Source organism: Mauremys mutica, chromosome 12 (assembly GCF_020497125.1).
Source record: "Mauremys mutica isolate MM-2020 ecotype Southern chromosome 12, ASM2049712v1, whole genome shotgun sequence".
Lineage (NCBI taxonomy): Eukaryota > Metazoa > Chordata > Testudines > Geoemydidae > Mauremys > Mauremys mutica.
The window spans coordinates 69,871,138-69,936,832 of NC_059083.1; the positions used below are offsets into that span (position 1 = coordinate 69,871,138).

A 65,695-nucleotide genomic window follows, 5' to 3' on the forward strand; every position below is an offset into this window, starting at 1 on the left:
ATGAAATCCTGTAACACTCAGCCCTGCTGAAGGGTTCAGTGGATCCAGCGCTTACTCCAGAGTGAGGACAAAGGAGGGGGATGAGCCCCCAGGGGCACAGTTCCCCGTCACAAACATAGAGGAAACATAAGGTGTCAGAGCCTGAGTAGCTGGAAGGAGAGACTCATCCCCTTCCCGCAGTTTGAGTTTGGCTCTTTGCAGCTGGATTGGACTTTCTGCAGCTCCTTTTCCATCATTCATCTTCACCCTCCTGTCTCTTCTACAGCAAGCTCCTGGGAATGACTCAAACACAATCTCGTCTCTCAGCCATGCACACAGAGAGGTTAGCCTCCGATTGTATCTCGAAAGCAGGCATCTCACTTACTGCTAACCTGCAACACACGCACCAATGAAATGTGTCTTGCAATAAAGCTTCCTCCTCGTGTTCTGCAGAGAGGCTCTCCTGGAGACACCTGTCTGGCTCTCTGCCCCTCTGGCAGGCAGGGATCTGACCCCTTAGCACTTACTGGTCAGGGCTGCCCAGAGGAGGGGGCAAGTGAGGCAATATGCCCCAGGCCCCGGGACCTGCAGGGCCCCCACGCGAATACAGCATTCTATAGTATTGCAGCTCTTTTTTATGGAAGGGGCCCCTGAAATTGCTTTGCCCCAGGCCCCCTGAATCCTCTGGGCGGCCCCATTACTGGTGTCAGAGAGAAAACTCCCTGCTGGAAGCAGCATGAGTGTGACAGGAGAGTCCTTCCAAGAACAAGTCAGAGGGAAGCTCACCACTGAGGTCACATGCAGGGTGCTTGTCACTCGGTGTTCAATACCTCTGGGAAGGTCTGAGACAAGAGCCATTAGCTGCCCTTGCAGGGCATCACCTGCTGCAGGTGGATGAGTTACCAGCTATGTTGGGCCCTGGGTGTGGGGCAAATTGGGCAGGAGAAGCTAGAGGAATCCCCCTAGTAGATGCCCAGCCTCCTCCCACGGGTTTGGGACAGACTCATGGCTGGCAGCACTGAGTTCAATGGGATGAGGTGAGACCCCTAGTGGCCTCATAACCCAATTCAGACTACTCTCCCTCTGACCATTTTGATCCCCCTGCCATGGAGAGGTGGAGAAGGACACTTGGCCCAGGCCCCATCTTCACTCTAAGCACTGGTCCCCACCCCCCCTCTTCTTCCACTCCCTGGGCTGGGCTCCCCCACTGACCTGGAGCTGTTCTCTGCAGGGGGAGTGTCCCTGGGGGCTGGTACCTCCTCCCCTCCCCGAACAAGAACAAGTGAGACAGAGCCCATGGGAGAGAGGGTGGGAGAACAAAAACCCAAAGTCACTGCAGGAGTAAGCACCTGTGGCTCCAAGGCGGAGGTGAAAGTGAGCTGGGGCGGGCCAATAAGGCGTACCGGTAAGAAAGCCGGTACCCAGCCGACCGTACGGGCAGGGCCGCTGATGCGGGTGCAAAAGGAGCAGCTGCCCCGGGGCCTGGTGATTAAAAAGGGCCCAGGGCTCCCGGCAGCGGCCAGAGTCCCGGCCCTTTAAATTGCCACCAGAGCCGCAGGCGGCGCAGGAAGAGCAGTGCTGAAGGGCTGCTGGGGGAGTCTGGCCCCAGCCCTGCCCCTTCCACCCGAGACCCCGCCCCTTCTGGGGGCCCAGAACCGCCCCACCCCACCCCACCCCCCCGCCCAGGACCCCGGCCACCCTGCATACGGATAAGTTCGCTAAGTTACTTGCACCCCTGCTCCAATGACATCAAGCACCAGATTGTCCCCTCAGGTCTCTCAGTGCTACCCTGGGTAGTGTGGAAAGACTTTGTCTCCACGTTTTATAAAGTGCCCCAGCACCACCGGAGTGTTTGGTTTCACTCTTGCCTTGGGAGAGAACGTGAGCATTTCAGTGGGCTCCAGTAGGCTGACTAGTGGTAGTAATTACGGTGGTGTGGTCCTGGCTCTATGGTTACGGAGTTGTCGGATGTTTTCAGTTTCACAGGAGTTTTAAACCTTTACTTTATAAAATTCTCATTGAAGAGGAAAAATCCAAAACATGAACTTTGAGCATAATTTGAATTGTTCCTGGTCTGATGAAAAACGTGCCCATTTTGCAAGAAATCTAAGACACTCTGGGCTCTGTCCTTTGGCCACATTATTGCTCTTCAAATGCTAATTGCTCAAAGAGCAGTTCTACAGAGGGGGTATTTGCCTGTAGAGTAGTTTGTAACTTTCTAGTCATAACTACTTCGACAGGAGAACCCCTCCCCTTGGTGACAGGTTGTGTCTACACCAAGGGTGGGCAAACTGTTTCGCGGCGTTGGGAGGGAGGGAGGCAGGAGGGAGACACAGGACGCGGAGGCGCGCCTGCAGAGGAGGTGGAGGTGGAGTGGAGGTGAGCAGGAGCGGGGAGGCAGGGGGCTGCCGGTGGGTGCTGAGCACCCACCAGTTTTTTTCCATGAGTGCACCAGCCCTGGAGCACCCACGGAGTTAGTGCCTATGAGCACTGTCGAAGAAAACTCAGTTCTCGCTTATGTTTAGGTGCAGCAAAAACAAATACTTTATTATAATACTCTAGTGAACACAAGAGGGAGAGAGTGTCAGGAACTGGGTTGCCCCTTGTCCTGAACAGATCTCTCTCAATTAGTAAAACAATCATAACAATCTTTATACCTTCTTAACAGACAGTGGCTAGCAAACTTGCAGACAGTAAAAGTAAACATTTGCATTTGTTTATACATAAGCCTATTCATTATCTTATTTGTCTGCAATACCAGAACAGAAAACAAGACTGCAATTCACAAGGTCGTAACGACTTTTCACACAATTCACTCTGCACCAGATACAGGGTAACAGCTTAACCTCTGCTAATTAGCTAACATACATTAAGATCCCTTCAAACCTTTATTAAGTAATTCTTGGCCTCCACATTCCCCCCTTTTGTACTTCTAGTACAACAAATACCTCAAATCTCAATTTGCATCAAACCATGGATTTCAGAGTCCACAGGAGACATCTCAACCTTAGGGTTTTCATGGGATGTAAGGACAATGCATGATTAGCATGAACATGAAAAGTAGTATTACTATCATTACGCCCTTTACAACAACAACAACAATAACATAATCCCACACCAACTAACAACACTACAAACAATAACATCCCCATAGGAACAAAATAATGGGGTTGTCGTACAGTTTTGGTAACAAAACACAACACATCAAACTTAGTACATAAAGTAGAAACTCTATAAGCTGTATGAAAGGCATTCTGCTCAGCATGATATATATTCTGAAGCATGTGAATCTGCCCTTGCAACTCAGAGATTCTGCGAACCTCTGGCAACAATGAAAGCAAATTCTGAAACCGATCAGGTACTATCCTAGTCCAATTAAAATATACCTGAAATCTAAGAGCTACATGTAACATTCTATCTGCAGGCCAGTAAATAATATGATTGCCTGCAGCAGTGGTAAGATTAATATGTATATCTTGTAACGTGGTGGCATTAATGTACACACAGCTATCATTAGCCTGAAAAAGTGGGTGTCCTGTAAGGGTAGTCCCTTGACCTTTACCCTCCCAGCAAATATTGTCATAAACAGTGACAACTTCCCCTGGCTTCAGTTTCCGTATACACTGAAGCTGTGGTGGTTCTAACGGCCAAAATGTCCATAAATTCCCTAACCCCATCCAAATATCAGCTGTAATCCCAGGAGCACTAACTAAAAATCGATTAGGAGAATCAGGTGGCCTGACTTCCCAGATATCTCGGTGAATCACCCAATCCCACATGCATCCTCCCCATGGACCCGGCAGGATTCGGTATGTGGGAGCCCACACCCCCTTAACCGGTCCATATGCTTGGAAGGAGCACTGTGAACGTCCACATTTCCATCCAGAAAGTCTCCAAGTATGTCTCCATGGCCACAGATCAGATGGTACTCCTGACGTGTCTGTAAGGGCAGTGGGCCAAGCTTGGTGCACTAGATCATTCCGAATGGCCATCAGCTGGTCATTCAGGAAATCCTGAATTTCCGAACATGCTAGATCCCACTGCAATGCCTTCCCAGCTTCAGTTATATTCAGTACCATCTCTCTCAATAAATTCTGGGTCAGAGAACTAAGGGCGGAAATGACATGTAACTCACCCACTCCGGTTCGCACTTGTGTCAGCTGTGCCCCAGAAATCAGGCCAGTGGCCTTCTCTAATTGGCCCAATTTCTCATCAAGCTCCTGGGTCTTAAAAATATTCCAAACAGCAGCTGCAGAATTGGCCCCATCCCACAAGGATCCGGCTAGATCCCTCTTCTTTCTAGAGGAAATAACCCAGGCCCTCAGTTGTGCTAATCTAATGGCAGCCCCTTGGGAACAATTTGGATATGTAGAGGTGATGTGAAAACTAGATAAAGGCAATGTAAACTTCACAGTCCCTAGTGTAGTGTTTAGTACAGTCCACCGATATTCTGGCACATTTCCCCTCAGCGTAGGTCTATACCACATCTGTTGGTTGTAGACCTGCATATATTTCTGAGAGGCATTAATATCAATAGCATAAGAGGGAGTGTATTGCAATAAAGTACAAGTCACATTATCAGTCACTGGAATGGTCTCAAGACAGGTAAAATTTCCAGTAGTAGAACAAACTCTTTGGGTAGTCGTTTGATTATTCACTAATTGGGTAACCAAATAACAATAAGGGCCTCTTTCAGGTAACATAGCACAAAGTCCAGGAATAACCATCATATCTACTTCACTATGGAATCCATCAATTTCATATCTAAAGGCTAGGGGCTGATCTGCAGTAATATTATGGATCTCTATTGCCACTGAGCCATTTGTTTTCCACTCAATGGTTCTCTCATATGAAGTCTGTTGAACTTTAAAAAATAGGCTTTCTGAGCAATATCCTAATAAATCACTAAGATGGGAAGGTCTGGGCCAACGAATCTCATTAGAATATACAATTTCGTTTACATCTGGATAAATTACAGAAGTGACGGCCAGGGTTGAGGGGCTAGTGGGGGTAACCTTTGTGGTAGCAAGGTGCTTTTGGTAGTCATTATCTGAAAGCCAATTAGGGAGGGCAGTACATCCCCAGGGTACTTGTCCATAAGCACAGAGCCCTGCCCCTGGAAGAAATCCAAGCCACCATTGAACCCCACACGCCCAAGCACGCTCCCCACAGTTCCCTCCTTGCCAATAAACGATGCTTCGTTTCTTCCACCAGGGCCAGTTCATAATGTCTCTTTTAGTCAGGAATCCCTGGACTCCGGAGGAGTTTGCAGAACGAATGCATCTTCTCCTCTTCCCCAAAAACAATCGTGCTCTAGCATGATAAAGGGAAGAGGGTTGTAATGTGGGAATACCTTTAGAAAAATCCAAAGGCACAGTAGGTCCGTCAGAGGACAAGGGAGAGGTCACCAGTACGTCACCTTGTCCTCTTCTTCCGCTGTCCAGCAGGAACAGCAGGGCTAGAAGAAGGAGCACGTTGATCATCAGTAGGTGTGGCCTCCCGAGGTGGAGGGGTCTTTTTGCAGTGCGATGCATGGGTCCAGGCAGGTAGTCCTTGACACTTCACAGCAGTGTTGGTAGTCAACAGGACTTGGAAAGGGCCTTTCCAGCGTGGAGCCAGGGCAGTCTTTCGTTGATGGACCTTTATGTAGACCCAGTCTCCCGGTTCCAATGAGTGGCAAGGTTGCACAGGATCCTTCGGTAAGGCTTCCTTCACCTGTGTATAAAAAGACTTAACACATTTCATTAGTGCCTGACAATACTTAAGCATTATATCATCCATCAAATGAATGTCCATCTGAGCTAAGGTCAGTGGGGGTGCAGTTGGTAGTCGCATTGGGCGCCCCGTCAAAATCTCATGAGGGCTGAGTCCAGTCTTTCGATTGGGAATGGCTCTCATACTCATCAGTGCCAATGGAAGGGCATCTGGCCACTTTAAGTTCGTTTCAGCACAAATCTTGGCCAGTTTATTTTTTAAAATCCCGTTCTGGCGTTCCACTGTCCCAGCAGATTGTGGGTGATGAGGGCAGTGAAGGTTGTGTTGGATCTGCAAAGTTGTACATAACTCCTTTACAATCTGTCCAGTAAAGTGAGTTCCACGATCACTGTTGATACTCACAGGAATGCCAAAACGAGGGACAAAATCCTTAAGCAGAAGTTTCACAACAGTCCTGGCATCTGCCTTCCTGCAGGGAAAAGCTTCAACCCAATTGGTAAATACATCAACTAAAACCAATACATATTCATAACCACAACATTTAGACATTTGAATAAAATCAATCTGAATATTTACAAAAGGTCCCCAAGGAGGAGGGTGGGCTGCTCGCATAGCTTTAACAGCTTTACCAATGTTGTGTTGTTGACAAATCACACAGTGTTGACAGTAGGAATGGGCAACAGAAGGGAAAATGGGTGCAAACCAATCTCGGGCAACTGCAGCAACCATCCCCCCTTTGCTCACGTGTGCCATCCCATGGTATATGCGAGCAAGATAGGGCAATAACATCTTTGGTGCCACCAGGCGACCATCCGGGGCACGCCAAAGATTATCAGAATGTAAAATGCAGCCAGCAGCACTCCAAGAGTGCTTCTCAGTTCTTGATGTTGCCTCCTGGATCTTAGCCAGATCGTCAAGGGAGGCCAGTGAAGGCTGCTCTATCAGTACACAGGAATGTACAGCCTGAGGTGCAGAAAGAGCCGCTGTCCTAGCTGCAGAGTCAGCTAGAGCATTCCCACGGGTAACTTCATCATGAGGGGTCTTGTGAGCAGTACATTTAACAACAGCTATAGCTTTAGGCAACAAAAGAGCATCCAAAAGAGCAGAAACATAAAAACCATTCTTAATAGGAGAACCAGTGGATGTAAGGAAGCCTCTATATTTCCAAAGCAATCCAAAATCATGAACCACTCCAAAAGCATAACGAGAATCTGTATAGATAGTGACCGTTTGATCTCTAGCCAGAACACAAGCTCGAGTCAAAGCCACCAGTTCAGCTACTTGCGAGGAAAACACTGAAGAAAGGAAAGCACTTTCAACAACAGCACAGGTAGTGCAGACAGCATAACCAGCAACTAATGTACCCTTAGAATCTCGCAAGCACGAGCCATCCACAAAATAAAGGAGATCAGGATTCTGCAAAGGCACATCCAGTAAATCATCTCTAGGACGAGTAAGAACAGACGTTACAAACACACAATCATGTGGGGTTCCATCTTCAGGCCCAGGCAACAAAGAGGCTGGATTAAGAACAGGGCAACGAGCCAAAGTAATATGAGAGGAAGAAAGCAAAACCAGTTCATATTTGATAAGATGAGAAGCGGATAAATGCTGCGTCCTAGATTTCAACAAGAGTGCAGCCACAGCATGCGGAACACACACACTCAAAGGAGAACCCAATACAATAGATTCAGATAACTGAACAGAAAGGGCCGTTGCCGCTACAGCCCGTAAACAAGGGGAAAATCCTACCGCCACAGCGTCTAAGGCAGTACTGTAGTAGGCAATTGGACGGTGTTTGTCCCCGTGCTTTTGCGTTAGTACAGCCAAAGCAAACCCATTACGCTCATGACAGAAAAGAGTAAATGGTTTAGTATAATCAGGAAGTCCCAGGGCCGGAGCAGTAGATAGTCTCTGTTTAATAGCAACAAAAGCACTCTCAGCCTCTGGGGGCCAAGGAAGAGGTTCAGGGGTACCAGACTTAGTCAGATCCTGTAAGGGTTTAATCACTGTTGCATAACCTAAAATCCACTGCCTGCAATATCCAGTCATGCCCAGAAAAGTACGCATTTGAGAAACAGTACTAGGCCTAGGCATATTTAAAATAGCTGAAATACGAGAGTCTGATAAATGACGCTTGCCATGAGAAATATCATGACCAAGATAATGAACCTTGGGTTGACACAGTTGGAGTTTCTCTCGGGATGCTTTGTGACCTTTGGCAGCTAAAGCAGTTAAAAGAGTCAGAGTATCAGTTTTAGAAGAGTCAAAAGAGAAAGACGCCAGTAAAAGGTCATCCACATATTGTATAAGTACTGATTTTCCAGGGAAAACCACATCATCCAGATCCTTCTTCAGGATCTGAGAAAACAGGGAGGGAGATTCAGTATACCCTTGGGGTAACCTGGTCCAGGTATACTGACATCCTTTATAAGTAAAGGCAAACAAATACTGACTATCTGGGTGAATTGGAATGGAAAAAAATGCAGAACATAAATCTACAACAGAGAAATAAGTGGCTGACGGTGGAATACAAGAAAGAATTGTAGCTGGATTTGGAACCACTGGAAAAGAAGGCAAAACCACAGCATTAATAGCGCGAAGGTCTTGAACAAAACGATAGGTATTCCTTCCTGGCTTCTTTACAGGAAAGATAGGAGTATTACAAGAACTAATAGTGGGAACAATAATACTCTGTTGCAATAAAGATTCTATAACCGGAGCTATGCCTGCCACTGCTTCAGGACGCAGTGGGTACTGTGGAATCCTTGGCAAAAGCTTAGCAGGGTCCACAAGAATTTTAACCAGCTCTGCTGTTCTAATCTGTCCCACTTCATTTGCATGACGAGACCAGAGATGGGGGGGCACTTGTGACAACAAATGCACAAGGTCAGGGCTGAGTGGAGACTTCGACGCAGCTGGCTCGGATATATGGAGTGTAGCCAACACCAGGTTAGTATTCTCATCAGGAACCTGTAAGAATACGCCATCTGGTGTACAGTAGATGGTACAACCTAATTTACACAACAGATCTCTTCCCAGCAAATTCACAGGAGAAGTAGAACTGAGTAGAAAGGAATGTTTATCTTCTAGAGGGCCAAGACAAATTTCAAGGGGTACTGAGACAGGATGCGAAACAGGACAGTTTGAAATGCCCACAGCATTAACAGACAAAGCGGACAAAGGAACAGAGGGAAACTCCGAGGATCTCAGAGCAGACCTACTAGCCCCAGTGTCTACAAGACAAGTAACAGATTTACCAGCAATATTACAATCAACAAACGGGCCTTCTTGATTAATAGAAATTAAAGGATTCATGATGCAGTTACGTTCCCTCAGGCTGTCCTAGTAAGGGGTTCCTTGTGGGGAGAAAACAGGCGCTTCAGGATTGGGGAACTGAGTAGGATTTTGAGCAAATCGATTTGGACACTCATTTCTCCAGTGTCCCTCCTGACCACACAAGTGGCATGCAGTGCTCCCAGTCGGGGCAGGATTCTGGGCAGGATATGAGGAACCTCGTCCCATACCTCTCCCACGACCTCGTCCCCGTCCTCTTCTCATTCCCCCACGACCCCTATTCTGATAAGTTTGTAACTGTAAAGCCATAAGTTTTGTTTCACTGGTTTCTTTCTTCTGGTCTATGCAAGCCGTACAATGATTCGCAACTGTCACCAATTCTGAAAGGGGTTTAGCAACCCCTTTGCTAAACCCCAATTTGCAAACTTGGTCCAATCTGTTTTCTTAGGACAAACTTCTGAAATAGAGGTCAAGAGACGATTCCTAGCCTCTGTCAAAGCATCCTCAATACCAGGGTCGGCATCAGGCCAAGCCGCCTGTCTGTTAAGGCGTTGCTGTACTTCGGCGGGCAGTACAGCTCGTAAAAGTTGATTAATATCTGCCCAAGATGGATTATAGCACTGAATCACTGTCTGGAGCTCTTCTCTAAACTTTACTGGCTCCTCCCTGATTTTAGGAAATTCTTTCACCAAGTTTCTAAGATCTCCAGGTGTCCACGGGGCATGTACCTTAATTAACCCCCCTATCGCTCCAGCTCCAGGCAAGTCCCTTAAAGGAGCCTGGAGTGCCTGTGTCGTGCTTCTAAGAAAGTAGCCGGCATGGTTATCAGCAGAAGCAGGGTTAACCGGACTACTGGTGTCAGTCAGTAGGGAAGAAGATAATTCTTCCGAAGAAGGAGAATGAACAACTTGTGCAGTTGATAATTGCGGCGACGAAACAATTACTGCCTGCACAGCCCGAGAAGGGGGGGCCGAGGGGGAAGCCTGCTGCGGCTGTGGAATGCTGCTAAAAAAATCCACTATATCTTCTGTAGTCTCCTCCTCACTTTCAGGTTTAACTAATTGAGGATAAAGAGAAGCAGAGGGCTGCACTGAAGCAGGAAGACATTTGGATGTCTGACAAGATCCACTAGTGCAAGATCCACTAGTTACTGGGCTTGCGTTAGACTACTCCTGATCATTAGCAATCGCTTCACAGGGCAATCTGGGCGTCTTCCAGCAACGAACACTCACACAGGTATACACACACACACACACACCAAGGCCTCTTTTCCTCTATTTAACCCTTTTTTAACCTTTTTAAAAATTTTTTTTTTTTTTTTTTTTTTTAACCAAGATGCATCATTACCTGGTCCGGACCAATACCATGAGGCGGTATGACAACCCCTCTTGAGGCGGTAAAAACCCCTCAGCACCGGTGCATTCTAATGCATTACCTTATGCATTACCTGTTGGCCAACTCAGCAGTTCCCAGTACTGCTATAACTAACCTTCTTGGGGCCTCTCCCCAATACCACTCTGCATTTGATCCTGCTGCACAGTCAAAAAGTTCAGATGGCGTGAGCCCAACAGAAACAGACGTCCCCCACAGACAGTCCTCCTCCGATACCCCAATAGAGATTTCAAAAGGTCTCTTACCTCTTTTGTGGCGCCATGGGGTTCGAAGGGGAACGATCCGTAGCAGCCGTCTGTGTGTCCGTGGGCGTTGCCATCCCGGACGAGCCCCCAAATTGTCGAAGAAAACTCAGTTCTCGCTTATGTTTAGGTGCAGCAAAAACAAATACTTTATTATAATACTCTAGTGAACACAAGAGGGAGAGAGTGTCAGGAACTGGGTTGCCCCTTGTCCTGAACAGATCTCTCTCAATTAGTAAAACAATCATAACAATCTTTATACCTTCTTAACAGACAGTGGCTAGCAAACTTGCAGACAGTAAAAGTAAACATTTGCATTTGTTTATACATAAGCCTATTCATTATCTTATTTGTCTGCAATACCAGAACAGAAAACAAGACTGCAATTCACAAGGTCGTAACGACTTTTCACACAATTCACTCTGCACCAGATACAGGGTAACAGCTTAACCTCTGCTAATTAGCTAACATACATTAAGATCCCTTCAAACCTTTATTAAGTAATTCTTGGCCTCCACAGCACAGAGTCTTATCATTGGACGCAGTGAGCTAGCTACAGTGTTGAGTTAACCCGTTCTCTGCTCTCTTCCTTCTTGCGCCTCTGGCCTCTCACGACCTGCAAAGGAATCTTCCATTCCACACTCACTCATACCATTGACCCTCCCTCAAAATGCCTTGCGATGATGCAACCGAGTTAGGAACACACAATGCTGATCTGCCTCCCCAGGGGAGGCAGTCCTTGGGCGTGTGACACAGGAGGGGTGCGAGGTGCAGGCTGGGGACTTAGGGCAGGGAGTTGGGGGGTGGGATGCAGGAAGGGTTTGGGCTCCAGCCTGGTGCTTCTTACCTAGAGCAGCTCCGGGGTGGCAGTGGGGCGCACTGGGGCCAGGGCAAGCTCCCTGCATGCCTGCCCTGGCCCTGGCCCCGCGCCGCTCCAGGAAGCGCTGCAGCCCCTGGGGGAGGCGGGCAGGAGGGCTCCGCGTGTGCTGCCCCTGCTGCACCTCCAGGTACCTTCCCCGCAGCTCCCATTGGTCGCGGTTCCCCGTTCCCGGCCAATGGGAGCCATGCGGGGTGGCGCCTGAAGACAAATGCAACACACAGAGCCCTCTGCCCGCCTACCCGGGGGCCACAGGGAAGTGGTGCAAGCCACTTCTGCAAGCAGCGTGGGGCCCACAGCACCACAGGGGGCAATCCCATGGGCTGGATTGAAAGCCCTGAGGGGCCGCATCCGGCCCACGGGCAGTAGTTTGCCCACCCATGGTCTGCACTGAAGTGCTACAGGGGCACAGCTACACCGGTGCTGTTTCAGCCTTTCTAGTGTAGACAAGCCCCCAGTCACTATCTCCAACCACAAAACCCCAACAAACACCTGACTGTGCTAAGGCAAAAGGAACTTGCCAAGTGCATGGGCCATGTGACAGTCAGAGGTGCTGAGCTCTTGAGAGAAACATATATGAGGTCACTGGTAAGGGTGCAAGTTTGATGACATTGGGTACATGTTGCATTTGGTTGTTTAGAAATAGAAGTGGAAGCCTTGAGGGTTGAAGTACGTAACTCCCAACCCTACAGGCAATACGGATGTGGAAAGAAATGCCAACGTCTTTCCTCTTAGCCTTTGATTTCCAAGCGTTAACAGTTTTGGATGGAGGCGTGTTGGGGAGTGTAACCTTGGCTGCCATTGTTCTTGCTAATTATTTCTAGCTCTGCAATACCGAGAGGGCTTAATAGAGATCAGGGCCCAGTTGTGCTGGGAGCTGTACAAATGCCAAATAAGAAACTGCCCCTGCTGTAAAGTGTTTCCAATCTAAATAGGGATAAGAGACATGACAGTTGAGGGTAGGAAAAAGCGGACATTTTTCCTTATGAAAAATTACAAAAAACCCAGAGTTAAAAATCTTTGTTCAAAAATTCATTTGAAAATTTTTAAGTTTTGCCACAGGTTTTCAACTTACTAAAAACAAGAATTTTCATTTTGAATCAACTTTTCAATTTGACTTAAAGTATTGTTTCATTTCATTCCCCCCGCCCACAAAAAAGAAAAAGAAAAAAAGGAGCAATCCACACCAAAACAAAACTAAAATTTTAATTTCATCTTTAAATGTTGTTTCAAAATTTTAAAAAAATCACCCCAAATTTGCCAGCGGGAAAACAAACACATTTCACTGGAAGTTTTGAGTTTCAATAATACATTGTTCAGCAGCAGGAAAGCTTTCCACAGTAAACCTTTCAACCAGATCTAAGAACAAAGTTAAAACGTTAAGAGGCACGTGGTGCCACTGGATGGGTTCATTTTCTGCAAGGCTGGGCTGGGTCACTGGGCAGCAGGAAGTTGGTTTACACACTGCCCAGAATCTGCCAAATAAGAGAAGGCTGGACCCATGGAAAAGAAGCCCTTGAGGAATTCCATCATGATTTCAACAATTTCCACCCCACCATCAACCTCAGCCTGGACCAGTCCACACAAGAGATCCACTTCGTGGACACTACAGTACTAATACATGATGGCCACATAACCACCACCCTATACCAGAAACCTACTGACAGCTATACTTACCTACATGCCTCCAGCTTTCATCCAGACCACACCACTTGATCCATTGTCTACAGCCAAGCTCTATGATACAATTGCATTTGCTCCAACTCCTCAGACAGAGACAAACACCTACAAGATCTCTATCGAGTGTTCTTGCAACTACAATACCCACCTGCTGAAGTGAAGAAACAGATCGACAGAGCCAGAAGAATACCCAGAAGTCACCTACTCCAGGACAGGCCCAACAAAGAAAGTAACAGAACGCCACAAGCCATCACCTTCAGCCCCCAACTAAAACCTCTCCAGCGCATCATCAAGGATCTACAAGCTATCCTGAAGGACGATCCCTCACTCTCACAGACCTTGGGAGACAGGCCAGTCCTTGCTTACAGACAAGCCCCAAACCTGAAGCAAATACTCACCAGCGATCACACACCACACAACAAAAACACTAACCCAGGACCCTATCCTTGCAACAAAGCCCGTTGCCAACTCCGTCCACATATATAGCCCACAAAAGCTTATGCTCAAATAAATTTGTTAGTCTCTAAGGGGCCATAAGTACTCCTGTTCTCTTTGCAGATACAGTTTGTGTGTTTAATATGAAGGGTTCCATGGTGGAAATCCACACATATTTCAGGAACTCCTGGCTACTGCAGCTTCCATTTTCCACCAGACCCTGTAATAGGTCCTGGTACAAGTATCAACAAACAAAAACAGAACATCCCAACCACTGCAATCAAACCACCATGCCCTGAGTCAGACACTTCCCCCTTAGTCTTTTAAGAGGGAAGTGATATAAGAGGAAGCCTTGCAGTGAAAGAACTAGTTAGAGAGGCTGTTTCATTGCAAACACCTACAGGAGAAACCAGGACCCGGTGCTTCCCAGGAACACAAAAGAAGGATTTTCCTGGAGAGAGACTCACCTGGAATCGACATCCCACCAGGCAGTGGGGAGAGGCAGAACAATGAGGATTTTCCCCATTCTGGGTTGGATGCTTTTCCCAGGTAAGGCAGCAATGAGCGGCGTATGCACCAGCAGAAACAGGCAGCGTTGTTCCTCCTCGGGTCCGTCGCACACCCACATGTGTTATCGGCGGGCAGCTGCTGAGGAGGGATTCCAGGAACCGTCCCTCAGCCTGCAGGACCCCCGAGCACCGTTCCCGGAGACTGGGATTTTGTGCCTTTGCGAAAGTACCTGCCTCTCGCTCGGGGCAGGTGTGATTTGAGCGGCTCCTCGCGGTTCGTGTAGCTGCTCATTCAGTAGGAGGTTTTTCACAGAGATCCCCTGTTGGTAAAGCTACTGCAGGTTGGTGCTTTACGTCCAAGCCCAGAAGCGGACAAGGGGACTGTCCCGGAGTCTCTCTCTGAGGCCATGAAGGGTTTGTGTGAGGTTACATTGACCCCACATTTCCCCGTGATGCTCCGTCAGGGGGTTACGGGGGGTCCAGACTTGCAGCAGCCCCTATGACCCTGCAAACACGTTTTCTGCTGTGGGTTATTCTGAGCACCAGCGACCCGCTGCGCTTCCTGCCGAGCGGATACTTCTCCCTGCCCGGCTCAGGCACTGGGGGAGGGGAAACTCCCCTGGGGGGTGTCTCTCCCCGGGGGTTAGTGATGACGGACCCAGCCCGAAGGAAGGGGACCGGGGATCCCGCTGACCCAGTGTCACATCGCGGACTCTGGGGGGGGGGGAGCGGAAACCCGTGGGGGGGAGGGATTGTTCTGGGGGGTTACTGCCCGGCCGGCCATGAGGCGGGTCCCCCCATCTCCCAGCAGTGCCAGGCCCTTCCCCTCGGGTCACGTGTCAGGGGCTCAGCTGGCGCCACAACGTTCCCCGGGGTGCTTTGTGTCTGTTCAGACGGAAGCGGCGCCCCGGGTCTCACTGTCTCTGTCCCTCGCAGGCTGCTGGGCGGTGACGGGCCCCGGGGCAGTGCGCGGCCCCGCGGGCGGGTCGGTGGCGGTGCGGTGCCGGTACTGGGCGGGCTATGAGCATTATCAGAAGTTCTGGTGCCGGGCAGGAGGTTGGTTCTGTTCCAACGGTGTCATAGTTGAGACCGACGGGTCGGAGGCGGAGGTGACGCGGGGCAGAGTCTCCATCCGAGACGATCACACCCAGCGCGCGTTCACCGTGACCGTGGAGAACCTGACACCGGCAGACGCCGGCACGTACCTCTGCGGGGTAGACAGGACTGGACCTTCTGATCTCAGGGCCACTGTGGAACTCACCGTCTCCCCAGGTAAATCCCGGCGCGGCTCTTACAGGTACCGCGGGGGGCGGGGCCCGCAGCCAGGCAGGCCGGTGCCGCTGGGCACGTGGGGGGGGCACCGGGGGGGTCAATCAAGGCGCTGCCCTGGAGAGTCCGGTTTAGATCCCGGCCAGTTTCCCAGCGCCCCGCCCCGCGCTCGCCCCAGGGAACACGGTGAGCGCCCCTCGCCCAGGCCGGCCGGCAGCACCTGTGAATAACGCTGCAGGGCAGTTTCCTCCTGCACTGGGTCGTGTCCCGGGTGGGAATGGGGGGTTTGCAGCAGGGGGGAGGGGCTCTGCTTTCACCCTGGGCAGGTCTCATCATAGATTGTGTGTGTCCATCCCACTGAGCTCCCAGCCACTCGCTCAGGTTTAAGGGAGAGCCTTGATTGGGGACAGGGCTTTGGTTCCTGAGGATGCGGCTGTTAGTGCCCTGTGGAACTCCTCCTGAACCAGGAGAGGACAGGAGCTGGCAGCGGTGGGGGCTGGGTATCACTGTTGCTGACAGGAATGAGGAAGTTCCAAGTCAATAAAAGACTCACAGTGTCAACTTGTGGAACTCCTCGCCAGGGGATGTTGTGAAGGTCAACACTGTAACAGGGTTAAAAAAAGAACTAGATAAGTTAACGGAGGACAGGTCCATCAATGGCTATTAGCCAGCATGGGCAGGGATGCAACCCCATGCTCTGGATGTCCGTAACCTCTATTTGCCAGAAGCTGGGAATGGACAACAGGGCATGAATCACTTGATAATTACCTGTTCTGTTCATTCCCTCTGAAGCCACAGGCATTAGTCACTGTCAGAAGACAGGATACTGGGCTAGATGGACCGTTGCTCTGACCCCTAAGGCCACTGTTATGTTCTTAGGAGAGGGATGATGTTTTGTGGGGACCAGCTTCCCCCCACTTTATGCCCTACCCCACTGGTTATGGGAAATATAAATATTGGCACCGGCCTTTTAGTCCCCCCACCCCCGATACACAAATCTCACATTCAATAAGAATTCACAGTAGTGGAGTCCAATTGCGGCCCTGAAATCTACATGGATTGACTTGTGATCCTTGATCCTGCCAGGCTGCACCCCCCAGTGCAGACAGTGCCCCAGGAAGGAGCGTAGCAAGGTGCATTGTTTACTTACTGTGGCAGGGAAATCATTAACCAGTGTCTCTGCCAGGCAGGAGGGCTCTGCCCTGATTCAGCATCTGGACGCAGAGACTCCTCACTGCACTTAAACCAGATAAAGGCGCACGACAAAAAGCAGAGACCATTTACACATTTTCTAAAAAGCTGTGGATTCCGGCAGCTTTCACCAGCTGATGCCCTGTTCCCTGGCTTCTTTCATCTTGCAGCCGCTGCCGTGGGTACCGGCCAGAGAGAGAGGGGCAAAGAGAGCAGTGAGGGTGGATGTACTAACTGTGTTGCTGGAGTTAGTTCAGCAAAGCATGAGCTGGCCAGAGGGGAAGAATCTGTGGTTAAAATTCTCTGCTCTGCCTCTGGGCAGTGCACCCTGGGGGAGGGGGGCACAGTTGGCTTTAAGTCACCCTGGCGTCTTCCCAGTTCTGAGCTGTCACGTGCACTAGGTAGAGGAGCAGCTGCTCTAATTTTCCACTGGCTGCCCATGTACCACTCTGCATCCCCCAAAGCAGAGAGTTTCTATGGCCCCAAGTGATAGAGATATGCCTCCCCCTCCAGCCTGGCACACCCCATGCCAGTGTTCTCAGTGGTGGGAGGCAGCATAGGGCCACTTGTTGCAGCCTGATGCAGTTCTTCTGCTGGGGCAATTCTGCTCTGGTGACTGCAGGGCTCTCAGGGCCCTTCTACCCCATGGGAGCAGCCTGCAGGGGCCTCGGCAGAGAGGAGAATCCCTCCCCTGCATCTCGTGAAGCCTAAACCTTGTTTTTAGGAACAAGAATATTTAGTGCCATTGAGAAAACAGCATTTCGTCCCAGGAAATCTGATTTACTGAGTCTGTTTTTATCCACAGCTAATTCTTCCCCACCCCCAACAGAAAGGTCATCATCAACTTCCTCTTCTCCCTCAAAACCTACTTTCATCTGGACAACTGCTGTGAAATGGAAATCCAGCTTCTCCAGTAACCAAGACACCACTTCCCCTGTGTGAGTACCAGTGCTCCAGCCAGGGTCACTTATGGGTGCGTCTACACTGCAGCTGGGTGTCAGTGCCCAGCCTGGGTACACACATTTGTGATCGTGGGGCTTGCAATAATGTGCTAAAAATAGCTGTGCAGACGCTGGAGCCTGAGCTCTCAAGCTCACACCTGACCCCTAGGCGTGATGACAGCCCAGACCACAAAGTCTAAGCAACAGCTACGCAGCTCCTTTTAGGACACTAGAGTGAGCTCCCACCACACAAGAAGATCTGCCTGGGCTGCAAGGATCACTCCCTATGGGCTGCCAGCTCACTGGAATCAGTGCAACATCAGGGTGTATAGACCCCCTTGTTCTTCCCTCACAGCTCAGTATTGCATTTCACCAGACATCATGTCCGAGACCAGAAAAATCACAACTTGTCTCTGCCTCTGCACATGAGATCTCTGATCTGTGAGGCCATGTCACTAAACCCTGCTCCTCTGTCTTCTCTCATTCCCCCTCCAGCCTAAACCATGAGCTGTCTCCTGGCATGTGGAGCTGCCTGGGCTAAACCCTACAGAACAGTCATTCTGCCTGGGCTGCAGGAACAAGTGAAGCTGTTCTGGGCTATAACCGTGACCCCTCTTCCTTCTCTGCAGTTCAGTGGGGCTGCTCATCTGCTTAAAATGATGCACGTGCTTAGCTCTGTCAGGTCACATCTGATTACAACCCTCCCCCATTAAACCACTAAGACGTGCCCTGCCTGCTGGGAAGCCATGTGGTCACACTGCTGTAACCATCCCCCTTCCTCATTCATTTCCCTCCTCACAGCTTGTTCCTCCCACTTCCTGCACCACCCCTGAGAGTCTGCCCCTGCCAGCGCGTAGGCACATGAGTCATCTCTGTTGGTCTTAGGTTTTTTAAACGTTTTTACAACCTGCCTGCAGGAGTTTCCTCCAGATCAGGAGAGAGGGTAGTTCCCCCTCTCACCACCTCTGACAGCAAGTTAAACCGCAAATCTATCAGGATCTGGAATCAAATCAGGTCAGGCACCTACATCCCAGCCTGATTTCATACAGAAACTTAAAACCCGCGGAACTGAATTTTGAACTGGCTGGACACAGGGCTATCACCATCTACAGAGAGGAGCAGTGCATTGGGAGGAACATGGGCCTCAGAGCTGTATCTATGCATTATGGGGGATGGTATTATAAAGGTTGCCTCCCCAACACTTCCCATTATAAGACCCTGTTTTAGTTGCTTAGAACTTTGCCAAACTTGAATTTTACATTTTCCATGGCAGGTGTCTACCTCAGAATGGGTTTTTGGTTTTGTTTTTTGTTGTGTTTTAAGTTTCAACCAAACAGTTCAGATATTTCTGAGAACAAGGCCAGGGATACATACAGTGATGAGCTGCCAAAATCATAACAACCGGTTTCCTCCTCACCCCAGGAGGGATCATGCCCCCCCCCCGGGACTCCTGCCCCATCCAACCCCCTGTGTTCCTTGACACCCGCCACCCCCACCCCAGGGACCCCTGCCCCATCCACCCCCCTTCCCTGTACCCTGAGTGCCCCCCGCCGCCCCATCCAACCCCTCCTCTCATTCCTGATGGCCCCCCAGGACCTCTGCCCCATCCAACCACCCCTTCTCTCTGTCCCCTGACTGCCCCTGGAAACCTTGCCCCTGACTGCCTCCCACCGCCCCATCCAACCCCTGCTCCTTCCTGACTGCCCCACCAGGACCCTTGCCCCTATTCAATCCCCCTGTTCCCTGTCCTCTGACCCCCCCACCCCCAAACTCCCCTACCCTCTCTCCAACACCCCCCTCGCCCCCTTACCGGCGGCGCTACAGTCCGGCCACGGCTGGAGCCGGGAGCCCGGGGATGCGGGGCCGGGCAGGAGTCGCGCGGCCGGAGCCGGAGGATGTGGCGGGAGCCCGGCCGCCGGAGCCAGGCGGCTGGCCAGGCGGAGCCAGGGAGGGCCGCAGCCAGAGCTGGAACCGGGCAGCCGGGGCCGCCACCACGCCCGGACCCGCGCTGCCGGAGCCCGGCCCTGCAGGAGCCGGGCGGCTGGAGCCACGGGGCCAGGCTGGGCCGGAGCTGGGGGGCCGTGTCCGGAGCCGGGCATCCGGGTAGGTGGGGTCGCGGCCGCTGCCGTGCCCGGACCCGCACTACTGGAACCGGGCGGCCGGGGACGCGGGGCCGGGCGGCCGGGGACACGGGGCCGGGGAGGGTTGCGTCCGGAGCCGGGCGGCCGGGGACGTGGGGCCGGGGAGGGCCGGGCGGCTGGGGAGGGTCGGGGACGTGGGGCCAGGGTGGGCCGGGCGGTTGGAGAGGGTCGGGGACGCGGGGCCAGGGTGGGCGGCCGGGGGCCGCGGGGCCGGGGTGGGCTGGGGCCGGGCGGCCGGGGACACGGGGCCGGGGTGGGCCGCGGCCAGGGACGCAGGGCCGGGCGGCCGGAGAGGGTCGGGGACAGGGGGCTGGGCGGCCAGGGACGCGGGGCCGGGGTGGGCCGGGGATGGTCGCGGCCTGGAACGCGGGGCTGGGAACGCGGGGGCCGGGCGGCCGGGGAGGGTCGGGGACGCCGTGCCGGGCGGCCGGGGAGGGTCGGGGACGCGGGGCCGGGGTGGGCCGGGCGGCTGGGGAGGGTCGGGGACGTGGGGCCGGGGTGGGACGCGGCCGGGGACGCGGGGCCGGGCGGCCGGGGAGGGTCGGGGACGTGGGGCTGGGCGGCCAGGGAGGGTCGGGGACGCGGGGCCGGGGTGGGACGCGGCCAGAGCTGGGCGGCCGGGGACGCGGGGCTGGGGTGGGCCGGGGATGGTCGCGGCCTTGAACTCGGGGCTGGGGACGCGGGACCGGGCGGCCGGAGACGCGGGGCTGGGGAAGGTCGGGGCCGGGCGGCCGGAGACGCGGGGCTGGGGAAGGTCGGGGCTGGGGCTCGACGTGGGGCCGGGGCTGGCCGGGGCACACGGCCCCCCTAGTTCCCTACCTCAGCGTCGTCTTCCTGGGCAGGAAGCCTGCTTGCTTCTCAGCCCTCCCAGGCTTCCCGCGCGAACAGCTGATTCGCGGGAAGCAGGGCAGGAGGAGAAGCAGGGAGGAGCATTCATGGCAGGAGGTGGAGGCAGAGCTGAGGTGAGCTGGGGCCACAGCAGGGAGCACTTGTTAAATTTAAATGCTCTTTTAGAACCAGTTTGTCCCACAGGGAACAACCGGTTCTAAAAGGGCTTCTAAATTTAACAACCGGTTCCCGCGAACCGGTGCGTACCGGCTGCAGCTCACCACTGGATACATATGCTGCGTTGCAATGTTAACAAAAATTCTCTCCACCTTTTCTTTGAGAAGCTCTAGTGCCTCCACAGTTTAGAGCCGGGAGTTGAAATCTGGCATTCGGTGGCCCGTGTGTCAGAGACGTGCCTTTTGCTGTGAAAATCCAGCCAAATTTGGCCCATTCATAAGCCTTTGAAAAATCCATGTTTGTACATGCTCAGTAACAACTTCATCCAATTGCATACACCACCTTAATTCCGGCATATCTGAACTTTTCATTGCTTGATTTTGCAACCTTAATATTCTTTTAATGTAGTTTTTTGCATGTAACATGTTACACAAGGAGGGCCTTCTAACCCCCGTCTTTCTCTCACCCTGCAGTATGGGTTGAGGGCATAGATATTTTATTTATTTTTCTTGCAGATTTAAGCCTCTTTCTTCTTGAAAAGGGAATTTGTGACTATACAGAAACAATGGATTATTATAAATTCTGTTTCACTGGCAACAGTCATTTATACTCCATGACCAGTGTTAATCAGGCTTCCTAGTGAAAGCCCAATGAGAGTGAGAGGGTCGAAAAGCAACTGAACATTGCTGCCCTTCTTAATAAATATCTGGAGCCAGCCATGAATTTCATATGTTGCCGTGAACCATGGGAAACAAAGGACCCTGGAAACAGAAAGCATAATAAAAAAGAAGATCTGGCTTGTGTTTGAGGTGCTGAGCTAGGGAGTGTAAGATCTAGATTCAATTCCCACCTCTACCACAGAGTTCCTCTGTAACTATGGGCAAATCACTTATCTGTGTGTGTGTCAGTTCCTCATCTATAAAACAGAAGTAATACTACTTCCCTACTTCACAGGGATTCTGAGAGAGTAAATCAACTAATATCTGTGAAATGCTCACTTACTATGAGGAGTGGGGTTGTAACAGTGTCAGCACCCAGCTCTTGTGAGCGCCCCCTTCTGGCTCATGTGTGCCTGCAATTACTCAGTTTTTTCAGGGGACAGCACCTACCTCTCACAGGCAAACACTTTTTAGTTGGGTTAACAGTGTTATCCTCATTTTACTGCTTTTAGGAATCTGATTTGTCTTGTTTACCTGAAGTTTCACCTCACTTAAAAACTACTCGCTTACAAAATCAGACATAAAAATACAAAAGGGTCCCAGCACACTATTCCTGACAAATTGCTGACTTTCTCTTTTTTACCATATAATTATAACATAAATCAACTGGAATATAAATATTGTACTTATAGTTCAGTGTATAGTATATAGAGCAGTAAAAACGAGTCATTGTCTGTATGAAATTTTAGTTTGTACTGACTTTGCTAGTGCTTTCTATGTAGCCTATTATAAAACTAGGCAAATATCTGGATGAGGTGATGTACCCTCTGGAAGTCCTCTGTGTATCCCCAGGGGTAAGCAAAGCCCTGGCTGAGAACCACTGGTCTAGAGAAAAAAAAAAGAAGGTCCCACATTTTACCCAGAGAAGCAAAGAATACTCAGATCCTTGGTGATAGGGTCCCACAGAACAAACTAATATAGGGACCTTGCGGGGTTAGATTCCTTGGCAGGAAGCCAGCAACTCTTGTTGCGGGGAAGCACTGGACAGGGCCTGTCTGGGTCCAATCACTTCAGGGTCTAGATGTCTGGATGACTGTCCCCTATGGGTCAAAGGCAGTTACTGTGATGAATTGGGGGATGTCCTAGCAAGGGAAGGTGCTGCGGCCTGTGTCCCTCTCTCCTCCTTGTTCACACTGTCACCCTCAGGCAGAGCAGCCAGGGAACGCTCAGTTGGGAGCAGTCAGGGCATATCTACAGGGTTTCACAGCTTCTACTTACTCTCTCCTCCATAGATCCCAGCTCAGCAACGTCCATTTCTTGCTCCTGTTCCTCTGGAAAGTCCCCATCTTTCTGTGCATCATCTGGGTGAACATACGGTATAGGAAGAACTCCAGGGAGATGCCAGACAAACATGGTGAGCGCCTCCAAATTTCACACCTTGGGCTGACATATTCCATCTAATTACGCTCAGTCCTGTTTCAATCAGCAGCCCTCCCTCTCTGACTGTGTGTGTACATGGTGGACATCCCTTCCCTCCTGTTCTAGCGCCCTGATCAGGAACTCACACATGCCGGAGAACAAACATGCTCCATGATGCTTATGAACAGAAAGATACTAGTACCAAGCATGTCTCCTCCACTAACTGGTGGTTTCTGTGTGTTTTGTTGTAGCTCCTTCCTAGTTTAGGATGGCTCAGAAGCAGAAGAAGAAAGATTGAGCTCCCAGCTCTGTGCACAGCACCTTCTCCCACCTAGAGCCCACATGGATCTGTGTAAATGAAACCCTGTAACACTCAGCCCTGCTGAAGGGTTCAGTGGATCCAGCGCTTACTCCAGAGTGAGGAGAAAGGAGGGGATGAGCCCCCAGGGGCACAGTTCCCCATCATGAACATAGAGGAAACATAAGGTGTCAGAGCCTGAGTAGCTGGAAGGAGAGACTCATCCCCTTCCCGCAGTTTGAGTTTGGCTCTTTGCAGCTGGATTGCACTTTCTACAGCTCCTTTTCCATCATTCATCTTCACCCCTCCAGTCTCTTCTACAGCAAGCTCCTGGGAACGACTCAAACACAATCTCGTCTCTCAGACATGCACACAGAGAGGTTAGCATCAGATTGTATCTCGAAAGCAGGCATCTCACTTACTGCTAACCTGTAACACACGCACCAATGAATTGTGTCTTGCAATAAAGCTTCTTCCTCGTGTTCTGCAGAGAGGCTCTCCTGGAGACACCTGTCTGGCTCTCTGCCCCTCTGGCAGGCAAGGATCTGACCCCTTAGCACTTACTGGTCAGGGCTGCCCACAGGAGGGGGCAAGTGAGGCAATTTGCCCCAGGCCCCGGGCCCTGCAGGGCCCCCATGAGAATACAGCATTCTATAGTATTGCAGCTCTTTTTTATGGAAGGGGCCCCGGAAATTGCTTTGCCCCAGGCCCCCTGAATCCTCTGAGCGGCCCTGTTACTGGTGTCAGAGAGAAAAATCCCTGCTGGAAGCGGCATGAGTGTGACAGGAGAGTCCTTCCAAGGAGAACAAGTGAGACAGAGCTGCCCATGGGAGAGAGGGTGGGAGAACCAAAAGCCAGAGTCACTGCAGGCGTAAGCCACTGTGGCTCCAATGCGGAGGTGAAAGTGAGCTGGTGCGGGCCGATGAGGCGTCCCGGTAAGAAAGCCGGTACCCAGCCGACCGTACCGGCAGGGCCGCTGATGTGGGTGCAAAAGGAGCAGCTGCCCCGGGGCCTGGGGATTAAAAAGGGCCCAGGACTCCCGGCAGCGGCCAGAGTCCCGGCCCTTTAAATTGCCACTAGAGGCGCAGGCCGAGCAGTGCTGAAGGGCTGGTTGGGGGAGTCTGGCCCCAGCCCTGCCCCTTCCACCCAAGACCCCGCCCCTTCTGGGGGCCCAGAACCGCCCCACCCCACCCCCCCGCCCAGGACCCCAGCCACCCTGCATACCGATAAGTTTGCTAAGTTCCTTGCACCCCTGCTCCAATGACATCAAGCACCAGATTGTCCCCTCTGGTCTATCAGTGCTACCCTGGGTAGTGTGGAAAGACTGTCTCCACGTTTTATAAAGTGCCCCAGCACCACCGGAGTGTTTGGTTTCACTCTTGCCTTGGGAGAGAACGTGAGCATTTCAGTGGGCTCCAGTAGGCTGACTAGTGGTAGTAATTACGGTGGTGTGGTCCTGGCTCTATGGTTACGGAGTTGTCGGATGTTTTCAGTTTCACAGGAGTTTTAAACCTTTACTTTATAAAATTCTCATTGAAGAGGAAAAATCCAAAACATGAACTTGGAGCATAATTTGAATTGTTCCTGGTCTGATGAAAAACGTGCCCATTTTGCAAGAAATCTAAGACACTCTGGGCTCTGTCCTTTGGCCACATTATTGCTCTTCAAATGCTAATTGCCCAAAGAGCAGTTCTACAGAGGGGGTATTTGCCTATAGAGTAGTTTGTAACTTTCTAGTCATAACTACGTCGACAGGAGAACCCCTCCCGTTGGTGACAGGTTTCGTCTACAGCAAGGGTGGGCAAACTGTTTCGCGGCGTTGGGAGGGAGGGAGGCAGGAGGGAGACACAGGACGCGGTGGCGCGCTTGCAGCGGAGGTGGAGGCGGAGTGGAGGTGAGCTGGAGCGGGGGGGCAGGGGGCTGCCGGTGGGTGCTGAGCACCCACCAGTTTTTTTCCGTGGGTGCACCAGCCCCGGAGCACCCACGCAGTTGGTGACTATGAGCACAGAGTCTTATCATTGGACGCAGTGAACTAGCTACAGTGTTGAGTTAACTCGTTCTCTGCTCTCTTCCTTCTTCCCCCTCTGGCCTCTCGCGCCCTGCAAAGGAATCTTCCATTCCACACTCACTCATACCATTGACCCTCCCGCAAAATGCCTTGTGATGATGCAACCGAGTTAGGAACACACAATGCTGATCTGCCTCCCCAGGGGACCCCCTGAGGGAGGGAGTCCTTGGGCGTGTGACACAGGAGGGGTGCGAGGTGCAGGCAAGGGGCTTAGGGCAGGGAGTTTCGGGGTGGGATGCAGGAAGGGTTTGGGCTCCAGCCTGGTGCTTCTTACCTAGAGCAGCTCCAGGGTGGCAGTGGGGCGCACTGGGGCCAGGGCAAGCTCCCTGCATGCCTGCCCTGGCCCCGGCCCCGCGCTGCTCCAGGAAGCGCTGCGGCCCCTGGGGGAGGGGGGCAGGAGGGCTCCATGTGTGCTGCCCCTGCTGCACCTCCAGGTACCTTCCCCGCAGCTCCCATTGGTCGCGGTTCCCCATTCCCAGCCAATGGGAGCCATGGGTGGCGGCGCCTGAAGGCAAATGCAACACACAGAGCCCTCTGCCCGCCTACCCAGGGGCCACAGGGAAGTGGTGCAAGCCACTTCTGCGAGCAGCGTGGGGCCCACAGCACCACAGGGGGCAATCCCATTGGCTGGATCAAAAGCCCTGAGGGGCCGCATCCGGCCCGCAGGCAGTAGTTTGCCCACCCCTGGTCTACACTGAAGTGCTACAGGGGCACAGCTACACTGGTGCTGTTGCAGCCTTTCAAGTGTAGACAAGCCCCCAGTCACTATCTCCAACCACAAAACCTCAACAAGCACCTGACTGTGCTAAGGCAAAAGGAACTTGCCAAGTGCATGGGCCATGTGACAGTCAGAGGTGCTGAGCTCTTGAGAGAAACGCATATGAGGTCACTGGTAAGGGTGCAAGTTTGATGACATTGGCTACAGGTTGCATTTGGTTGTTTAGAAATAGAAGTGGAAGCCTTGAGGGTTGAAGTACGTAACTCCCAGCCCTACAGGCAATACGGATGTGGAAAGAAATGCCAACGTCTTTCCTCTTAGCCTTTGATTTCCAAGTGTTAACCGTTTTGGATGGAGGCGTGTTGGGGAGTGTAACCTTGGCTGCCATTGTTCTTGTTAATTATTTCTAGCTCTGCAGTACAAGAGGGCTTAATAGAGATCAGTGCCCAGTTGTGCTGGGAGCTGTACAAATACCAAATAAGAAACTGCCCCTGCTGTAAAGTGTTTCCAATCTAAATAGGGATGAGAGACATGACAGTTGAGGGTAGGAAAAAGCGGACATTTCAAAAAATCATTTGAAAATTTTTAAGTTTTCCCCCAGGTTTTCAACTTACTAAAAACAAGAATTTTCATTTTGAATCAACTTTTCAATTTGACTTAAAGTATTGTTTCATTTCATTCCCCCCGCCCACAAAAAAGAAAAAGAAAAAAAAAGGAGCAATCCACACCAAAACAAAACTAAAATTTTAATTTCATCTTTAAATGTTGTTTCAAAATTTAAAAAAAATCACCCCAAATTTGCCAGCAGGAAAACAAACACATTTCACTGGAATATTCCCCACAAAGTTTTCTGTTTCAATTACACTTGAGTTTTTGAGTTTCAATAATACATTGTTCAGCAGCAGGAAAGCTTTCCACACTAAACCTTTCAACCAGATCTAAGAACAAAGTTAAAATGTTAAGAGGCACGTGGTGCCACTGGATGGGTTCATTTTCTGCAAGGCGAGGCTGGGTCACTGGGCAGCAGGAAGTTGGTTTACACACTGCTCAGAATCTGCCAAATAAGAGAAGGCTGGACCCACGAAAAAGAAGCCCTTGAGGAATTCCATCATGATTTCAACAATTTCCACTCCACCATCAACCTCAGCCCGGACCAGTGCACACAAGAGATCCGCTTCCTGGACACTACAGTGCTAATAAATGATGGCCACATAAACACCACCCTATACCAGAAACCTACTGATCGCTACACTTACCTACATGCCTCCAGCTTTCATCCAGACCACACCACTTGATCCATTGTCTACAGCCAAGCTCTACGATACAATTGCATTTGCTCCAACTCCTCGGACAGAGACAAACACCTACAAGATCTCTATCGAGTGTTCTTGCAACTACAATACCCACCTGCTGCAGTGAAGAAACAGATTGACAGAGCCAGAAGAATACCCAGAAGTCACCTACTCCAGGACAGGCCCAACAAAGAAAGTAACAGAACGCCACAAGCCATCACCTTCAGCCCCCAACTAAAACCTCTCCAGCACATCATCAAGGATCTACAATCTATCCTAAAGGACGATCTCTCACTCTCACAGACCTTGGGAGACAGGCCAGTCCTTGCTTACAGACAAGCCCCAAACCTGAAGCAAATACTCACCAGCCATCACACACCACTCAACAAAAACACTAACCCAGGACCCTATCCTTGCAACAAAGCCCGTTGCCAACTCTGTCCACAGATCTAGCCCACAAAAGCTTATGCTCAAATAAATGTGTTAGTCTCTAAGGGGCCACAAGTACTCCTGTTCTTTTCGCAGATACAGTTTGCGTGTTTAATATGAAGGGTTTCATGGTGGAAATCCACACACATTTCAGGAACTCCTGGCTACTGCAGCTTCCATTTTCCACCAGACCCTGTAATAGCTCCTGGTACAAGTAGCAACAAACAAAAACAGAACATCCCAACCACAGCAATCAAACCACCCTGCACTGAGTCAGACACTTCCCCCTTAGTCTTTTAAGAGGGAAGTGAGATAAGAAGAAGCCTTGCAGTGAAAGAACTAGTTAGAGAGGCTGTTTCATTGCAAACGCCTACAGGAGAAACCCGGACCCGGTGCTTCCCAGGAACACAAAAGAAGGATTTTCCTGGAGAGAGACTCACCTAGAATCGACGTCCCACCGGGCAGTGGGCAGAGGCAGAGCAATGAGGATTTTCCCCATTCTGGGTTGGATGCTTTTCCCAGGTAAGGCAGCAATGAGTGGCGTATGCACCTGCAGAAACAGGCCGCGTTGTTCCTCCTCGGCCCGTCCCACACCCACGTGTGCGTTATGGGGAGCGGCTGCTGAGGAGGGATTCCAGGAACGGCCCCTGAGCCTGCAGGACCCCCGAGCACCGCTCCCGGAGACTGGGAGTTTGTGCCTTTGCGAAAGTACCTGCCTCTCGCTCGGGGCAGGTGTGATTTGAACGGCTCCTCGCGGTTCATGTAGCTGCTCATTCATTAGGAGCTTTTTCGCAGAGATCCCCTGTTGGTAAAGCTACTGCAGGTTGGTGCTTTACATTTGTAAGTTACCAAAAACGTCCCAGCCCAGAAGTGGACAACGGGACTGTCCCAGAGTTTCTCTCTGAGGCCATGAAGGGTTTGTGTGAGGTTACATTGACCCCCACATTTGCCCCGTGATGCTCCGTCAGGGGGTTACGGGCATAGGCGGCAGGTTTGTATAATTTTTGGTGGTGCCCAAAATGGTGGTGCCCCCCCCACTCCCGCCCTGTAAGCCGATATAAAATGAAGCTACAACGCATTGGCACCACAAGATTACAATGGTCAATTAAAAGTGGAATGTCAGAAGCAGCACTTGCCTGCTTCAGTATACGGTATTATATTTTGTAGCACCTGTTGTGACAAAGTGGGAATGTTCTTAATGTTTTCTCTGAATACTGTGTGAGTGCCTCAGTTTCCCCTGCAAGATGCCAACTGAAGGTGTTGGGGACAAAGATCAGGTGGCCTCCTTGTCCAGAAGAGACACAAAGGCCAGAGGAGGGAGTGTCAGTTTGGAGCTGGCTGGGGAAATAGGGAGAGGCCCAGAACTTGGGTCTGGGCTCCCCACTCCCAAAGATGGACCTGACTGAGGGGTCCTGTTTTCTGTACCTACAAGCTCTGTTTTAGACTGTATCCCTGTCATCTAATAAACCTTCTGTTTTACTGTCTGGCTGAGAGTCACGTCTGACTGCGGAGTTGGGGTGCAGGGACCTCTGGTTGCCCCAGGATCTGCCTGGGCAGACTCGCTGTGGAAAGTGCATGGGGTGGAAGGGCATGCTGAATGCTCCGAGGTCAGACCCAGGAAGGTGTAAGCTTCTTGCCCTGGAGACAGTATGCTCCGAGAGAGGAAGTTCCCCCAGAGTCCTGACTGCCTTTGTATGGAGTAGTTCCAAAGCATCACAGTATCCCCTTCCACACCGTGCGCTTCCCAGAAGTCTGCACAGGCACTGACACTCCCTCCTCTGGCCTTTGTCTCTTTTCCAGGCATTAGGAGGCCACCTGATCTCTTTGTTCTCCAACAGCTTCAGTTGGCACCTTGCAGGAGAGCAGCCCAAGCCATCAGTTGCCTTGAGACAGGGTTTTGGCCATTCTCTGTGCAGACAGCATCACACTGGCCCTCTAGGGCTCTACAACAATCACACCCCTTATCCCACCATCTAGATCCTTGAGAAATGCATAGGGGAAACTGAGGCACCCACACAGTATTCAGAGAAAACATTAAGAACATTCCCACTTCGTAACACCTGTATACGACTAGTTATATATTTTAAAGGGTGTAAAATAATCAAGTATTATGCTAAACACAATGATACTTCAAACTGACCACCAAATTTAAGTTGCATGTTTTTCCCCTCAGGTGAGGCTCTGGGGTGGGGCTGGGGATGAGGGGTTCACAGTGCAGGAGGGTGCTCAGGGTTGGGGTGCTGGGGGCTGCCCCAGGGCTAGGGCCAGAGAGGACTCCCCCCCCCCCGCCCGCCACTGGCAGCAGCAAGCTCCAGGGGAGGAACCCCTCCTTTTCCCCCGCCCAGCAGCACACTCACTCTGCACCACAGTCACTGCACATGCTCCTAGAACCTCTCAGGTCCAGAAAGCCCACTCACCTCCCCTATGGTGGGTACCGGGGGTGGGGGGTGCCATCACGTGTGGCGTCCCCTGCTGCTGCCCCTCACCCTAGCCTCACTGGGGATGGGGCTGCCGCTTGCCCAGCGTGGGGCAGGAGTGGGGACTGTAGGGTGGTGGCTGGGTGGGGGTAGGGTGTCTCAAAATTCACCCAAGCCCCAGCTGCTCAGGTCTAGGAAGCCCCCATCTCCCCTGTGGTGGGTGGGTGAGTGCTGTCGGGGGGACTACCATCACATGTGGCTTCCTTCCTCCCCTGCTGCTCCTCACCCTAGCCTCACTGGGGAGGGGGTTGCCCCTTGCCCAGCGTTGGGCAGGAGTGGGGGCTGCCGGGGGGGGGAGGGGTGGATCACAGGGTCAAACCTGCGGGGGGGGGAGGGGTGGATCACAGGGTCAAACCTCACCAAAACTCCAGCAGCTGCTCAGGTGAGTGAGGTCCACTCCAGATGTCCATCTCCTGGCCGGAAGTCCCCCTGGCGTCTCCTCCAGGTGGGTGCTGGGGGACGGGAGAGAGGGCTCCCAAGCACATGTGTGCCTCCTCCCCCCTCCTCTCTCCCTCTCCCCCTCCCCTTCCTGAGGTGCTCCAACAGTCTGCCCCACTGCTCTTTATAGCCTTAGGAAGAAGCGGCGACAGGATGCCAGCAGCACAAGCAAGGGAGGGACAGGGGCTGGTTTTTTTCAGGCAGGGAAACTGAGGCGGGGGGGCAGGGCCCGCTCCAGGCAGGGCCAGGGGAGAAACCCAGATCCAAATATTGGTGGAGCACAGCCACCAGCCTTGAATATTCCTGGTGCTCGGGCACCACGAGCCCATATAACCTGCCGCCCCTGGTTACGGGGGGTCCAGACTTGCAGCAGCCCCTATGACCCTGCAAACACGTTTTCTGCTGTGGGTTATTCTGAGCGCCAGCGACCCGCTGCGCTTCCTACCGAGCGGATACTTCTCCCTGCCCCGGCTCAGGCACTGGGGGAGGGGAAACTCCCCTGGGGGGTGTCTCTCCCCGGGGGTTAGTGATGACGGACCCAGCCCGAAGGAAGGGGACCGGGGATCCCGCTGACCCAGTGTCACATCACGGACTCTGAGAGCAGAGGGGTGTGAGCGGAAACCTGTGGGGGGTCAGTGATTGTTTGGGGGTTACTGCCCGGCCGGCCATGAGGCGGGTCCCTCCATCCCCCAGCAGTGCCAGGCCCTTCCCCTCGGGTCACGTGTCAGGAACTCAGATGGCGCCACAACGTTCCCCGGGGCATGGGGGCGTTTTGTGTCTGTTCAGATGGAAGCGGCGCCCCGGGTCTCACTGTCTCTGTCCCTTGCAGGCTGCTGGGCCGTGACGGCCCCCAAAGCAGTGCGCGGCCCCGCGGGCGGGTCGGTGGCTGTGTGGTGCCGGTACCGGGAGGGCTTTGAGGATAATCCGAAGTTCTGGTGCCAGAAAGGAGGTTTGGTAGCAGTCTGGAGCTGTTCCAACGGTCACATCGTTGAGACCGACGGGTCGGAGGTGGAGGTGACGCGGGGCAGAGTCTCCATCCGAGACAATCGCACCCAGCGCACGTTCACCGTGACTGTGGAGAACCTGACACTGGCAGACGCCGGCACGTACCTCTGCGGGGTGGGGAAGAGGTGGGATTTTGATCCCACGGCCACTGTGGAACTCACCGTCTCCCCAGGTAAATCCCGGCGCGGCTCTTACAGGTACCGCGGGGGGCGGGGCCTGCAGCCAGGCAGGCCGGTGTCCGGCGCTCTGGACACACAAAGCCTCTGGGCTCCGCGGGGCTGCAGCGCTGGGCACGTGGGGGGGGGGCACTGGGGTATCAATCAAGGCGCTGCCCTGGAGAGTCCGGTTTAGATCCCGGCCAGTTTCCTAGCACTCCGCCCCGCAGCAGAAACAGGCCGCGTTGTTCCTCCTCGGCCCGTCCCACACCCACGTGTGCGTTATGGGGAGCGGCTGCTGAGGAGGGATTCCAGGAACGGCCCCTGAGCCTGCAGGACCCCCGAGCACCGCTCCCGGAGACTGGGAGTTTGTGCCTTTGCGAAAGTACCTGCCTCTCGCTCGGGGCAGGTGTCATTTGAACGGCTCCTCGCGGTTCATGTAGCTGCTCATTCATTAGGAGCTTTTTCGCAGAGCTCCCGTGTTGGTAAAGCTACTGCAGGTTGGTGCTTTACATTTGTAAGTTACCAAAAACGTCCCAGCCCAGAAGTGGACAACGGGACTGTCCCAGAGTTTCTCTCTGAGGCCATGAAGGGTTTGTGTGAGGTTACATTGACCCCCACATTTGCCCCATGATGCTCCGTCAGAGGGTTACGGGGGGTCCAGACTTGCCGCAGCCCCTATGATCCTGCAAACACGTTTTCTGCTGTGGGTTATTCTGAGTGCCAGCGACCCGCTGCGCTTCCTGCCGAGCGGATACTTCTCCCTGCCCGGCTCAGGCACTGCGGTGGGGGGGGACTCCCCGGGGGTTAGTGATGACGGACCCAGCCCGAAGGAAGGGGACCGGGGATCCCGCTGACCCAGTGTCACGTCACGGACTCTGAGAGGAGGCGGGTGTGAGAGGAAACCCGTGGGGGGGAGGGATTGTTTGGGGGTTATTGCCCGGCCGGCCATGAGGCGGGTCCCTCCATCTCCCAGCAGTGCCAGGCCCTTCCCCTCGGGTCACGTGTCAGGGGCTCAGGTGGCGCCACAACGTTCCCCGGGGCGCTTTGTGTCTGTTCAGATGGAAGCGGCGCCCCGGGTCTCACTGTCTCTGTCCCTCGCAGGCTGCTGGGCGGTGACGGGCCCCGGGGCAGTGCGCGGCCCCGCGGGCGGGTTGGTGGCGGTGCGGTGCCGGTACCGGGCGGGCTATGAGGATTATCAGAAGTTCTGGTGCCGGGAAGGAAAGACAGTTACTCACCATAGTAACTGTTGTTCTTCGAGATGTGTTGCTCCTATCCATTCCAGTTAGGTGTGCGCGCCGTGCGTGCACGGCTCTTCCCAACATTTTTACCCTAGCAACTCCGGCGGGCCGGCTGGGCGCCCCCTGGAGTGGCGCCGCTATGGCGCTGAATATATACCCCAGCCGGCCCGTCCGCTCCTCAGTTCCTTCTTGCCGGCTACTCCGACAGTGGGGAAGGAGGGCGGGTCTGGAATGGATAGGAGCAACACATCTCGAAGAACAACAGTTACTACGGAGAGTAACCGTCTTTTCTTCTTCGAGTGATTGCTCCTATGCATTCCAGTTAGGTGATTCCCAAGCCTTACCTAGGCGGTTGGGTCGGAGTGAGACGTGGCAGAGTGTAAGACTGCTGAGCCGAAGGCTGCGTCGTCTCTGGATTGCTGCACCAATGCGTAGTGGGAAGCGAAGGTGTGGACAGAAGACCAGGTGGCCGCTCTACAAATGTCCTGGATGGGGACATGGGCCAGGAAGGCGACCGACGAGGCTTGCGCCCTCATCGAGTGAGCGGTGAGGCGGCATGGTGGCACGCGAGCAAGCTCGTAGCATGTCCGGATACACGCCGTTACCCAGGAGGAAATCTGCTGCGAGGAGACCGGCTCGCCTCTCATGCGATCGGCAACCGCTACAAACAGCTGGGTCGAACGCCGGAAGGGCTTCGTCCGGTCGATATAAAAAGCGAGCACCCTGCGGACGTCCAGGGTGTGAAGCTGCTGCTCCCGAGGTGAGGCGTGCGGCTTCGGGCAGAAGACCGGGAGGAAGATGTCTTGATTGACATGGAAGGCCAAGACTACTTTCGGGAGGAAGGCCGGGTGTGGGCGAAGCTGTACCTTGTCTGCATGGAAGACGGTGTAAGGTGGACCAACCGTTAGGGCACGAAGCTCGGACACTCGTCTCGCTGAAGTTATAGCGACGAGGAAGGCCGTCTTCCATGACAGGTAGAGGAGGGAGCACGTGGCCAAAGGTTCGAAGGGGACTCCCATAAGCTTGGCCAGAACCAGGTTTAAATCCCAGGCCGGGGTAGGACGCCTTATGGGCGGGTACAACCGGTCCAGGCCCTTCAGGAAGCGGGAAACGATCTGGCTGGAGAAGATGGATCGGCCGTCTATTGATGGGCGAAAGGCGGATATGGCCGCCAGGTGTACCTTCAAGGAGGAGACCGCGAGACCCTGCTCCTTAAGGTACCAGAGGTAGTCCAGGATTGAAGAAAGAGGGACTACGAAGGGATTGAGGCCTCGTTGATCACACCAGAGGGCAAAGCGCTTCCACTTTGCGAGGTACGTGGAGCGGGTGGAAGGCTTTCTGCTTTCAAGCAGGACTCGCTGTACTGCCGCGGAACAGTCCCTCTCCGCCTGGGTCAGCCACGCAGGTACCAAGCTGTGAGATGGAGGGACTGCAGGTCCGGGTGGCGGAGTCTGCCGAAGTCCTGTGTGATGAGGTCCGGCCACAGTGGGAGGGGAATGGGCTCCCGAACGGAGAGCTCGAGCAGCAGGGTGTACCAATGCTGCCTCGGCCAGGCCGGAGCGACGAGTATTACGGGCTCGGTCCCTCCGAAGTTTGAGCAGCACTCGGTGGACGAGCGGGAACGGAGGGAAGGCGTAAAGGAGGTGATCCGTCCAGGAGTACAGGAAGGCGTCCGACAGGGAGCCCGGAGAGCGACCCTGGTAGGAACAGAACTGGTGGCACTTCCTGTTCTCCTTGGAGGCAAACAGGTCTACCTGGGGAAAGCCCCACTGTTGGAAAATCATGTGCACCACGTCCGGTCGAAGGGACCACTCTTGGGCGAGGAAAGACCTGCTGAGGTGGTCCGCCAGCGTGTTCTGCACTCCTGGAAGAAAGGACGCTTCTAGGTGAATCGAGTGGGTCACGCAGAAGTCCCACAGGAGCATCGCTTCCTTGCAGAGGAGGGAGGAGCGGGCTCCGCCCTGCTTGTTCACGTAGAACATTGCCGTTGTGTTGTCCGTGAACACCGCGACGCAGCGGCCTTGCAGGCGGGTGCGAAAGGTTTGACACGCCAGACGAATCGCTCGCAGCTCCCGGATGTTGATGTGAAGAGCGAGCTGTTGGGATGACCAAAGACCTTGGGTGTAAAGGTCGCCCAGATGAGCCCCCCACCCCAGCGCTGAGGCATCTGTGGTCAGCGTGACGGATGGGCGAGGAGGGTGGAACGGGACTCCTGCACACACCACCTCTGGGTCCAGCCACCAGCTGAGTGACTCGAGGGTGGGCTTCGTGACCGTGACCACCATGTCGATGGGGTTGCGATGTGGGCGGTACACCGACGCTAGCCAGGACTGGAACGGGCGAAGGTGGAGTCTCGCGTACGCGGTGACAAACGTACAGGATGCCATATGGCCCAGGAGGCAGAGGCAGGACCGAACCGTTGTCGTGGGAAAGGTGCGGAGGTCTCGGATGATGGAGATCATCGTCTGGTGCCGAGATCGCGGGAGGCAGGCCCTGGCCAAATTGGAGTCGAAAACCGCTCCAATGAACTCCACCCGCTGAGACGGAGTTAAGGTAGACTTCTCGGCGTTGATGAGAAGACCGAGGTGTCGAAATAGAGACAGGATTTCTGCCATCTGGTCCGTTACCAGCCGCTGGGACGTTCCGCGAACCAGCCAATCATCGAGATACGGGTAAACATGTATATGACGACGGCGGAGGGCTGCGGCAACCACTGCCATGCATTTGGTGAAAACTCTCGGCGCGGTGGATAGGCCGAATGGCAGCACTGCGAATTGGTAGTGCGCGTTGTTGATGTTGACCACAAAACGCAGGTAGCGTCGATGGGGAGGATAAATCGCGACGTGGAAGTACGCGTCCCTCATGTCGAGGGCGGCAAACCAGTCTCCCGGATCCAGGGAGGAAATGATGGTCCCCAGGGTGACCATGCGAAACTTGAGCTTGAGCAGGTACTTGTTGAGCTTCCGGAGGTCCAATATTGGACGTAGCCCTCCTTTCGCCTTGGGGATGAGAAAATATCGGGAATAGAATCCCCTGCCCCGCATGTCGTGAGGCACCCCCTCTATGGCACCCAAGATCAACAGGGTCTCAACCTCTTGTAGGAGGAATTGCTCGTGAGAGGGGTCCCTGAAGAGGGACGGGGAAGGCGGGTGGGAAGGAGGGGGCGAAACAAATTGAAGGCGATAACCAGACTGGATTGTTTGAAGCACCCAGTTGTCCGTTGTTATTCGGGACCACGCCAAAAAGAAATGGGAAAGGCGGCTGTAAAATAAAAGGGGAGGATCCGGTACCGAGACTGATGGGCCGTCCTCGGGAGTCCCATCAAAACGCCTGCTTGGGGCCCTGGGGGGCCTTGGAAGACGTATGGGTTTGGTTGCGCCGGTTGCCCGATGGTCTACGGCGATTCAGGCCTGGCCGTCGGCTGTTATAGGGATGGGACCTGGGCTGATTAAAAGGCCGGTAGGGTTGTTGCCTGAACGACCTGCGCTGGGTTGCAGGTGTATGCATCCCCAGAGTGCAGATGGCTATGCGACTGTCCTTCAGGGTCTGGATTCTGGAATCAGTCTTTTCAGAAAACAGACCCTGGGTATCGAAGGGCAGGTCCTGCAGGGTGTACTGCACCTCGGGCGGCAGTGTGGAAGATTGTAGCCAGGAGATGCGCCTCATGGTCACTCCTGAGGCCAGGGTTCTTGCACCCGAGTCCGCCGAGTCGAGAGCGGCCTGGATGGAGGACCTGGAAGACTTTTTCCCTTCTTCCAACAGCGCCGAGAACTCCTGGCGGGAGGCTGTTGGTACCAGCTCTGTGAATTTCGCCAGGGACACCATGATGTCAAAGGTGTACCTGGCGAGGAGGGCCATCTGGTTGGCGATCCGAAGCTGGAGACCGCCTGCAGAATAGACCTTGCGGCCCAACAAATCCATATGCCTCGCCTCCCTGGACTTTGGCGCTGGGGCGGGCTGGCCATGCCTCTCCCTGTCGTTGACCGACTGGACAACCAACGAGTCTGGGGCAGGATGAGTATACAAGTACTCATACCCCGTGGGGGGGACGGAGTACTTCCTTTCGACCCCACGGGCGGTGGGAGGAACGGACGCCGGTGACTGCCAGATGGTAGTGGCATTTTTCTGAATGGTGCGGATGAACGGCAAGGCCACCCGCACTGGAGCCTCCGCTCCAATCACATTCGTCACCGGGTCTTCGTCCTCCGTGACCTCCGCCATGGGGAGGTCGATAGCCTTCGCCACCCGGCGAAGAAGGTCCTGGTGGGCCCGCAAGTCAATTGGTGGAGGGTCTGTTGTAGCAGCCCCAGCCACCGCCTCGTCCAGTGAAGACGACGAGGATAGGCCTTGAACCACTGCCTCCGCGGGTGGTTCTTCTAAGGGGTGGGCGGCTGACTCGGGCCGAGGATGTCTCTGGGGATCAGGTGGCAACTGAGCCGAACCCGGTGGAGAAGGGGGCGGTCTGCTTATCGTGGCCTCCGGTGCCCTGTGTTCGGAGGCGGGGGCCCTCGGAGGGAAAGACATCCCTTGGGTCTCGTATTGGGCCCAGGGGACCCAGAAACCCCACTGCTGCGCACCCTGGGCATGACTTTGCGGGGCAGCCGGAAGATGAGCATCGCTGCCAGCCCCCGAAGCGACCGACGAGTGTCGAGATGGCCACGGGGGTGCGGAGGCGCTGATGGACTGCGCCGTCGAGGTCGGCCATTTGTCCCCGGACGGTGCCGAGGATCGGTGCCGGTCATCGCGGTGCCGAGATGGCAAAGGAGACCATCGACCGCCGCGGTGCCGGGAGCTTGACCGGTGCCGGGAGCTCGACCGGGAGCTCGAGCGGCGGTGCCGGGAGCGGCTCCGGGAGTCACGGTGCCGGGAACGGTGCCGGGAATCGGACCTTCATCGGTGCCGACGGGAAGGCGATCGGGACCGGGAGCGCCTCCGGGAGTGCGACCGGTACCGCGATGTTGAGCGGTACCGGGACTGCGACCGGCGTCGAGAAGGCGACCGGTACCGTGATGGTGAGCGGTGCCAGGATCTCGAGCGGCGCGACGGTGACCGGCGTCGGGACCGGGAGCGAGACCAGGACCTGGAGCGCCATCTACTTCGTCCGTCCAGTGCAGGGGGCCGCAACATAGCCGGCTTATCCGCTGACACGACAGCCCGCACCGGCGGTGCCGGGGGCCGGAGGCTCGGTGCCTCTGCGAGCTCGATGAGCTCCCTCGCCGTCGAGAAAGTCTTGGGCGTGGATGGCAGCTGCAGCTCAACCGCGGTTGGCGCCGGGGAGCAGGGTGGTACCGGACTCGACGGCCCTTGCGGCGCCGGAGTCAACGGCACGGTGCACGGCCTGTGCACAGCCACAGCCAGTACCGGAAGTGGTGGAGGTGCCTGGGCGACAGGACCCTCAGCATGGGTCTTTGCAGCTGTTTTCGCCGGCTTACGCTTCCTGGATGGTGAGAGGGAGCGGTGCCGGGTCGTCGGTGCCGCTTGCGGAGGACGAGGAGCCTCGGTGCTGGAGTGGCTCGGGGCTGCCGGTGCGCTGCACGCCAATGAAGACCTCGGCGCCGGCGCGATTGGTGCCGGGGGCTGGAGCGTTGTCTCCATGAGGAGCTGTTTTAGGCGACTGTCCCGCTCCTTTCGTGTCCTGGGCTTAAAGGCCGCACAGATAGGGCACTTATCCGTACGGTGAGTCTCCCCAAGGCAGCGCAGGCAGGAGTCGTGCGGATCCCCGACCGGCATGTGCCGCTGGCAAGACGCGCAGGGCTTAAAGCCCGGTGCCTTGGGCATGAGCCCGCACCGGTTGCGGAAAAAGGGGGGTAAACCCTCCTTATTCCCTTATACCTAAACTCTACTAACTAACTAATTCAACTATCTAACACTAAATATTGAAACAACTATATACAGACAAAAGTAGCGAACGCTAGGGTTGTGGAGGACAGAGAGCACTCCACTGTTCCAACTGGCCGTCACGGGCGGTAAGAAGGAACTGAGGAGCGGACGGGCCGGCTGGGGTATATATCCAGCGCCATAGCGGTGCCACTCCAGGGGGCGCCCAGCCGGCACACCGGAGTTGCTAGGGTAAAAATGTTGGGAAGAGCCGTGCACACGCGGCGCGCACACCTAATGGAATGCATAGGAGCAATCACTCGAAGAAGAAGGTTTGTTCTGTTCCAACGGGCTTCACATCGTTGAGACCGACGGGTTGGAGGCGGAGGTGACGCGGGGCAGAGTCTCCATCCAAGACAATCGCACCCAGCGCGCGTTCACCGTGACCGTGGAGAACCTGACCACTGCGGGGTAGAGAGAACTGGGCTCCTTGATCTCAGGGCCACTGTGGAACTCACCGTCTCCCCAGGTAAATCCCGGCGCGGCTCTTACAGGTACCGCGGGGGGCGGGGCCCGCAGCCAGGCAGGCTGGTGTCCGGCGCTCTGGACACACAAAGCCTCTGGGCTCCGCGGGGCTGCAGCGCTGGGCACGTGTGTGCGGGGGGTGGGGCACCGGGGTGTCAATCAAGGCGCTGCCCTGGAGAGTCTGGTTTAGATCCCGGCCAGTTTCCTAGCGCCCCGCCCCGCGCTCGCCCCAGGGAACACGGTGAGCGCCCCTCGCCCAGGCCGGCTGGTAACACCTGTAAATAACACGTCCCGGCAGTTTCTTCCTGCACTGGGTCGTGTCCCGGGTGGGGAGGAGGGTTTTGCAGCAGGGGGGAGGGGCTCTGCTTTCACCCTGGGCAGTTCCCATCATAGATTGTGTGTGTCCGGCCCACTGAGCTCCCAGCCACTTGCTCGGGTTTAAGGGGGAGCCTTGGTGGGTGACGCCACTCTGGTTCCTGAGGGCGGGGCTGTTAGTGCCCCGTGGGACTCGTCCTGAACTAGGAGAGGACAGGAGGTGGTAGCAGTGGGGGCTGGGTATCACTGCTGCTGATAGGAATGGGGAAGTTCTGAGTGACTAAAAGACTCACAGTGTCAACCTGTGGAACTCCTCGCCAGGGGATGTTGTGAAGGTCAACACTGTAACAGGGTTAAAAAAAGAACTAGATAAATTCAGGGAGGACAGGTCTATCAATGGCTATTAGCCAGCATGGACAGGGATGCAACCCCATGCTCTGGATGTCCCCAGCCTCTGTTTGCCAGAAACTGAGATTGTGCAACAGGGGATGGATCACTTGATAACTACCTGTTCTGGTCATTCCCTCTGAAGCCCCAGGTATTGGTCACTGTGAGAACACAGGATACTGGGCTAGATGGACCGTTGCTCTGACCCCTAAGGCCGTTCTTATGTTCTTAGGGGAGGGCTGATATTTTGTGGGGACCAACCCCCCAGCTTTCTGCCCTACCCCACTGGTTAAGGGGAAATATAAATATTGGCCCTGCCCTTTAGTCGTCGTCCCCTCACCCCCAATACACAAATCTCACATTCATAAAGAATTCCCATTAGTAAAGTCCAATTCCAGCCCTGAAATCTACAGGGATTGACTTGTGAGCCTTGATCCTGCCAGGCTCCCCCCCCACCCCCCCCAGTGCAGACAGTGCCCCAGGAAGGAGCGTAGCAAGGTGCATTGTTTACTTACTGTGGCAGGGAAATCAGTAACCAGCGTCTCTGCCAGGCAGGGGGGCTCTGCCCTGATTCAGCATCTGGACGCAGAGACTCCTCACTGCACTTAAACCAGATAAAGGGGCATTAGCGAAAAGCAGAGACCGTTTACACATTTTCTAAAAAGCTCTGGATTCTGGCAGCTTTCACCAGCTGACGCCCTGTTCCCTGGCTTCTTTCATCTTGCAGCCGCTGCCGTGGGTACCGGCCAGAGAGAGAGGGGCAAAGAGAACAGCGGGGGTGGATGTACTAACTCTGTTGCTGGAGTGTTAGTTCAGCAAAGCATGAGCTGGCCCGAGGGGAAAAATCTGTGACTAAAATTCTCTGCTCTGCCTCTGGGCGGCGCACCCTGGGGGAGGGGGGCAAAGATGGCTTCAAGTCACCCTGGCATCTTCCCAGTTCTGAGCTGTCACATGCACTAGGTAGAGGAGCGGCTGCTCTAATTTCCCACAGGCTGCCTATGTACCACACTGCATCCCCCAAAGCAGAGAGTTTCTATAGCCCTGAGTGATAGAGAGAGACCTGCCTTCCCCCACTCCCCCTCCAGCCTGGCACACCCCATGCCAGTGTTCTCAGTGGTGGGAGGCAGCACAGGGCCACTTGTTGCAGCCTGGTGCAGTTCTTCTGCTGGGGCAATTCTGCCCTGGTGACTGCAGGGCTTTCAGGGCCCCTCTACCCCATGGGAGCAGCCTGCAGGGGCCTTGGCAGAGAGGAGAATCCCTCCCCTGTCTCTCTTGAAACCTAAACCTTCTTCTTAGGAACAAGAATGTTTAGTGCCATTGAGAAAACGGCATTTCGTCCTGGGGAATCTGATTGACTGAGTCTGTTTTTATCCACAGCTAATTCTTCCCCAACCCCAACAGAAAGGTCATCATCAGCGACGTCATCAGCGACAGTGCAACCAGCTTCTTCTTCCCCCTCAGTATCTACTTCCCCCTGGACAACTGCTGAAGTAGGGAAATCCAGCTTCTCCACTAACCAAGATCCCGCTGCCTCTGAGTGAGTACCACTGCTCCAGCAAGGGTCGATTATGGGTGCGTCTACACAGCAGCTGGGTGCGAGCACCCAGCCTGGGTACACACATTTGTGATCGTGGGGTTTGCGATAATGTGCTAAAAATAGCTGTGCAGACATTGGAGTCTGGGCTCTCAAGCTCACACCTGACCCCTAGGCGTGATGACAGCCCAGACCACAAAGTCTAAGCAACAGCTACGCAGCTACTTTTAGCACACTAGAGTGAGCTCCCACCACACAAGAAGATCTGCCTGGGCTGGAAGGATCACGCCCTATGGGCTGCCAGCTCCCTGGAATCAGTGCAACGTCAGGGTGTATATACCCCCTTATTCTTCCCCCACAGCTCAGTATTGCATTTCACCAGACATCATGTCTGAGACCGGAAAAGTCACAACTTGTCTCTGCCTCTGCACATGAGCTCTCTGATCTGTGAGGCCAGGACAGATCCTCTGCTCCTCTGTCTCCTCTCATTCCCCCTACAGCCTAACCATGAGCTGTCTCCTGGCATGTGGCGCTGCCTGGGCTAAACCCTACAGAACAGTCATTCTGCCTGGGCTGCAGGAACAAGTGAAGCTGTTCTGGGCTATAACCGTGACCCCTCTTCCTTCTCTGCTGTTCATGGGGCTGCTCATGTGCTTAAAATGCTGCACGTGCTTAGCTCTATCAGGTCACATCTGATTACAACCCTCCCCCATTAAACCACTAAGACGTGCCCTGCCTGCTGGGAAGCCATGTGGTCACACTGCTGTAACCGTCCCCCTTCCTCATTCATTTCCCTCCTCACAGCTTGTTCCTCCCACTTTCTGCACCACCCCTGAGAGTCTGCCCCTGCCAGCACATAGACACATGAGTCATCTCTGTTGGTCTTAGGTTTTTTAAACATTTTTACAACCTGCCTGCAGGAGTTTCCTCCAGATCAGGAGAGAGGGTAGTTCCCCCTCTCACCACCTCTGACAGCAAGTTAAACCGCAAATCTATCAGGATCTGGAATCAAATCAGGTCAGGCACCTACATCCCAGCCTGATTTCATACAGACACTTAAACCCCAAGGAACTGAATTTTGAACTGGTTGGACACAGGGCGATCACCATCTACAGAGAGGAGCAGTGCATGGGGAGGAACATGGGCCTCGGGGCTGTATCTATACGTTATGGGGGGATGGTATTATTAAGGTTGCCTCCCCAACACGTCCCATTATAAGACCCTGTTTTAGTTGCTTAGAACTTTGCCAAACTTGAATTTTAAATGTTCCATGCCAGGTGTCTATCTCAGAATGGTTTTTGGTTTTGTTTGTTGTTGTGTTTTAAGTTTCAACCAAACAGTTCAGATATTTCTGAGAACAAGGCCAGGGATACATATGCTGCATTGCAATGTTAACAAAAATTCTCTCCACCTTTTCTTTGAGAAGCTCTAGTGCCTCCACACTTTGGAGCTGGGAGTTGAAATCTGGCAGTCGGTGGCCCGTGTGTCAGAAACGTGCCTTTTGCTGTGTAAATCCAGCCTAATTTGGCCCATTCATAAGCCTTTGAAAAATCCGTGTTTATACATGCTAAGTAACAACTTCATTCAATTGCACAGACCACCTTAATTCCGGCATCTCTGAACTTATCATTGCTTGATTTTGCAACCTTAATATTCTTTTAATGTAGTTTTTTGCATGTAACGTGTTACGCAAGGAGGGCCTTTTAACCCCCGTCTTTCCCTCACCCTGCAGTATGGGTTGATGGCATAGAAATTTTATTTATTTTTCTTGCAGATTTAAGCCTCTTTCTTCTTGAAAAGGGAATTTGTGACTATCCAGAAACAATGGATTATTATAAATTCTGTTTCACTGGCAACAGTCATTTACACTCCATGACCAGTGTCAATCGGACTTCCTACAGAAAGCCCAATGAGACTAAGAGGGTCGAAAAGCAACTGAACATTGCTGCCCTTCTTAATAAATATCTGGAGCCAGCCATGAATTTCATATGTTGCTGTGAACCATGGGAAACAAAGGACCCTGGAAACAGAAAGCATAATAAAAAAGAAGATCTGGCTTGTGTTTGAGGTGCTGAGCTAGGGAGTGTAAGATCTAGATTCAATTCCCACCTCTACTGCAGAGTTCCTCTGTAACTATGGGCAAATCACTTATCTCTGTGTGTGTCAGTTCCTCATCTACAAAACAGAAGTAATACTACTTCCCTACTTCACAGGGATTCTGAGAGAGTAAATCAACTAATAGCTGTGAAATGCTCACTTACTATGAGGAGTGGGGTTGTAACAGTGTCAGCACCCAGCTCTTGTGAGCGCCCTCTTCTGGCTCATGTGTGACTGCAATTTTCACGGTACAGCACCTACCTCTCACAGGCAAACACTTTTTAGTTGGGTTAACAGTGTTATCCTCATTTTACCCCTTTTAGGAATCTGATTTGTCTTGCGTACCTCAAGTTTCACCTCACTTAAAAACTACTCGCTTACAAAATCAGATATAAAAATACAAAAGGGTCCCAGCTGCACTATTCCTGACAAATTGCTGACTTTCTCTTTTTTACCATATAATTATAACATAAATCAACTGGAATATAAATATTGTACTTATAGTTCATGGTATAGTATATAGAGCAGTATAAACAAGTCGTCGTGTGAAATTTTAGTTTGTACTGACTTTGCTAGTGCTTTCTATGTAGCCTATTATAAAACTAGGCAAATATCTAGATGAGGTGATGTACCCTGTAGAAGTCCTCTGGGTATCCCCAGGGGTAAGTAAAGCCCTGGCTGAGAACCACTGGTCTAGAGAAAAAAAAGAAGATCCCACATTTTACCAGAGAAGCAAAGAATACTCAGTTCCTTGGTGATAGGGTCCCACAGAACAAACTAACACAAGGACCTTGTGGGGTTAGATTCCTTGGCAGGAAGCCAGCAACTCTTGTTGTGGGGAAGCACTGGACAGGTCCTGTCTGGGTCCAATCACTTCAGGGTCTAGATGTCTGGTTGACTGTCCCCTGTGGGTCAAAGGCTAATGAATTGGGGGATGTCCTAGCAAAGGAAGGTGCTGCGGCCTGTGTCCCTCTCTGCTCCTTGTTCACACTGTCACCCGCAGGCAGAGCAGCCAGGGAACGCTCAGTTGGGAGCAGTCAGGTCATATCTACAGGGTTTCACAGCTTCTACTTACTCTCTCCTCCATAGACCCCAGCTCAGCAACGTCCATTTCTTGCTCCTGTTCCTCTGGAAAGTCCCCATCTTTCTGTGCATCATCTGCCTGAACATATGGTATAGGAACAACTCCAGGGAGATGCCAGACAGACATGGTAAGAGCCTCCAAATTTCACACCTTGGGCTGACATATTCCATCTAATTACGCTCACTCCTGTTTCAATCAGCAGCCCTCCCTCTCTGACTGTGTGTATCAGTGTGTGTGTACATGGTGGACATCCCTTCCCTCCTGTTCTATCGCCGTGAGCAGGAACTGACACATGCAGGAGAACAAACATGCTCCATGATGGGTATGAAGAAAAAGATACTAGTACCAAGCATGTCTCCTCCACTAACTGGTGGTTTCTGTATTTTTTGTTGTAGGACCTTCCTAGTTTAGGAATGGATCAGAAGCAGAAGAAGAAAGATTGAGCTCCCAGCTCTGTGCACAGCAGCTACTCCCACCTAGAGCCCACATGGATCTGTGTAAATGAAACCCTGTAACACTCAGCCCTGCTGAAGGGTTCAGTGGATCCAGCGCTTACTCCAGAGTGAGGAGAAAGGAGGGGATGAGCCCCCAGGGGCACAGTTCCCCATCATGAACATAGAGGAAACATAAGGTGTCAGAGCCTAGTAGCTGGAAGGAGAGACTCATCCCCTTCCCGCAGTTTGAGTTTGGCTCTTTGCAGCTGGGTTGCACTTTCTACAGCTCCTTTTCCATCATTCATCTTCACCCCTCCAGTCTCTTCTACAGCAAGCTCCTGGGAACGACTCAAACACAATCTCGTCTCTCAGACATGCACACAGAGAGGTTAGCCTCAGATTGTATCTCGAAAGCAGGCATCCCACTTACTGCTAACCTGTAACACACGCACCAATGAAATGTGTCTTGCAATAAAGCTTTTTCCTCGTGTTCTGCAGAGAGGCTCTCCTGGAGACACCTGTCTGGCTCTCTGCCCCTCTGGCAGGCAGGGATCTGAACCCTTAGCACTTACTGGTCAGGGCTGCCCAGAGGAGGGGGCAAGTGAGGCAATTTGCCCCGTGCCCTGCAGGGCCCCCACGCGAATACAGCATTCTATAGTATTGCAGCTCTTTTTTATGGAAGGGGCCCCGGAAATTGCTTTGCCCCAGGCCCCCTGAATCCTCTGGGCGGCCCTGTTACTGGTGTCAGAGAGAAAAATCCCTGCTGGAAGCGGCATGAGTGTGACAGGAGAGTCCTACCAAGAACAAGTGAGACAGAGCTGCCCATGGGAGAGAGGGTGGGAGAACCAAAAGTTCCAAAACAGAGGTGAAGGTGAGCTGGGGCGGGCCGATAAGACGTACCGGTAAGAAAGCCGGTACCCAGCCGACCGTACCGGCAGGGCCACAGCCGACCGTACCGGCAGGGCCGTTGATGGGGGGCAAAAGGGGCAGCTGCCCCAGGGCCTGGTGATTAAAAAGGGCCCAGGGCTCCCGGCAGTGACCAGAGTCCCGGCCCTTTAAATTGCCACCAGAGCCCCAGGTGGCGCAGGCCAAGCAGTGCTGAAGGGCTGGCTGGGGGAGTCTGGCCCCAGCCCTGCCCCTTCCACCCGAGACCCCGCCCCTTCCGGGGGTCTAGAACCACCCCGCCCAGGACCCCGGCCACCCTGCATACGGATAAGTTTGCTAAGTTCCTTGCACCCCTGCTCCAATGACATCAAGCACCAGATTGTCCCCTCTGGTCTATCAGTGCTGCCCTGGGTAGTGTGGAAAGACTTTGTCTCCACGTTTTATAAAGTGCCCCAGCACCACCGGAGTGTTTGGTTTCACTCTTGCCTTGGGAGAGAACGTGAGCATTTCAGTGGGCTTCAGTGGGCTGACTAGGGGTAGTAATTACAGTGGTGTGGTCCTGGCTCTATGGTTACGGAGTTGTCGGATGTTTTCAGTTTCACAGGAGTTTTAAACCTTTACTTTATAAAATTCTCATTGAAGAGGAAAAATCCAAAACATGAACTTTGAGCATAATTTGAATTGTTCCTGGTCTGATGAAAAACGTGCCCATTTTGCAAGAAATCTAAGACACTCTGGGCTCTGTCCTTTGGCCACATTGTTGCTCTTCAAATGCTAATTGCCCAAAGAGCAGTTCTACAGAGGGGGTATTTGCCTATAGAGTAGTTTGTAACTTACTAGTCATAACTATGTCGACAGGAGAACCCCTCCCGTTGGTGACAGGTTGTGTCTGCACCATGAGTGGGGAAACTGTTTCGCGGCGTTGGGAGGGAGGGAGGCAGGAGGGAGACACAGGACACGGTGGCGCGCTTGCAGAGGAGACGGAGGTGGAGTGGAGGTGAGCTGGAGCGGGGAAGCAGGGAGCTGCCGGTGGGTGCTGAGCACCCACCAATTTTTTTCTGTGGGTGCACCAGCCCCGGAGCACCCACGGAGTTGGTGCCTATGAGCACAGAGTCTTATCATTGGACGCAGTGAACTAGCTACAGTGTTGAGTTAACTCGTTCTCTGCTCTCTTCCTTCTTCCCCCTCTGGCCTCTCGCGACCTGCAAAGGAATCTTCCATTCCACACTCACTCATACCATTGACCCTCCCCCAAAATGCCTTGTGATGATGCAACCGAGTTAGGAACACACAATGCTGATCTGCCTCCCCAGGGGACCCCCTGAAGGAGGGAGTCCTTGGGCAGGAGGGGTGCGAGGTGCAGGCAAGGGGCTTAGGGCAGGGAGTTGCGGGGTGGGATGCAGGAAGGGTTTGGGCTCCAGCCTGGTGCTTCTTACCTAGAGCAGCTCCAGGGTGGCAGTGGGGCGCACTGGGGCCAGGGCAAGCTCCCTGCATGCCTGCCCTGGCCCTGACCCCGTGCTGCTCCAGGAAGCGCTGCGGCCCCTGGGGGAGGCGGGCAGGAGGGCTGTCCTTGCTGCACCTCCAGGTACCTTCCCCGCAGCTCCCATTGGTCGCGGTTCCCCGTTCCCGGCCAATGGGAGCCATGGGGGGCGGTGCCTGAAGGCAAATGCAACACACAGAGCCCTCTGCCCCCCTACCCAGGGGCCACAGGGAAGTGGTGGAAGCCACTTCTGCGAGCAGCGTGGGGCCCGCAGCACCACAGGGGGCAATCCCATTGGCTGGATCAAAAGCCCTGAGGGGCCGCATCCGGCCCGCAGGCAGTAGTTTGCCCACCCCTGGTCTACACTGAAGTGCTACAGGGGCGCAGCTACACTGGTGCTGTTGCAGCCTTTCAAGTGTAGACAAGCCCCCAGTCACTATCTCCAACCACAAAACCTCAACAAGCACCTGACTGTGCTAAGGCAAAAGGAACTTGCCAAGTGCATGGGCCATGTGACAGTCAGAGGTGCTGAGCTCTTGAGAGAAACGCATATGAGGTCACTGGTAAGGGTGCAAGTTTGCTGACATTGGCTACAGGTTGGATTTGGTTGTTTAGAAATAGAAGTGGAAGCCTTGAGGGTTGAAGTACGTAACTCCCAGCCCTACAGGCAATACGGATGTGGAAAGAAATGCCAATGTCTTTCCTCTTAGCCTTTGATTTCCAAGTGTTAACAGTTTTGGATTGAGATGTGTGTTGGGGTGTAACCTTGGCTGCCATTGTTCTTGCTAATTATTTCTAGCCCTGCAGTACCGAGAGGGCTTAATAGAGATCAGGGCCCAGTTGTGCTCTGAGCTGTACAAATGCCAAATAAGAAACTGCCCCTGCTGTAAAGTGTTTCCAATCTAAATAGGGATAAGAGACATGACAGTTGAGGGTAGGACAAAGTGGACATTTTTCCTTATGAGAAATTACAAAAAACCCAGAATTAAAAATCTTTGTTCAAAAATTCATTTGAAAATTTTTAAGTTTTCCCACAGGTTTTCAACTTACTAAAAAGAAGAATTTTCATTTTGAATCAACTTTTCAATTTGACTTAAAGTATTGTTTCATTTCATCCCCGCCCACAAAAAAAAAAGAAAAAAAAGGAGCAATCCACATCAAAACAAAACTAAAATTTTAATTTCATCTTTAAATGTTGTTTCAAAATTTAAAAAAATCATCCCAAATTTCCCTGCAGGAAAACAAACACATTTCACTGGAATTTTCCCACAAAGTTTTGAGTTTCAATAACACATTGTTCAGCAGCAGGAAAGCTTTCCACATTAAACCTTTCAACCAGATCTAAGAACAAAGTTAACACGTTAAGAGGCACGTGGTGCCACTGGATGTGTTCATTTTCTGCAAGGCTGCGCTGGGTCACTGGGCAGCAGGAAGTTGGTTTACACACTGCCCAGAATCTGCCAAATAAGAGAAGGCTGGACCCATGGAAAAGAAGCCCTTGAGGAATTCCACCATGATTTCAACAATTTCCATCCCACGATCAACCTCAGCCTGGACCAGGCCACACAAGAGATCCACTTCGTGGACACTACAGTACTAATACATGATGGCCACATAACCACCACCCTATACCAGAAACCTACTGACAGCTATACTTACCTACATGCCTCCAGCTTTCATCCAGACCACACCACTTGATCCATTGTCTACAGCCAAGCTCTACGATACAATTGCATTTGCTCCAACTCCTCGGACAGAGACAAACACCTACAAGATCTCTATCGAGTGTTCTTGCAACTACAATACCCACCTGCTGAAGTGAAGAAACAGATGGACAGAGCCAGAAGAATACCCAGAAGTCACCTACTCCAGGACAGGCCCAACAAAGAAAGTAACAGAACGCCACAAGCCATCACCTTCAGCCCCCAACTAAAACCTCTCCAGCGCATCAAGGATCTACAATCTGTCCTGAAGGACGATCTCTCACTCTCACAGACCTTGGGAGACAGGCCAGTCCTTGCTTACAGACAAGCCCCAAACCTGAAGCAAATACTCACCAGCCATCACACACCACTCAACAAAAACACTAACCCAGGACCCTATCCTTGCAACAAAGCCCGTTGCCAACTCTGTCCACAGATCTAGCCCACAAAAGCTTATGCTCAGATAAATTTGTTAGTCTCTAAGGGGCCATAAGTACTCCTGTTCTTTTCGCAGATACAGTTTGCGTGTTTAATATGAAGGGTTTCATGGTGGAAATCCACACACATTTCAGGAACTCCTTCCTACTGCAGCTTCCATTTTCCACCAGACCCTGTAATAGCTCCTGGTACAAGTAGCAACAAACAAAAACAGAACATCCCAACCACAGCAATCAAACCACCATGCACTGAGTCAGACACTTCCCCCTTAGTCTTTTAAGAGGGAAGTGAGATAAGAAGAAGCCTTGCAGTGAAAGAACTAGTTAGAGAGGCTGTTTCATTGCAAACGCCTACAGGAGAAACCCGGACCCGGTGCTTCCCAGGAACACAAAAGAAGGATTTTCCTGGAGAGAGACTCACCTGGAATCGACGTCCCACCGGGCAGTGGGCAGAGGCAGAGCAATGAGGATTTTCCCCATTCTGGGTTGGATGCTTTTCCCAGGTAAGGCACCAATGAGCAGCGTATGCACCAGCAGAAACAGGCAGCGTTGTTCCTCCTCGGCCCGTCCCACACCCACCTGTGCGTTATTGGAGAGCGGCTGCTGAGGAGGGATTCCAGGAACGGCCCCTGAGCCTGCAGGACCCCTGAGCACCGCTCCCGGAGACTGGGAGTTTGTGCCTTTGCGAAAGTACCTGCCTCTCGCTCGGGGCAGGTGTCATTTGAACGGCTCCTCGCAGTTCATGTAGCTGCTCATTCATTAGGAGCTTTTTCACAGCGATCCCGTTGGTAAAGCTACTGCAGGTTGGTGCTTTACATTTGTAAGTTACCAAAAACTTCCCAGCCCAGAAGGGGACAACGGGACTGACCGAATCTCTCTCTGAGGCCATGAAGGGTTTGTGTGAGGTTACATTTCCCCCACATTGGCCCCGTGATGCTCCGTCAGGGGGTTACGGGCATAGGCGGCAGGTTTGTATAATTTTTGGTGGTGCCCAAAATGGTGGTGCCCCCCCCACTCCCGCCCTGTAAGCCGATATAAAATGAAGCTACAACGCATTGGCACCACAAGATTACAATGGTCAATTAAAAGTGGAATGTCAGAAGCAGCACTTGCCTGCTTCAGTATACGGTATTATATTTTGTAGCACCTGTTGTGACAAAGTGGGAATGTTCTTAATGTTTTCTCTGAATACTGTGTGAGTGCCTCAGTTTCCCCTGCAAGATGCCAACTGAAGGTGTTGGGGACAAAGATCAGGTGGCCTCCTTGTCCAGAAGAGACACAAAGGCCAGAGGAGGAAGTGTCAGTTTGGAGCTGGCTGGGGAAATAGGGAGAGGCCCAGAACTTGGGTCTGGGCTCCCCACTCCCAAAGATGGACCTGACTGAGGGGTCCTGTTTTCTGTACCTACAAGCTCTGTTTTAGACTGTATCCCTGTCATCTAATAAACCTTCTGTTTTACTGTCTGGCTGAGAGTCACGTCTGACTGCGGAGTTGGGGTGCAGGGACCTCTGGTTGCCCCAGGATCTGCCTGGGCAGACTCGCTGTGGAAAGTGCATGGGGTGGAAGGGCATGCTGAATGCTCCGAGGTCAGACCCAGGAAGGTGTAAGCTTCTTGCCCTGGAGACAGTATGCTCCGAGAGAGGAAGTTCCCCCAGAGTCCTGACTGCCTTTGTATGGAGTAGTTCCAAAGCATCACAGTATCCCCTTCCACACCGTGCGCTTCCCAGAAGTCCGCACAGGCACTGACACTCCCTCCTCTGGCCTTTGTCTCTTTTCCAGGCATTAGGAGGCCACCCGATCTTTGTTCTCCAACATCTTCAGTTGGCACCTTGCAGGAGAGCAGCCCAAGCCATCAGTTGCCTTGAGACAGGGTTTCGGTCATTCTCTGTGCAGATGGCATCACACTGGCCCTCTAGGGCTCTACAACAATCACACCCCTTATCCCACCATCTAGATCCTTGAGAAATGCATAGGGGAAACTGAGGCACCCACACAGTATTCAGAGAAAACATTAAGAACATTCCCACTTCGTAACACCTGTATACAACTAGTTATATATTTTAAAGGGTGTAAAATAATCAAGTATTATGCTAAACACAATGATACTTCAAACTGACCACCAAATTTAAGTTGCATGTTTTTCCCCTCAGGTGAGGGCTCTGGGGTGGGGCTGGGGATGAGGGGTTCACAGTGCAGGAGGGTGCTCAGGGTTGGGGTGCTGGGGGCTGCCCCAGGGCTAGGGCCAGAGAGGACTCCCCCCCCCCCCGCCCGCCACTGGCAGCAGCAAGCTCCAGGGGAGGAACCCCTCCTTTTCCCCCGCCCAGCAGCACACTCACTCTGCACCACAGTCACTGCACATGCTCCTAGAACCTCTCAGGTCCAGAAAGCCCACTCACCTCCCCTATGGTGGGTACCGGGGGTGGGGGGTGCCATCACGTGTGGCCTCCCCTGCTGCTGCCCCTCACCCTAGCCTCACTGGGGATGGGGCTGCCGCTTGCCCAGCGTGGGGCAGGAGTGGGGACTGTAGGGTGGTGGCTGGGTGGGGGTAGGGTGTCTCAAAATTCACCCAAGCCCCAGCTGCTCAGGTCTAGGAAGCCCCCATCTCCCCTGTGGTGGGTGGGTGAGTGCTGTCGGGGGGACTACCATCACATGTGGCTTCCTTCCTCCCCTGCTGCTCCTCACCCTAGCCTCACTGGGGAGGGGGTTGCCCCTTGCCCAGCGTTGGGCAGGAGTGGGGGCTGTCGGGGGGGGGGGAGGGGTGGATCACAGGGTCAAACCTGTGGGGGGGGGGAGGGGTGGATCACAGGGTCAAACCTCACCAAAACTCCAGCAGCTGCTCAGGTGAGTGAGGTCCACTCCAGATGTCCATCTCCTGGCCGGAAGTCCCCCTGGCGTCTCCTCCAGGTGGGTGCTGGGGGACGGGAGAGAGGGCTCCCAAGCACATGTGTGCCTCCTCCCCCCTCCTCTCTCCCTCTCCCCCTCCCCTTCCTGAGGTGCTCCAACAGTCTGCCCCACTGCTCTTTATAGCCTTAGGAAGAAGCGGCGACAGGATGCCAGCAGCACAAGCAAGGGAGGGACAGGGGCTGGTTTTTTTCAGGCAGGGAAACTGAGGCGGGGGGGCAGGGCCCGCTCCAGGCAGGGCCAGGGGAGAAACCCAGATCCAAATATTGGTGGAGCACAGCCACCAGCCTTGAATATTCCTGGTGCTCGGGCACCACGAGCCCATATAACCTGCCGCCCCTGGTTACGGGGGGTCCAGACTTGCAGCAGCCCCTATGACCCTGTAAACACATTTTCTGCTGTGGGTTATTCTGAGCGCCAGCGACCCGCTGCGCTTCCTACCGAGCGGATACTTCTCCCTGCCCCGGCTCAGGCACTGGGAGAGGGGAAACTCCCCTGGGGGGTGTCTCTCCCCGGGGGTTAGTGATGACGGACCCAGCCCGAAGGAAGGGGACCAGGGATCCTTCTGACCCAGTGTCGCATCACGGACTCTGAGAGCAGGGGGGTGTGAGCGGAAACCTGCCCCTGTCTGTGGGGGAGGGGGGAGTGATTGTTTGGGGGTTATTGCCCGGCCGGCCATGAGGCGGGTGCCCCCATCTCCCAGCAGTGCCAGGCCCTTCCCCTCGGGTCACGTGTCAGGAACTCAGCTGGCGCCACAACGTTCCCCGGGGCGTGGGGGCGTTTTGTGTCTGTTCAGACGGAAGCGGCGCCCCGGGTCTCACTGTCTCTGTCCCTCGCAGGCTGCTGGGCCGTGACGGCCCCCAAAGCAGTGCGCGGCCCCGCGGGCGGGTCGGTGGCTGTGTGGTGCCAGTACCGGGAGGGCTTTGAGGATAATCCGAAGTTCTGGTGCCAGAAAGGAGGTTTGGTAGCAGTCTGGAGCTGTTCCAACGGTCACATCGTAGAGACCGACGGGTCGGAGGTGGAGGTGACGCGGGGCAGAGTCTCCATCCGAGACAATCGCACCCAGCGCGCGTTCACCGTGACCGTGGAGAACCTGACACTGGCAGACGCCGGCACGTACCTCTGCGGGGTGGGGAAGAGGTGGGATTTTGATCCCACGGCCACTGTGGAACTCACCGTCTCCCCAGGTAAATCCCGGCGCGGCTCTTACAGGTACCGCGGGGGGCGGGGCCCGCAGCCAGGCAGGCCGGTGTCTGGCGCTCTGGACACACAAAGCCTCTGGGCTCCGCGGGGCTGCAGCGCTGGGCACGTGGGGGGGGGGCACTGGGGTATCAATCAAGGCGCTGCCCTGGAGAGTCCGGTTTAGATCCCGGCCAGTTTCCTAGCGCCCCGCCCCGCGCTCGCCCCAGGGAACACGGTGAGCGCCCCTCGCCCAGGCCGGCTGGTAACACCTGTAAATAACACATCCTGGCAGTTTCTTCCTGCACTGGGTCGTGTCCCAGGTGTGGAGTGGGGTTTGCAGTGGGGGAAGGGCTCTGCTTTCACCCTGGGCAGGTCTCATCATAGATTGTGTGTCTCTTGAAACCCAAACCTTGTTTTTAGGAACAAGAATGTTTTGTGCCATTGAGAAACAGCATTTCATCCCAGGGAATCTGATTTACTGAGTCTGTTTTTATCCACAGCTACCACTTCCCCTCCCCCAACAATAAGGTCATCATCACCGACAGTGCAACCAGCTTCTTCTTCCCCCTCAATATCTAGTTCCCTCTGGACAACTGCTGAGGAAGGGAAATCCAGCTTCTCCACTAACCAAGATCCCGCTGCCTCTGAGTGAGTACCAGTGCTCCAGCCGTGGTCGCTTATGGGTGCGTCTACACTCCAGCTGGGTGCAAGCGGCCAGCCTGGGTACAGACTTGTGATCGTGGGGCTTGCAATAATGTGCTAAAAATAGCTGTGAAGACATTGGCGCCTGGGCTCTCAAGCTAACACCTGACTACGAGGTGTGATGACCAGAGGCGGCACCAGGCCCCAGCATGCCAAGCGTGTGTTTGGGGCGTCATGCCGCGGGGGGCGCTATGCCAGTCACCGCGAGGGCGGCAGGCAGGCAGCCTTCGGCAGCATGCCTGCGGAGTGTCCGCTGGTCCCGCGGCTCCGGTGGACCTCCCGCAGGCATGCATGCGGAGGGTCCGCTGGTCCCGCAGCTCCACAAAGCCGCAGGACCAACGGACCCTCCACAGGCATGCCTGCAGGAGGTCCACCGGAGCCACAGGACCAGCGAGCGGCAGAGCGCTCCCCCGCGGTATAACGCCGTGCTTGGGGCGGCGAAATGTCTAGAGCCGCCCCTGGTGATGACAGCCCAAACCACCAAATCTAAGCATATGCACAGGCCTGCTGGGAAGCCATGTGTTCACACTGCTGTAACCGTCCCCCTTCCTCATTCCTTTCCCTCCTCACAGCTTGTTTCTCCCACTTCCTGCACCACCCCTGAGAGTCTGCCCCTGCCAGCGCGCAGGCACATGGGCCATTTGAGTCACATGACTAGTCCCAGGGACATCTACATCCTGGTCTATACGATCTATTCCTGACAAGGGGAGTCAGCAAAGGGTGCGGCCGAATCAGCGCTGAACAAGCTCCAGCTGTAGACAAGCTGCAAGATCTAGAGCCAAAATATTTCAAACTAAGAATTTTAAAAATCAAATGATCTTTTCCCTGTTTATTTTGTCTCTTTTTGAGCTCTGAGCATCTTCCAGAATGAAACTGACTGGTCAGTTTCACTTTTGCTTCTAATTAGTTCCATTCCAGCCCATGCACTGACTAGCTTCATCCTGCCAGGTTTGGGTTGTCAGATGCCAGCGCTGCAAGGGGCATCCTTACTTATTTACACTGGAATTTAAAACAGTGCATGGAAACATCTCTGTTGGTCTTAGCCCTAGTCTACACTTAGGTTTTTGTAAATGTTTTTACAACATCTAAATTTGGGGCAAATTTTGAGCTGACGCTGTCCCTTTAAGCAAACTAAGATTTCTATCGGCTAAAATTTAAACTCTTCCACATGCTTGCTTAACTTTATGCATGTTTATAACTAAGTACTGTGGCAGAGCTCTGACCTTGCTCCCGTGGGTCCTGCGCTTCTAGGCGGTTTATGCCAGCCTCAGTGGCTCACTGTGACCCTCCACGTAGCCCTTCTCTCTCTAGGGCCAGGGTTACAGTCTACTGAGCCCTTTTCATCATAGGCTGCAAGGAGGTTGGTGAGAGAACTCCCACTGTCTCTGTTCAGCCTCCTGTCCTGACAGGGACCTGACTTCCCCTCCCAGGAGCTGTTCCTGTAGTGGTGGGTTGGGAGGAACCCGGGCCCACCCTCTACGCCGGATTCCAGCCCAGGGACCCTAATGGTAGCAGTTGTTGGCAGCCAACCTTTCACTGCCAGAGTTGCTACATTTCCCTGGGCCACTTCCCCACAGCTCTCCTGCTTCTCCCTTCTTCACCCTTACCTTAGGGCTCCTTTAATGATGGTTTTAGCCCTTTTTATGGTATCAGCAGGGCCTTAATTAGAGTCAGGTGGTCACATTAGCTTAATGGCCTCACCTGACTCTTTGCAGGTTAATTAGAGTCAGGTGTTCTCATTAGCCTGGAGCAGCCCCTGCTCTGGTCAGTCAGGGAACAGAAAACTATTAATCCAGTGGCCAGTATATCTGCCTTCTGCTATTCTGCTGTACCCAACTGGCCTGGGTCTATCACAGTACTTGCTTTAAATGTTTGTAGGACTGGAGCTGAAAATACTAAAGAATTAATAAAAGTCACCACAAGCTAGTTAAAGCACATATTTATCAGCTGTACCAGAGAGGCTGCTGCTCATTTCTGCTCATCTCAAAGACACTAAAAAAAGGGACAGAGGAAGTTAGTTAAGTAGCTGGCTGTGCACATTCCCATGCAGCGTGAGATAGTGTCCAGATACAATACTGTGCATGAGAAATGAGTCATGAGATGGGGGAAATCACCAGACTAACGCAGCTTTGCACATCCTTAAACTTGCCCCACCCAGCATGAGCTACACATTAGTGTCAGCTGGGCAGGGCGGGGTGGCTGGGTGTGACCAACCCACCTGAGGGGTTCAGACAAAGCTTCACCCTCAATGTTGCTATGAACTGGGCAAACAACAAAGGTGTATGTGGGGGGGGGGCGGAAATAATATTATCTATGAATAAAGGCACCGATACAGCTAGAGCAGGTTAAAAATAAGTGACATTTATCTCCTCCAATGCACCAAGCCCTGGCCTGTGTCTCGCTCCCCCACATGCACAGGGCACAGACCATGCCTGCTGCATCAGACTCTTCCTACAGACTGCACGATCTTGCTGGCTACTCGCATTTGTATTTGATACAGGTGCCAAACTCATTTGATAGGTGACCTGAGTTAGATTTAGCCCGGACTAGGATATTAACCTGCTGGACCCCCGTGGGCCTGATGCACAACAAACAGCGGCTCCTGGCTGAATTAGCAGTAGAAGGAGAAAGTGGGAAACAGACCTTCTCTCTTTTTCCAGCAGGGACCGAGCCCCAGACCCAGACATCCTCCTCCACATCCTGCTACCATGCGTCCTGCTGGTTCTCATTTTGTTTCTGCTCGCTGCTGTGATGTTGGTGAGAGTGTCCAAGAAGAGGAAAAAAGGTAAGTGAAATCCTGCAAGTGTCCTCCAATGAGCCGTGTTGCTGATCCTTGCTGCTTCTCTCCCTCCCTCTTCCCTAATGGGAAAGTCCAGAAATCCACCTAGCATAGGGGCTGGAAATAGGGGAGCTGCCGCAGCCTCTGCCTTGAAGTGGTTTCCTTCATATACAGGGTTTACAGTTTGGTTCAATGGCTCTCAGCACCCCCACTATACACATTGTTCCAGTGCCCCTGCCACTAAGTGACTTCTCTGCTTATTGCACCCTGCTGAGCTCGACAGAGCATGTCTGAAATGCATGAGAGACCCATGTGCAACATTGTCCAAAACTGCAACTAACTCTGGTTATGGTGTTTGTTCTACATCTCGGCTGGAGCTGGGCAAAGTTTTTCCACCAAAACTATATTTCAGAGAAAAATGCAGACTCAGCAACACCAAAACGTTTTGCCAACTCATGTCGAATTGTTCCAGGGGGAAAAAAGCCAACCCTACACATCCAAAAAAAATAAATCAATTTCATTTAAAAATGTCAAAACTAAACATTTGGGTTTTTCAATTTGAAACAAATTCTTCTTTCAAAAATTGTGTAAAAACCCATCAGATGTTGAAAATGGTCAAAACTGAAGAGAAACATTTCAATTTTATTTAAACAAAATGTTTCATTTAACCTGAAAAAAAAGTAATTTCAATGTTTAAGTTGCCAGCTCCCCTCTATCCGTTATTTGCCCAGCTCTAAACTCCATATGCACATACCCTCCTCATGCTGTGTAGCTGCTTACTCCATCACTGAAATCAGTGGGACTCCCTGTGGAATAAAGGTGCTACCCTAAGTAAAGGTATCAGAGTCTGACCCTAGACACCCAGGTCTCCTTCCTTTTCACTCCCTGTGTCACTACGTGGGAGCCTGGCTTGAGAGCTCAGGTGAGCTCTGATCAGTCCAGGATCTGGCGGTGTGTGGATAGAGATGGATCATTTCAGGGTCAGTCAGTTCCACAGGATCAGCTGTTACTAAAAACATTACAGCCTCTCCGGTGATTGCCTCAGACAATGGAGCATAGCTGTTGTCAGCTGTGGCGTTTTAGACCATTCCTGCAGAAGAGACCATTTTCATGTGGGAGCTTGTGCTAGCACTGAAGGATCTTTTCAAGTTTGCTTGTATTGATTGGATGGATTTATGCTGCCCTGCCCGTTTGGTTTGGTTCAGTAGCCTAGGTCCACACTGAGTCTAAAGAGAAGCTGGAGTTTGGTTCAGAGGCCTGTATGGTGCAGGTGACGGAAAGTGGTCAGTGACTGGTGCAGTCAGCCAGATCTCAGTTAGCACATAGAGAACAGACCTCTTTCCTTCTGGATCAGTGGCCGGGCAGCACAGAGTTAACATAGACTCAATGGGCTGGATTTACTGTGGCACTGCAGTTTTCATACATTTCTGGTCTTCTGAGCTCAGTGTGTGTGTCCCCTGAAAAACAGTTACAGGTCAGCCCTGCAACTTAGAACTGCAAAGCTGTGAGAGCCGCAGTTACCCCCTTACCTGTTGCTGTAACTTGGCTCTAAATCAGTCTCTTTTCTGTCTCATCCAGAGCTTTCAGAAGCATCTGTGCAGAGGGACAAGAACATCAACCTGTCAAATTTGGTAAGGCAAATTATAGTATGTCCTGGTAACATCACCTCTTAAATGCTGTCCTTGGGAGGTGTAATATCACAGGTGCGGGGGAGGGGAGTGTGATGGGATGGGTCACAGAGACCCCATGGGACTGCCACCTGATGTGCTGAGACTACCTCTGAGCCTGTTTTCCTGCCAGCTTGGGACTTCATCACCCTGTCTTGTTCAGCCAGGCACGCTAGCCTGCTGCAAACACAGACCTAGGTCTGATCCACGTCCCACAAAAGCTTCAGGCTTAACTGAAAACAGCTTAAGAAATGCTCCTGTCTCCAGCACCCAGACACCTAGTTCCCAATGGGGTCCAAACCCCAAATAAATCCATTTTATTCTGTATAAAGCTTAGTCAGACTAGCAACCTAGGGCCTGGGATAGCCAACGGGCAATTGGGTTTCAGTTCCCTGGTCTCCCCCTTGCTTCCTTTTCTTCTTTATATAGCTCAGCCGCAGGGCAGGGCTTCCCGATTGCCCCCAGACTGCTCTGGCTGAAAGGGGTAATACACCCGTCCACAGGTGCTTTAGGGATCTCAGAGACAAGTCCTCAATACACAGCCCAGACAAGTCACTTGGTTAAAGGGACCCGCTGAAGTTCATGAAGCCAGGGGCTGCTCAGCTGCAGATACTTGGGCTCCTATTCTAGCTCCTTCCCTCTGATCAATGAGGTTATTTCATTTCAGGGGTCAGGAGAGACAGAAGAGGTTTCTTATGCCACTGTGACGATTTCCACCCCTGCCCAGCAGCCCATCTATGCCAACGTGGAGCAGCGCCCCAAGACAACACGCCCAGCCAAGCCCCCTGAGGAAACCCTGTACAGCCTTGTGAAGCAGCCGCCCAAACACTAACCCTGGATATGAGGCAGAGTGGGGACGGGGGCTGCATAGTCCTTATCCAGGCTGCTTGATCTCGACCTGGCAAAACTTGAAGCAACAGGGTTTAGAAGCAAATCTGACCTGGACAAAGTCTGGCAGCTGTTGTAGGCAGAGGATTTACGGACACACTCGGCTGGAACTGGAGTCTGTGGGTTTGTCCGATGGACAGGTGGCCTGATGGAATTAAACAGCTGCTGTTCTCTTGTGAGGAGTGAGTTCAAAGAGCCAATGGCTAGGCTCACAGACAGTGAAACTCCCCAGGATCTGTTCAGCAGGACCGGAGAGAAACCTTGTGTCTGTGTTTGAATTTCATACATCTGGTGGAAAAAAGGAGTTTAGCAGGACCATGAAGCAAACCTGCCTGCAGGAGGAGTTTCCTCCAAGTTGGGAGAGAGAGTAGTTCCCCCTGGCACCACCTCCCACAGCAAGTTAACCTGGAAACAGATCCAGGCATCAGAGAGATGGATGGAAATAGAATTTATATGCTCACAGGTGTCTTTGTGATTAAATCTATCAAGCTCTGGAATCAAATCAGGTCAGGCACCTACATCCCAGCCTGATTTCATACAGGAACTTAAACCCCATGGAACAGAATTTTGAACTGGCTGGACACAGGGCGATCACCAGCTACAGAGAGGAGAAGTGCATGGGGAGGAACATGGGCCTCGGGGCTGTATCTCTGCATTATTGGGGGATGGTATTATTAAGGTTGCCTCCCCAACACTTCCCATGATAAAACCCTGTTTTAGTTGCTTAGAACTTTGCCAAAGTTGAATTTTAAATTTTCCATGCCAGGTGTTTACCTCAGAATGGGTTTTTTTAAGTTTCAGCCAAACAGTTCAGATGTTTCTGAGAACAAGGCCAGGGATAAATATGCTGCGTTGCAATGTTAACAAAAATTCTCTCCACCTTTGCTTTGAGATGCTGTAGCGCCCCCACACTTTGGAGCCGGGACTTGAAATCTGGCAGACAGTGGCCCGTATGTCAGGGACGTGCCATTTGCTGTTGCTGTGAAAATCCAGGCAAATTTGGCCAATTTATAAGCCTTTGAAAAATCCATGTTTGTACTTGCTCAGTAAAAACTTCTTCCAGTTGCACAGACCACCTTAATTTCAGCATTTCCTAACTTTTCATTGCTTGATTTTGCAACCTTAATATTCTTTTAATGTAGTTTTTTGCATGTAACATGTTACGCAAGGAGGGCCTTCTAACCACCATCTTTCCCTCACACTGCACTATGGATTGATGGTGTGGAAATTTTATGTATTTTTATTGCATGAACTACCCCAGATTTAAGCCTCATTCTTCTTGCAAAAGGAATTTGTGATCATCCAGAAACAATGGATTATTATAAATTCTGTTTCACTGGCATCAGCCATTTATACTGCATGACTAGTGTTAATCAGGCTTCCTACAGAAAGCCCAATGAGGGTGAGAGGGTCGAAAAACTGAACATTGCTGCACTTCTTAATAAACATCTGGAGCCAGCCATGAATTTCATGCATTGCTGTGAACTGTGGGAAACAAAGGACCCTGGAAACAGAAAGTATAATAAAAAAGATCTGGCTTGTGTTTGAGGTGCTGAGCTAGGGAGTATAAGATCTAGATTCAATTCCCACCTCTACCACAGACTTCCTCTGTAACTATGGGCAAATCACTTATCTCTGTGTGTCAGTTCCTCATCTACAAAACAGAAGTAATACTACTTCCCTACTTCACAGGGATTCTGAGACAGTAAATCAACTAATATCTGTGAAATGCTCACTTACTATGAGGAGTGGGGTTGTAACAGTGTCAGCACCCAGCTCTTGTGAGCACCCCTTTCTGGCTGATGTGTGCCTGCAATTACTCAGTTTTTTCATGGGGCATCACCTACCTCTCACAGGCAAACACTTTTTAGTTGGGTGTGAGCCTGCTTTTCTTTAGGTTATGGTGGCACCCCCTCTCCCGAGTGCTCCCCTGGCCGCTGGTTGTTCAGCAGGTCTTCAGCAACTCAGCCCTCCGGCCAAGGCACACACATCATCCCCCCTTCCAGGGTATACAATCTCTCCTTCTCCCGGTCCTGGTATGGTGTCTTAGCACCAAGGCTTCCTCCCCAGAGGCACTGCCTTCTTTAACAGCCCAACAGGGGCCCATCTCAGTACCCACAGTTGGTGCTCTTACGGCAGCCCTCGCCTAGGCTCAGTCTTCAACCAAACCAGCAGGGCCCATCACGGTGCCCTCGCCTGGTCTGGCTAAGTTCTGGGCTCAGTCCCCTGAGCTCAGCCTGTCCACAATGACCTGTCCATGGTTCTGCTGCTCTTCCAGGCGCCCAGTCCTCCATCTGTAAGCTCCAGGCAACAGACTGCTCTGCCTCTGCTGCTTCCTTTTTTATGGCCCTTCTGGCCCCTGATTGGTTGTTCCAGCAGCCCTCTGATTGGCTACTTCTCTGCAGCCACTCTAGGCCACCTGAAGGACTTCTCTGCTTTTTTTTGGGGGGGGGGGGGCATGAGATCTTCTGCAGGGGTCCTCCAGACCTAGTCCACCCCATCACAGGAGTCAATAAAAGTATCTAGATAGATAATTTGCATGCCATGAGGGATTAAATTAGTTTCTTAAAACTAAAAACCCCTCAGCAGTGTTAAAGCAAAAATAACTTCTCAAGTGCATGGATCATGTGACAGTCAGCAATGCTGATCTCTTGATACAACCTATTTTTAAAAAAAAGCATATGAGGTCTCTTAAGGTTTGGCATGAGGATACAAATTTGATACATATCACGGCTTTGGTACCTCTTGGAGATGGAAGTGAAAGCCTTATGGAGTGTTGAAGTGCGTTATTGGCAGTGTTCTGGGCAATGTGAAGGTGGAAAGGAATGCAGAAGACATATTTTTATTTCCATGCTTTAAAGGTTTTGATAGGAGGGGAGGTGTCCTGATGCAATATTACCTGCCACTAAATATAGTTTTTCTTTGCTAATTATTTCTAGTACAGCAGCACTCAGAAGCCCAAATGAAGATCAGAGCCCGGTTGCGCTGAAAGTTGTGCAAATACAAAATATGAGCCTGTCCCTTCTCCAAAGTGCTTACAATCCAACTACGGGCAAGACGTGATAGGTGGACGTAGGGCAAAGCAGTGCTGGTCACAGAACAGACATTTGTCCCCATGAAAAATTTCAAACAGACTTTGTTTGAACTTCTCCAAATTTCCCACAGGAAGCTTCACATTGATTCAAAACAAGAATTTTCATTTTCAATCAACAGTTTGTTCAACTAAAAGTGTCATTTGTTTGGTTTTTAAAAAAAAATCTAATTAAAATGACATTTTAAGTAAAAGCAAAACTAAAATTTCTCTTTTCTTTTGAACTGTCCATTCAAAGTAAAACTTTTTTTTTTGAGTTTTACTGAAGAAACTGAAATCTTTCATTGGCATTTTCCTGTTACAAAACAGGATGTTAACATAACCCACAGCCATCTTGTATAGTTAGCCATTATAAGCTGGAAGCGAGGACACCACATAGTCAGGAATAATTTGACCTAGCTATAAGCAGAGCAGACAAAACAGCTGCACAGCACCAGCTGTGAGGATAAGAAAGTGACAGGTTCATAGAAATGAAAGGGAGTGTGAAGAACTGATCTTGGCTAGAGTGACCAGATAGCAACTGTGAAAAAACAGGACAGGGGGTTGGGGGTAATAGGCACCTATATAAGAAAAAGTCCCCAAAAATGGGACATCTGGTCACCCTAATCTTGGCTCTAGGTGTCTGTGATTATAAATTTTGTTTTTTGCTGAGAGCTGCTTTATTGATACGAAGAAATTGAGGGTTTGTTTGTTGTTTTTTTTAAACTGTTGCTAGGGAAACGTTCAGCCTATTAGAGATTGTCTATAAAAAGATTTAGAAGAACAAGGAGTACTTGTGGCACCTTAGAGACTAACAAAATTTGAGCATAAATAAATTTGTTAGTCTCTAAGGTGCCACAAGGACTCCTCATTCTTTTTGCTGATACAGACCAACACGGCTACCACTCTGAAACCTATAAAAAGATTAGTCACTGACAAAAATCTTTCCAGTGGCTAGGAGGAAGGCTGGCCACTGGAGACCTGCTACTGCCACTGGACACCACCTCAGACTTTGGGTAACTGTATCTGGGGTGTTCTCAACTATTGCTATTTTGTGTGCGTGCTGTAGACTCAATAAAAATAAGGCGTTGGGGATGAAAGCACTCCTTTGTACCAATCATTTATCAGCCGGAGGAGCTGTGTCCCCATTGATTTATTTCCTGCCAAGTGGATTTTTTCCTCCACAAGGGGCGTAGTGCTTATGTCGACATAGTTAGGGTGATGTCGTATTTATGTAGATACTGCATTACTTATATCAGCTGTCAGCTCTGAATGGGGCTCACAGCTTGATCCATTCCCCCATCCCAGGCGCTGACAATCTGAGCAGTCCACCACGCTCTCAGCTGGGAGCCCCTGCCCTGGCACTGACAGCGGGGGAGGCAGCTGGGAGCCCTGTACCTACAACTGAGGCTGTCAGCCCCAGGGCTCCAGCTGTCAGTGTCCCACAATGCCCCACTTGTGTCAGTGGAAGTGCTCCTGATAATGATGTGCTTGCACCAACAGAAGGAACAAGTGTGGACATGAACTACCACTTTAATTACTGCAGTGGCTGTTTGTCAACTTAACTCAAGTCAACTTAATTTTGTAGTGTAGACAAGCCCTCAGTCAGAGTTGCTGCCCTCTCAGCCTTTCCCAAGAGAAGTGAGGCAGCTGAGACACTGAGAACCCTTACAACGAAGGAAGTGGTTAGGCAGTCACAGAGTTTCATTGCAAACTCCTACTGAAGAAAGAAGGGCCCAGTTCTTTCTAGTAGCACAAATAAAGATGATTTTCCTGGAGAGAGACTCACCTGGAGTTGATGTCCCACCAGCTTGTGGGGAGAGGCAGAACAATGAGGATTTTCCAAATTCTGGGTTGGATGTTTTTCCCAGGTAAGGCAGCAATGAGCTACATATGCACCAGCAGAAACAGGCAGCGTTGTTCCTCCTTGGGCACGTCGCACACCCACACGTGTGTGTTATCGGAGGACAGCTGCTGAGAATGGAAGAGGTATTCCAGGAATGGTCCTTGAGGCTTCCAGTAAACCTGCAGGACCCCCAGTGCACTGCTCCTGGAGACTGGGATTTTGTATCTGCTTCTCTGGTGGGCCATGTATCATCTGAACCGCGTCTTACACTTTATGCAGGAACTAAAGCTGCTCATTCACTAGGAGTTCTTTCCAGAGTGCACTTGGTGGTAAATTTACTGCAGGTTGGCCCTTTACCTTTGAAAGTCACCAAAACGTCCTAACCCAGCAGGGGAGAACAGGAGGGTCCTAGAGTCTCTGTTTGGCAAGGAAGAGTTTGCCCACAGATTTCTTCCGGCAATGCCCTATTTTTGTCAGCAGGAGTCTGGGGGCATCCAGAAAGGGCAGCAGCCTGCAGGCCCATTTTCTGCAATAGCTCTAAGCGCCAGTCGCCAGGAGAATGGGATGTTCTCTCATTGCAGAGCAGATACTTCTCTCTGGCTCAGTAACTAGGAGTTGGCAGGGGGAACTCCACTAGTGTCTGTCTTCCCTCGAGTTAGTGATGATGGAACAGTCTCCAACTAGCATGAAAAAACAGAACCAGGGATCCCACTTATCCAGTTTCACATCATGGAATCGGAGAGGAGGGGGAAGAGTAATGGATGTCTGCCCTCGACTGCGTGGACGGCAGGGGAGGAGTGACTGTCTACTTGGGGTTTTTATTGCCCAACAGGCAGGGATTTGGATCCCTCCATCTCTCAGCATTGCCAAGCTCTTCTCCTCTGGTCACACATGTCAGAGATGTCACCACAACATTCCCCAGGGCATCGAGGGCATTTTATGTTTGTTTAGAAAGAAGTGATTCCTTGTGTCTCTGGCAGGCTGCTGGACAGTGGTGGGTCTCAGGGCAGCACGAGGCCCCTTGGGCAGATCAGTGTCTGTGCTGTGGTGGTATGAGAGAGACTAGGAGGATTGTGCAAAATTCTGGTGCAG

General features: G+C 52.5%; 4 protein-coding genes across 5 annotated transcripts in view; all 4 read left to right on the forward strand.

Annotated features, from left to right (window-relative positions):
* The window catches only part of LOC123345357 (CMRF35-like molecule 5), a 14,413-nt gene extending 14,171 nt beyond the window's left edge, over nucleotides 1-242 (forward strand). Inside the window, exon 5 of the mRNA XM_044982148.1 lies at nucleotides 1-242. This exon is cut by the window's left edge and continues 106 nt beyond it. The gene's annotated coding sequence lies outside the window, so the exon portion shown is untranslated.
* Nucleotides 243-14,056: 13,814 nt separating this feature from the next.
* Nucleotides 14,057-23,540, forward strand: LOC123345358 (CMRF35-like molecule 5). Its single transcript, XM_044982149.1, has 5 exons — nucleotides 14,057-14,166; nucleotides 15,063-15,398; nucleotides 17,392-17,524; nucleotides 22,625-22,746; nucleotides 23,003-23,540. Exons 1-5 carry the CDS (start codon nucleotides 14,127-14,129, stop codon nucleotides 23,011-23,013), a joined length of 642 nt encoding a protein of 213 aa, XP_044838084.1. The 5' UTR covers nucleotides 14,057-14,126; the 3' UTR covers nucleotides 23,014-23,540.
* A 3,987-nt stretch (nucleotides 23,541-27,527) lies between these two features.
* LOC123345356 (CMRF35-like molecule 6) lies at nucleotides 27,528-45,979 on the forward strand. 2 transcript variants are annotated; one of them, XM_044982147.1, is made up of 5 exons: nucleotides 27,528-28,078; nucleotides 31,301-31,648; nucleotides 41,294-41,453; nucleotides 44,637-44,758; nucleotides 45,027-45,978. In XM_044982147.1, exons 1-5 carry the CDS (start codon nucleotides 28,039-28,041, stop codon nucleotides 45,035-45,037), a joined length of 681 nt encoding a protein of 226 aa, XP_044838082.1. In that variant the 5' UTR covers nucleotides 27,528-28,038; the 3' UTR covers nucleotides 45,038-45,978. The 2 variants fall into 2 exon arrangements, with proteins under 2 accessions (XP_044838082.1, XP_044838081.1); XM_044982146.1 differs by lacking the exon at nucleotides 27,528-28,078 and having other exon boundaries at nucleotides 30,443-31,648; nucleotides 45,027-45,979.
* A 3,647-nt stretch (nucleotides 45,980-49,626) lies between these two features.
* LOC123347012 (CMRF35-like molecule 2) lies at nucleotides 49,627-59,631 on the forward strand. Its single transcript, XM_044984437.1, has 6 exons — nucleotides 49,627-50,073; nucleotides 53,309-53,656; nucleotides 54,152-54,299; nucleotides 57,017-57,138; nucleotides 58,711-58,763; nucleotides 59,527-59,631. The coding sequence occupies exons 1-6, from the start codon at nucleotides 50,034-50,036 to the stop codon at nucleotides 59,629-59,631; spliced, it is 816 nt and encodes a 271-aa protein (XP_044840372.1). The 5' UTR covers nucleotides 49,627-50,033.
* The last annotated feature ends 6,064 nt before the right edge of the window (nucleotides 59,632-65,695 follow it).

Bases quoted from the DNA above. Each gene is read 5' to 3' on its own strand.
- LOC123345358 (XM_044982149.1), top strand. From the start codon at position 14,127: ATGAGGATTTTCCCCATTCTGGGTTGGATGCTTTTCCCAG. The intron at 14,167-15,062 runs GTAAGGCAGCAA...TGTCCCTCGCAG, and splicing joins GGGTTGGATGCTTTTCCCAG to GCTGCTGGGCGGTGACGGGC. The intron at 17,525-22,624 runs GTGAGTACCAGT...TCTCCTCCATAG, and splicing joins CAAGACACCACTTCCCCTGT to ATCCCAGCTCAGCAACGTCC.
- LOC123345356 (XM_044982146.1), top strand. From the start codon at position 31,258: ATGGAAGCGGCGCCCCGGGTCTCACTGTCTCTGTCCCTTGCAGGCTGC. The intron at 31,649-41,293 runs GTAAATCCCGGC...TTTTATCCACAG, and splicing joins GGAACTCACCGTCTCCCCAG to CTAATTCTTCCCCAACCCCA. The intron at 41,454-44,636 runs GTGAGTACCACT...TCTCCTCCATAG, and splicing joins CAAGATCCCGCTGCCTCTGA to ACCCCAGCTCAGCAACGTCC.
- LOC123347012 (XM_044984437.1), top strand. From the start codon at position 50,034: ATGAGGATTTTCCCCATTCTGGGTTGGATGCTTTTCCCAG. The intron at 53,657-54,151 runs GTAAATCCCGGC...TTTTATCCACAG, and splicing joins GGAACTCACCGTCTCCCCAG to CTACCACTTCCCCTCCCCCA. The intron at 58,764-59,526 runs GTAAGGCAAATT...ACCCCTGCCCAG, and splicing joins ACATCAACCTGTCAAATTTG to CAGCCCATCTATGCCAACGT.